The sequence below is a fragment of the Coturnix japonica genome, chromosome 33 (assembly GCF_054131305.1).
Source record: "Coturnix japonica strain WE chromosome 33, WE-NBRP24, whole genome shotgun sequence".
NCBI classification, from domain to species: domain Eukaryota; kingdom Metazoa; phylum Chordata; class Aves; order Galliformes; family Phasianidae; genus Coturnix; species Coturnix japonica.
Window position 1 is genome coordinate 344093 of NC_140695.1, and position 61608 is coordinate 405700.

A 61608-nucleotide genomic window follows, 5' to 3' on the forward strand; every position below is an offset into this window, starting at 1 on the left:
CAGCACTCCCACATCCCCGGCCCTACGCGTGCTCAGACTCGCAGCTCAGCACCAAACACAGCAGTCAAGAGGCAGCATCAGAGCACACGAAACCTCCCAGGCAGATTCATAAGTAAATCATTTGCATCTGCTCTCCCAAATCACTGGAAAGTCTGCTGGGATTTTCTCCCCCTCCCCTGCAAACACCTTTCCTTCCCAGCCACACCTCTGCCCGATTCATTCACTTTGGATTCCTGTTTTCCAGCTGCATGCTCAAATCGTTTCATGAGTTTTAACGTTTTCTCCTGGACTTTCACACCGAAGCACACACACACACACTGCTAAGAGACACTTCTTAAACACAACACATCCGAACATCTCACAACACAACTAAGTGCTCAGATCTCAGCAGCGCAGTGTATTCGCTCCCTGCCCCGTCCTGGCGCTCAGACCTTTGCTGCTCAGAGGAGACCCCGCAGTGACCGCAGGAATTAGCGATGCGGCTCAGACTGCGACCACACAGATTTTAAAGCCCAGAGAATGGCATGTCGATGCACGGCAGAGCCACCTTAGCCACGTAACGCCGCTTATTCAATCTACAGCAGGGCTCTTTTCACCACGGAGATAACATCACATGAGACACAATCATCGTCAGGACCATTTTGAGCAGACAACAGGACGCTGTACCTTTAGCGCTGTACAGATGAGAGCAGCATCCCTGGGAGGGATTTCCGAGAGTCCGTTTCCAGCCGGGACCGCTTCAGGCAGGAATCAGCGCAGTAACACCCGCACGGCAGCTCCCGAGAGCACAACTTCGGAACTTCCCCAAGCACTGCAGGGTTTCACCGGCCCCTCAAATCGCTGCATAAGCGATCCCTCCCCCTCCGCCCTTCCCAAATCCGTCTACCTCCGTCAGTCCCAAATCGCTTCCAGATGGGTACACGCACTCTCAGCTATTGGACCCGAGCGGCGCAACTCACGGAGCGGAGCCGACCCCGCTCGGCCCAATCCCCGCAGCGCTGCGCTCTGCCGGCCCGGCCCCGGGGAGGCACGGAGGTGGGGTCACAGGGAGACACGTGCGGCTGGAGCGGAGCTGCTGGGGAGAAAGGAGGAGGAGAACCCCCACGGACACGGGGAAAGGGCGAAGCGGCCGCCCCGAAGTCGCAGGAACGGGCAGCGCCGGGCGGAGCAACGGCGTGGGCTCCGGTCCGTGGAGTTCGGAGCGGCCACGAGGGGCTGCTTCACAGCCCAGTGCTTTTATGGCTGAGGGTCACACAAGGACATGCACGGCAGCACAACAAAACGAACGATTCCTTGTTTTCCTACCAGCCGGTGGCTGCCAGAACGGCTGGAATTGCTATTTTATTTAAAAACTATTTTAAAACATCCGAAAAACGTCACACGTGGGTACTGTTATTTACCTACCCTGCGCCAGGTGACAGCGGCAGCATCAGTGCCGTGCTGCTGCTTGTAGGTACCTTCCAACGTGAGGACATGGCAGATCTCAGCTCTGTAGCAGCACAAAAACAGGAGGAAGAAAGCCAAGCATCAGCACCCACCTCCTGGCTTGTCAGGAGGGGGTTCATTTGGGTTTTTGTCCTTCCCCTTTATATAGAAAAAGTAAAATAGAAAAGGGTGAAGGTCTTCTGCCAACCTGTCTCTGCATATATTACGAGCGCTTTGGTTGTTCTTAATGACCAACCAGCACACTCTAACCACATGTGCTTTTCCCCAGACCATGCAGCTGATGACAGCACTGCATGGTATCGCCCTACAAAGAATCCACGCTAACAGCAGCACTGCAGAGCCACCACCTCACCTCCTGCCTTCCTCCTTAACAAAGGGCACAGCCTGAGCTGCCCCATGGCCCTGGTTGGATTGAGCAGCCAAGGAATGAGCTCTCATCGTTCTTTTTTAATGAACACCTGATTACAACAAGGAGAGACCCACCAGCTTCTACGCAGTATAGGCTGAACGGGTGAGGATGTGAGTGCCATGTTTGAACACTACGTATCAACATTTATCACCTCACATAACATGGCTGATGGGAAGCAATGAGTGGATGAGTTGTAAACCAAGATTTCAGTACAGAAGAGCTCTAAGTGAGCACTCCACAAGCACATACCTTCACTGCAGCAGGACTGAAGGGACTGGATGAAGCCAAGCAGCCCCAGCAGCCCATGAGCAGAGGAGGGCCAGGCTCCATTCCAGTGGCCAAAGCAGGGCCGTGCTGTGCCAGGCAGTTGTTTTCACCAAGGGTGAAGTACAGCTTTTCTCACATTGCTGCCTATTCAGTCACTGAACTCTACTAAATGAACCAACTGAATGACTACCCTGCCAAGAACAGTTATTAATTCCAGTGGTACAAACTGCCCAGTCTCTCAATGCTGTGCTATATGCTCAGCTTCCTGCTGGTAATGCATCCAAAGGAGCAACAGTGCACCTATGCAGTGTGCCTTGCTCCTGGCATGGAGAACACAGCTCATCACAGCACTGCGTGCAGCAAGCTTCATACTCAGAGCAGGACACAGCTCCACAGCAGGCACTGAGCTCACAGTTACAGTGTAGAAGTAGTTAGCTACAGACCTACAGCATTATCAAGGGACCTTACAGAGAGCACCTGTTGCTTCTTGTATTTCACAGTACTCTGAATCAGCCCAACAAGCCCAAGTAAAGCACTTGGTTGGGGCAGAACAGCTGCACCTGCAATTGATGCTTCCGCTCTCTCATGGAAACAAACAAATGTCATTATCTTGCTACAGGGCAAAGCACCAAGTCTTCTCTGCTTCATAGAAATTCAAAGATTGCCATTAGTTTGTGATAGTACAAATGAGGTACTTGGTGTTTCCCAAGGAAGAAGAAAGAAAAGATATTGGAGAGCAGCTTTAATAGTCATGAAACAGCAGAAACCATCATCATCATCATAGTCTCGTGCGGGTTGGAAGGGACCTTAGAGATCATTGAGTCCAGCCCCCGGGATTCGAGCCTCTGTGTAGCAGAGCGGCACTTCTACCACTTGCGCCACAGGGGGGATTCGAACTCCGGGCCCCAGCGTTGCAAGGCGGCATCCTTAACCACTGCGCCACCGGGGCACACATCATGTTTGTCTGACGTTAACACAGGGAGGGAATGGTTTACATGCACAGGAGAGCAGCAGATCAGCTCTTCAGGTGTCACTGAAGGATGCATTTCTAAAACAAACAGAAGTACCGACCTCATCCAAAGCGCTGTTACACAGATGGCCTTAGACCTGATGGCATCCCCTTATCTCATCACAGTCAGAACAGCTCTAAGAGATCTAAGCAAAAAGGTTATGTTGTTTCACATTAGAGATTGGTTGTTGGAGATGGAGGGAGAAAAGCAAATGACCACACCTGTCATTGACATATGATCAGCTAATCTCATTTATTGCTTGGCTGCGTGTACATTTATAATACAGATAATTAGCTCATACATAGTGCAAAAGCGGAGCTCATCATTGGTTCCCAATTACATACCATCCCCAAGTATCTTTGCAACTTGGAGTTATCATCCTGATAGTTACTCCCTTGCTGAGTTCACAAAACCATGGCTAGTTTCTCACCATCACAGGGCATCCTGTTGCTCTTGCTGTCCTTGCAGGTGGTACAGCTGCTTGTTTAGCTGCACTGTGTTTATGACCCTTCTCAGCTAACTAGCTGTCAATAACACTCCAAAATTGGTATCTGAATTAAACCTTCCATTCCAAATGAAAGAATTCTGTAAGTTAATTAAGCATTCTCTGAACAAGCACACCTTATTTAGAAGCCCTAAGATGCAAAAGCCAGATTACAGGTGACACTTCACTAGATTACCGATAGCACAGCTCTAATTAAAACCATCTGGCATGAAAACACGTTTTCCTTACTAAGTAAAACAAAACTCCACCCCTTTCCTTACATCATGCAACGAGTTTCTAAACACACCAAGCACTCACTACTACTCCAGATGGAATCTTTAGGAGCAACAATATTTAGCATCTTATATATATTTAGCAATGATAACTGGTGCTGTTGCTGAACTTCCTTTAACAGCTAACACCCTGATACCGGAGTGCCGGCAGATCGCGCTCACTCAGCCGGACCGGCGGCATCACTTGGGCTCCCGGCTCCCCCTGGGGGCTGATCCACGAACATGGTGCACTGCAGTTTTCACCAGGTGGAGAAGTTTAACCCTGAGAAGCAGCGTTTGTTGGTGAGACGCTTCCACGTGCAGAGACTCAGCCCGGCCGCACACACACGCACGTGGATTCCACAGCCAGCTGCGGATCTTCCCCTTTGGTTTCTAATCACAAAGAAACCTCCCTTTAGAGTCACAGCTGAAGCATATATAAGGGCTCGCACTCGTGTGCGTTCGTTTTTTCTTGAATATTTTGGGGGAGGCGTTGTTAGGCTGCAGCTCTGAAGAGCATGGAGGGTACCTGGAGGGTCTGCGTTTGTTTCTATTGCTGCATTCACTGGTTTTCTTTCAGCATCCAGTGCTCCCCCCGCTCCAGGGGTCGCGCAGCTCCAGACAAGGGCTCCGGGCTTATGAGAGCTCCTGAGCTCCGCGAGCTCTACCCGCTGCTGCGGCTGCCCAAGGGAGCGAGCCAAGGCTGTGCGCTCCTGCCCCCCCTGCTCAAAGTGCTGTCCGACCAGGGATGGCAGAGCTGGGAACGTGGGACCCCCAGGCTCCAGCTGGACTCCCGAGCCCTGCGGTACATGAAGAGGCTGTATAAGATGTACGCCACCAAGGAGGGAATCCCAAAGGCCCACAAGAGCCACCTCTATAACACTGTTCGACTTTTCACCCCGTGTTCTGAGTGCCAGCACTGCCACAGGGACCTGATTACAGGTAGGTGATCAGGTAGGTGATTTACAGCACAGGCTGCTGGAGGCGTTTTGGTTTTTAACAGGCAGCCTCATGCCAATGTCTCCTAAATACAGCAGCAGTTAAAGCAGTGGTCTGAATCCAAATCAACTTGGAGCAAATTTGGAGGCTGCTGTTGAAATTCATAACTTTAGATAAAAAAAAATCATTAACATAAAGTTGTAAGTTTATTAAGATCCACAGAGACCACATCTGACTCTTAACCCTTTGCTTCTCTGTGTTTGAAGATCACTTAATGCACTTGTGTCTACCAAAGAACAATCTCTAACTCAGGAAAGCAGCAGTGCTGAGCAGTAAGAGAAGCAGCAGTGCTGAGCAGTAAGAGAAGCAGCGTGCTGAGCATTCAGCTCTACACCTGGAGAGAAGGCCAGCACGGGGCTTCATCAGCCTCAGAATGAGACAGAAATTGCAGTAAATACAAATAACATCATGGGAAATGACAACAAACAGCGTGTACTACAGTAGGGACAAATGAGACAGAAATATGCATTCAGAATAGCTTGGAAGCTGTCATTCTGTTTCATGAGAGAGAAGCAAACTGACAGAAATGACTTTCTGCTTTGCTGTTAGTCAGCATCACTGGCAGCTGTTGGTCAGGAATGTGTGAGTAGGAACAATAACTGCAGCTAATGCTAAAAATCTAAAGTTTTAAAGGGAACATGGCAGCACACCCGTTAGAACTTACATCATTTCATGGTTTCCTGCACAGTCCAAAGGCTCTGGTTCCTTTTTCCCCATTGGAACTGCCAACTTTGTGTGCTGTTCCTTAACTGCACTCAGTGCCTCTTAGAAACCTTGGGCCTTCTTGGTTTTGTTGATAAGTTTTGGTTCTGACTGAAGTAGACATTCCATATAATAAAAATATGGGCATCTAAATTGGTTTCTTCTGCTGCTTACCAATTTCTGGTGATCCACTATGTCAGAGCATTTATGTACCGGTGGCAAATCAAGATGCATTAACTGTGCAAGATCTTTGTTTCTCTTTTCAGGAGACCTTCACTCAGTGGATCTGCTCTTCAACCTGGACCGTGTTACTGCTCTCGAGCACTTACTCAAGTCTGTCTTGCTCTACTCATTTGACACCTCAGTTCCCACTTCTTCCTTTACGAGCACGTGCCATTTGGCTGTTAAGGAGCATGATTCTTCTAGCCAAGAATGTCCCAGCATTTCACACTCTGTAGCTTTTAGCCTGCACTTTGAAGTTAGAAAGCGCAAGTGGATTGAGGTTGATGTGACTTCTTTTCTGCAGCCTCTCATTGCTACTAACAGGAGGAATATTCATATGGCTGTGAACTTCACTTGTCTGATGGGTAACCCACAACATAACACTAACCAGGATAATCTCATTAATATGGCTCTGGTCCCCCCTTCTCTTCTTCTTTACCTAAACGATACCAGCGAGCAAGCTTATCACAGGTGGAACTCACTTAGACACAGAAGGAAAAGCCCAGCGCGGCCCAGGCAGAGGAACAGCCTGTTTGCTGATGTGACAGGTGACAAAGGAAGAGAGAACACGCAGGTTAAAAGGGCATCCAGGCATCGAAGGGAAGAGAATCTGAAGGAAGCTCCAGCAACTCCGCCTCAAAACCTGAGTGAATATTTCAAACAATTTCTGTTTCCTCAAAACGAGTGCGAGCTTCACAGCTTCCGTTTAAGCTTCAGCCGGTTAAAATGGGACAAATGGATCATAGCACCGCATAGATACAGCCCTCAGTACTGCAAGGGTGACTGTCCAAGGGTGGTTGGGCACCGTTATGGCTCACCTGTACATACAATGGTGCAGAACCTCATATATGAGAAACTGGACTCCTCTGTTCCCAGGCCCTCCTGTGTTCCTGCTGAATACAGCCCTCTGAGCGTCCTGACCATAGAGCCTGATGGCTCCATAGTCTACAAAGAATACGAGGACATGATAGCTACTAAATGCACTTGTCGGTAGGGGGTGGACCTTAACCTGCTTCACACTTGCTTTAGGTGTTTTGTAATCTCAGAATATTTGTGGTGTTTGTGTAATTCTGACGGCTCTTTCAAACTGAATAGGAGCATGGAGTTAATTAGTGGGTGTTTATATAATAGCACTGTTTTTGTAGCCACTCGGGCTTTCTAGAATGTGGAAATAAATGTAAATATCTTTTTATTGGAATAATGTTGCATTTGAACAGAAGTGGTTTCAACTACCAGGTGCCTATTTTAAGCTGTTTTGGTACAGATTTAATAATAAATAAAATGAGTGCCTATCACACATATCACTTGAATTCAGTGTCTGCTAGTCTTACTTTATATAAAGAAATCCTTTGTAATGGCACTTCTGTTAAGCTTCTGGATAAGAGGAAAGGCTCATGTTAAAATTATTCTCAGTATTTCATTCTTTTTCCTTTCCAAATTTCCAGCCCCCCCCCCCCAGTGTTTTTCTTGTAGTAGGAATGTTGCAGAAAATGCTTGTTTCAGGATGAGAACAACTCAAGCTAAGAGAGCTTTGGCTGCAGCTCACACAAAGGGGGCTGCTTTTGGTAGGGATTTTTTAATAGAATATGGTGCTGTTTTGAGTGTGGGGGTTTTTTTAGTTGCGAAGAATAGCTTTTAAAACAATTTGTGAGCATGTTGTTGCGTAAACTCCGTTCTCTACCAGCCCTTAACATTAGATCATGACTCACACGGCTCCGTGGGGCTTAGGCTGGGAGCACAGCCTGGTGGGGACAGCACGGAGCCCAAGGACTGTACATGGCTCACAGGGCACTGGCAGGGCAGCAGACGTGCTTTAGTCCCTCGGCATGAGCCTGGAGCTGCGGTGCTGCCTGACACAGCCCAGCTCTGCCCATTGCGTTGGCCTGAAGCTGCTGAACTAAAAATAGTGCTGACTTTGGCGCTGTGTGAGGTTCATCTCACCAAGGGCTCCAGGCGAAATGGTTCCACGTCAAACAAAGTCCTGCCTCAGCTTGGTGCTGTGTCTGATTGGCTTTAAAAAGGGTTGCTTGCTGAATGTACGCCACTCCCACCGATCCATTCCAAACGATGGGAGCTGAGCTCTGCCAAACGTGTGTGTATTTGAAGCCGCCTCCTTTCACATTGTGGCTGCGGCTCTTTCAGCAGTGACAGATCCTGGCAGCGCCCTGTGGTGCCTTTTCTCACAGTTTTTAGGGCGTTTTGGCGTTTTTAGGGGATTAAAGATGCTGCGCACCCTGCAGCTGGTTCAGCAGAAGCGAACACGGAGATGTGAAGTTATTCGCTCTTTATCACGAGTGTGGAAAAGTCAATGGAGGACAAAGCATTCAGGCTGTGGAAGCTGTAATGGGGGCAGCTACAGAAACGTATCACCTCATATCAGAAACGTGATGGATCCGAGGGCGCATCCTCTGCGCAGTGATAACGCACCCATTGCAACCAATGGCGACCAAGGGCCGCCTCGCCACCAGGAAGCAGAAGCAGCATGTGAGGTTCCGTTCTGAGTCGCGCTGCAGCGGGGCGGTGTGACAAGGTGACACGGTCCGGCCATGGGCATCCACTTCGGGAACCTGGCCCAGGTGCGGCACATCATCACGTACAGCCTGTCGCCCTTCGAGCAGCGCGCCATCCCCAACGTCTTCTCGGACGGGCTGCCCAATGTGTGGCGGCGCTTCAGCTCGCAGGTCTTCAAGGTGGCACCCCGTGAGTAGGAGCGGGGCTGAGCGGGGGCCTGATGGAGCTCGGGGGGGCACAGTGAGCAATGGGGTCTTATGGTGGCAATGGGGCTTTGTAGTGGCAGTGGGGTCTTATAGTGGCAATGAGGCTTTATTGTGGCAGTGGGGTCTTATAGTGGCAATGGAGCCTTATGGTGGCAATGGGGCCTTACGGTGGCAGTGGGGCTTTATGGTGGCAATGGGGCTTTATAGCGAGGTGTCATGGCTGTGTTGCCGTAGAAGCACAGCGGGCAGCCCGTGCTGCTCTGTGCCGTGCCCTGTGTCAGTGTTTCCTTTCCGTTTCCAGCCTTCCTGGGCACCTACCTGCTGTACTCGTGGGGCATGCAAGAGTTTGAGAGGCTGAAGAGGAAGAATCCTGCTGACTATGAGAACGACCAGTGACTGCACCGCTCAGTGTCACCGCTCTGCGTTACTTGTTCCATTGCTCATTCACGGAACCAGAGGGACGGGGAGATAATACATAATAATGCCTAATAAACTTTAACTTTGGCCTGTATCTTTATATGAAGTCTGTGTCTTACATTGTTTAAGGTGAATTATACCCCGTTATCTGTCAGGTGAATGCCATACAGAGATAACAGTACTAAAATCCTCTAAGCTCAAATTGCTTTATTTCACATTTCTCTCTGACTCTATTTTCTAGATACATTTCTCAGTGTATTCAGTTGAAGGCAGCCCTGGCTACAGTACAGGTGATGAGAAATAGCAGAGCATTGGTGAGCAATTTGATCTTTTTATCCTCCTCTCACTGGCCACTTTTTGCTTGAATTAGAACATATTCCAGTCTGTGTACCTGTGAAGAACAGTCTGATATGATACTGACAAAAATTGCCCAGCCTGACTGATGGTTCAGAATTGAATATGAGCTTTGATCCTTTATACAGTTACCAGGTTATCATATTTATTAATAATAATCAGATGATAAACTGCAATTCTGATGTTTGGTTAGCGTTAACTGGCTGAATTAAAAGCAGTTCCTAGGGAACTACAAGGAAGTAAAAGGATTATTTTAACACCCAAAGATGATTTAAGGAACTCTATTACTACCATTAAATTTTCAAATGCATGACTACAAAATTCACCCCGGGGCTCTTACATGTATGACACGTTTCCCTCTGCAAAGTCCAGAACATTTGGCCCATTCCTTTATCTTTTATTTTTCTTAGTGTTGAGCTGTCTGCCTCAAATTCAAGCAAAGTAACACCTTTATCTCCCTGTCACGCTATTCCTGTAGCTGGTACTGAAAATTTATCTAATCTGGAGAGTGTGACGTTCTTCTGTGATAGATCGTTTGTGGGTTAAGGGCTGAGCTGTCTGGAAGTCAAAGATGCTCAGTCTCTCACTTCAGCAAGCTGTGGATATACACTTCCAATAGCTGCAGGCTTTCTTGTTCTGTACTCCCAAGTGCAGTCTGAGGTTGGCAGAAACAAGCAAAGCAAGCTACTCAGTGCTGTAAGTTCTGCTAAAAATAATCTATTTCAGTTCTATTTCTACTTAAGCAAGGGAAGAATAAACTGGGTTCTCCAATTCTGAGCAGCCAAACATGTCGGCAGCCATACTTCATTCAGAACTCTTGTTTGGGTCTTATTTACTTACCCTCAAACAGCAACAGGAGTTGATTCGTAGCCTGAATAACAGGACATCTAAGGTTTCGTACTGTGGGAGTTTGAGTCAATACTTCCTTTTTGGTACCTCTCAGCAGTTCTGTTGAGCATGAGCAGCTCAGAACAGAGCCCAGCCTCTCGTGAGGTCTCTGCTCCCATTCACAGACAGCTGAACTATGTCCAGACCAGCTGCTAGACTGCTGTAAACAGGTGGCAAGTTCAGCTGCCACTGCTGAGTTTACCTACAACCCAGCAGCCCCGTGAGCTTCAAGCGACAGCACCGCTGCCAGGCCCTGGCTTTTAACCTTCATGCTGCAGGGTCAGCAGCTGGGCTGGAGCTGCTCCCTGTCTGTTCCTGCTGCTGGCAGCACCTGCTGCAATCCCGCTGAGCTGTTCTCATCTCTGCAGTTGCCTGCGGGCCCAGCCGTGCAGCAGGGAGCAAGAAGCAAACCTGGCACATTGACATGCTGCTGCAGTGATGGCTCCCACCTGCCAGGTGGTACGTGGGAGCTCAGCTGAGCAGCATTTCAGAGTCTGAACAATGCAGCTGAAAATCAATCTGTCCCCTCATTTATTTCTGATGTTCCTTCACTAAATGCTAAAAGTGGCAACACAGCAATGTTTTACATTCTTTTCAATTGTTTAAACAATTGCAGTGGCTATCTACTGGCCTGCAACAGACATCTGGACTGCACTGCATTTGCACACATGGAAACAATCAGTCCCTTTTTTTTCTTGCACAGATGAAACAGATGCAGCCCAGAAGGGATCTGCAACTACAAAGACACTATAAAGAACTTATAATACACAACAATTTTGATGTATCATCACACGACTAGTTTTAGCTAGCAAAAAATGCTGAGAAACAATGACATGCTGGAGGCACTGCTCTTAGAGTTGAGATGCCATTCAAACCTGTGCTCCACAGGTGAAGGCAGTAATTAAAACTCAGTTGTATGTAAAGAAAGGATTCAGTAGAAGAAACAGTTGAGAAATTCACAGCAAAATGTAAAAAAAACAACCAACCAACACTGAAGTTCAGCTATTTGATCTGCAGTGATTATGTGAGACCCAAGAATGCAAAATAAAGACCAGTTTTGATTCCTCCTCACAGGGAAGCAAGACAAATAAGGGGAAGTGGGAAAATGTAAGAGGAACGCCAGGAAAGGAGCAAATCTTCCTGCAGTGGGTTGGAGGCAATATGCTGCAAAGGGCTTTCATTTAATCCCAGTGAAATTTGGGCTTCGCAGTAATCATTTGTAGGCTGGAACCTGACAACCAAGCAGGCATTATCTTAATCTATGTAACTTGCCTTCCACGCTGGCACTTATGCCTCCATATTGGGCAATCACAGAAAACTGTAGCCTACTGCATTCACATTTGGATTTATAATGTAGCTGAAGCACAATTATTTTGTACAGTACCTGAAATATTTGTTTTTAAACAGACTGCTTCCAAATCTACGTGCAGAGCTTGACACAGCTATACTGGTGTTCTGCTACTCTGCAACTGAAAAAAGTCATTTCCTTGACAGATACAGCAAACCTGGACATACGTGGTAGCTGGGTGCATGAAGCATCACAGCCAAAAAGGAGTAAATAGTGACAAGGTGCATTTACAGAGTAGTAATCTTAGACACACACCTACTCCTACTTGTCTCAGTGGGAGACAAGTGGGGGAAGCATGTTTCAACTTTGATATTTTGGAAGAAATGGGAAGCAGTATGTAGTGCTTTTTAAACATTATTTTCTCTGGGCTGTTGGCAATCTTCTATCACCACAGAAGAGTTTAAGATTTCCCTTAATTACAGTCTGCCTGTCCACATCAGTGGGAGTTTTGTAGGCACCTTTCAGAAGATGAATCGTGAGGTAGACTATGAGATACAGAGGCAGAGTACAGCAGAGAGCATTCATCTCCATAAACCAGTCTTGCTACATAGAGCAACTCACCTCCATAAAATCCTTGCAGCCATCCCTTCTACTTTTTTGCTTAGCTATCTAGAGATTAACTGCACATGAGGATCCTTGAAAGGACAGATCTGTGATTTACCTACCAAGTAATAACATTATTTTGACATTCCAAACCCCACATGGAAAATATTATATCTGATTCTCAAGTACTGCTTTGTGGGAATAAAGGTTAAATTATTTGCTTGTGATTCTTTCACACACCAAGAATGAGAAGCAGAGTCGAAAGTTTGATTCTCTGCTCAAAATACTCTCAGTAGAGCAGTATTTACCTCCCAGCTGGCAAACTCAGAGCTGTGCATGCTGTGAATGTCACAGAAGTCAAATAAGGTTATGGCTTTTTGATCTTCACCATGAGACTGTTGGCCACCCACACTTTTACTTGCAGGCACACAAGGGAGTTCTGGTAACATGCTAGATAGGTGTTAAAGAAAGAACAGTTGGCAAATCTGGTAAGCTGACCAGACAAAGTACAAGTGGAAGGAGAGTAAATCATTAGCTAGATAGATAGGCCTTGAACCAGATCGCTTCAGTAGATGCTAACTTTGTAATTCCCTCTTGCTCCTAAATGAACTTTGTTCCTGTAATGACTGACAGCTGATGCAACGATAAGAGAATGAAGCCTATAAAAATCTGGCTGTAGCTTGGGAAGTTCTATTCGGGGCTCTTCCAACCTCCTCCACCCACAGCTGCTCCTACAGTTGAAGTGGCAGCTCATCCTGTGAAGATGCACTGTTGGAAAAGCATGGCATTCCTTTTATTCTTCTCACTGCTGCTCAGTCAGGTAAGCACAGATTACTGTTTGAAGTGCTAGTTCAGATGTCAGACAGCAAAGACGTGCATGAACGAGAGGAACTGGCAGGAGTCAGCAGTGTGGGTAGAGCTCTTTTGGGGGACTCAGCATCCCAAAGAAGCAGAGTGTCTGCCTAGTGAAGATGGGTCACTTGCTCAGTTACTTTTCAGAGTAATTGTGCCTTCCCTCCCAAAGTAACTAAAATGCTGATTTTTAATAACTATTTCTTTAGGACTCGGATACAAACAATTATGCTTTAAGAGAGCAATGTCTGAAAACAAGGAAGATTTAAAGTCCTTCACTTAGTAATGCTTAAGATGATTGACCCGAGCATCAAAATGACCCTCTGCCCACTGCTGCTGCATGTTGCTGACAGTTGGCTGCTCTGTTCCAGGCACACTCTGCTTCCCTGCACCAACCACAGCCCCTCCAGAGACAGAAGCGGATGAAACCTTTCTGGAGAGGAGTCTCACTGAGACCCGTTGGAGCCTCATGTAGGGATAACAGTGAATGCATTACAATGCTATGCAGGTACTAACCCTAATCAACATCATGGCTTGGAGACGTTTGATACTGTGTTATGTGGAGGAAGTTCCTACTTCTTCTCAATCAATTAAGATATGAGATTAACTCTGTGCATAAAAGAAAAAGATGCCAGGAATAAGGATGGAGCAATAGATTGAGACCTCTTCTGTTGGCAGTACAAACAGAACAGAGTCCAAGTGCCCTTGATGACAGGCCTGAGCCATTGCAGTGCAACCCCAGAAAAGTCATCTTAGAAAGAGAAAAAAGAACACAGAGTTCGAGACTGAATTTAGGTACTGAGGCCTTAAAAATTAATCCTTAAGGCCAAAATAATTCACTTTAAAGCATATATTAATTAAAAGGGACTAGTTCAGCTCTCATTTTGAAGAGAGCTAAAATACTAAAGCAAAAATTCCTCAGTTGCCATGCACACGAAGTATGAGTAAATTGTCCAAATCCATATAAAAAGTGATGTTGAAGTTACTTGGTGACTGAAAGCTGATTTTGTGGCACCTACTGTACTGCCAGAAAGCAAATGGAAGAAGAGCAGAACATATACATCATCTAGATGCAAATGCTACAGGAAATGGTAGTCAGGCTCCTCTTTTGCATGCATTTGAAATGCTTCTTGTGGTTCTACCAACTAGTATGGATGAACTGTAACAGCAGCTACAGGAAGATAAATAGACAGAAAGGTGTCTCTTATGGGTAACTTGTACGCCACTATCTGACTACTGGGTCAGACCTGGGTAAGCTGTTCTTTGCAGTTACCATGAGAAGCAAAGAATGTAAAACGAATAAAGTCAAACTGAATTAAGTCAGTGAGATAACAGCAGCACTGCTGCAATGGCTGAGTAAGATGAGCACCGCTAGGGCTGGATAGACTTGTGTAAGCCCTACATGGCCGCCAGTCTGAGCTGTCAGTGCCTGATGATGTTTTGTCCTCCAGGAAGAACCGCTGCTTCCTTAGAACTGCCTCCGAGTGACCTGCCTCTAAGAACACCCACTGCTGTTACTGCTGCCACGGCTCAGCTCTACTTGTGACGTATTTATTGACCACTCAGAAGCTACGACAGCAAATCAGCAACAAGTACATTCGACTTTCCTGCCACAGGAACTGGTAAAAGGACTTCAAAAAGATGGAGAGCATTCGCTCACCGGGGTTGTACCTCTGCAGCACGCACTGAGGATGGCCAAGCTCAATAAAAGGACTCTGCATCTCATGTTTGTTTTGTTTGTAATTGTTCATATATATATATTTATTTTAAGGTGCGTATTAAAAGTTTATATTCCGCAAACTACCTGGGTTTCCCCTTGCATCCTGTGACCACAGTGTCTGCTGACGGCACATCAGGCACTTCAAGCAGAAGTGCTTATTTCACAGTGGACTTTAGACATTTATCGTTCAACCTGGCAAGTGTGTAAAGTTGATCACGCTTCTGTCTCATTTCAGTCTCAATAGCTGAACTCTTAGCCGGACTTCAAATAAAAGCCTGTTAGAAGAGAGAGCAAACAAACTGATAATAATAGTGCTAGCAGATTCAATATACTAAATATATCTGGTGATAACTGGAAGAAGTATTTACTTTTAAATTATTTCTAATCAAAATTGCCTACGTCCCAAGCTGACCTCCCCGTCTGAATAATCCCATTATTTCAACATACCTCACATACTGGACGGTATCTTCCCTTGTTATGCAGAGTGCTGGGGTCAAAAAAGAAACCTCTGCTTAAAAATACAGCAGCAGGGAGCACGCAGCCCTTTCAACAGACAGGACCACTTTGAAGTTTAATACAGAAAATCTATTTGATATTTATTAAACTTAGTTTCTCCAGTTACAGTTTTGCATTGTACAAAGCATTTTAATGACACAGTAGTTAAAAAGATCTTTACAAATTGAAATGTGATACCCTTTTCTCCAAATATTTTAATTGCCATAAATTTGTTTAAAAATACACATTAAACGCATGTTTCAGACACTAAACTTTCTATAATCTCAATACCACAAAATACATAGAATATACTATACAGATGTGGAAAAAATCTAGTTAGTATATAATACTTTGCTCACCATTAACAGCTTTATTACGTGAAATGCACATACTGACTTAGAAATCCTAATTTGAGCCCCAAAGTACCCTTTGAAATTTCAAATGTATTGCAACAAATAAAATCACAGTTGGTGTGTTTCTTTAGGTTTTGGTTGAAGACGGACGCCTAAATATTCCCATAGAAACAAAACGTAACACATGGACTTGTCATGTACAAAGTGTGAAACAGAGACATCCCATTAGTTACTAGCAGTACCTTTCTGTATGATTCACAAGGGCTTCATTTATAAGAGACAGGTGAAAAGTTACCTTCCCTCACCCACAAACCCTCCCCCCAAAAAACCCTTCTTCATCAAATAATAATTTCAATTAAGATAAAGGATTTTTAATAAATATATAAGCACTTTATCCTCCATATACAAAATTTCTTAAAACAATTTAAAAGGGGGACCAGATACAAATGTCAGGAACTGTGCTTGCAAAAGTCACGCCTGGTCCTTAGAGTTGAGTTTTCAGATGTGTAACATCAATGCAGCCGAAAAGAAGCGCTGCAGAAGTACTGTGCACCCAACAGCACCGATTCCCCGGGCTGCATATAAAAACCAAGTCGGGGAACACTGCATTCCAATTTGCCCGTATCAGCTCCAATAGCAAACGCAGAGAGGTATGACAGGAGTAGGTACGTTTCCATTAAGTTTCCAGATGAAATTAAAACTTTTACATAAAGATGGCCTATATAAACCCTAACGCTGTAACACAGCGTTTCAAATTGTTCAGTATAGTGTATTCGATTGAAACTCAGCTGAGATCGGCAGAGAGCAAAGAACTAATGCTGTCGATAGCTGATCTAGCAACGACCAGAGCTTGTATTGAGAGAAAAATGTACTTATTACATCGCTAAGCCCTCCCTCCCTGCCTCCCCCCACCCCCAATACCGCTGCTTTCAAATGGCATCGTGGCATCAGAAACCAATTCCTTGAAAAGTAATGGAGTTTGACATACATCACGATTCCCTGATTGATTGATTGCTTTTAGGTAACTTTCACACTGTGGAGATTTGCCTCCTGGAACAGCTCTGTATTTGTCTGAGTTGGCCACCAAAAGCTTTGGCTAGTCTTCACACTTCAAGATATCCAGCATTAACATACAGGTTTCCATAACACTGTTTCATTAGATGGAATAATTTAAACCCTGACCAAAATTTTTGTCAGAAATCTAGAAATTTGGAAGTTGCTTACTCCCCAATGGGTAATTCAAACTTGACTTGCTCAGGCCCTTAACATAAACGCTGCGGTGACAGTAAATATCTGTTAGGTAACTGAAATATTAAATACAGCAAAGGTAGTCTCTTTTTCCAATAGTTTCCCATTCTGGAAAACTACATCATTATCTGCCTACGGCTTTATTTTACTTGCCCCGGGCAAGCACATCATTCCCATAAAGTACTGACTCTGTATGTTGGGGCCATTCATAAATACATTTCAGGGCTTTTTTTTTTTCTTCTTCTTTTCCTTTGTTATCACAGCAATCAAGCCTCAGCAATCTAAAGGAATATACATTGCACTCCTGTATAATATGCAAGATTTATCACCAGTAAGATGGTGACTCAGCACTCAATAAATAATATATCAATATAGTCAGTTGCACCATAATCTAAAAACAAGTATAACATATACTTTGGACAGACTGATTTCATATATATATACATATATGTTAAAAGACACATACAATACAAATTGCATACTGCCATCAAAAGCCAAGAAGAGCCATTCACACGCTCTACTTTATGGCTAATAGTTTCAAATCAAAATAAAAGTATCGGGCTGTTTTACTCTGGTGTCCTGAAGATTTGTTTATAAGTATAAATGGTTGCACCTTACCATCTAGGAACCTGCAAGTTTCACAGCAAATCCAAATAATAGTGATATCTGAGCAAGCCTAGTCTGATTAAGCCATTTTTAAGATTCACCAACTGGGACCACGTTCGGTAAGGGAATTAAGATCTCAGTGTTGATATGTGCTTAAGATCCAATCATCTAGGGAATCGTTGAGGAAGCTGGGAGTGAGGGATCCCCTCCTCAGCCACCAGCGCAGCCTGCCTTAGTGCTGACGCTGTCTGCATTTCTACTGCTGTTGTGTAGAGGTTAACAAAAGGACAGAGTTGGACTGTTAGTCTGCATCGTGGCACCGGGATGGAAGCATATTCAGTATTTGCATTTTTTTAATTGCTATGAAATCTGACAAAGTACACAACTTCTGTCTTAGAAACAATGGTAAAGCCCAAATCAGATATGCTTTTGGAAGTGTGAAATTTAAGTGTCTCTGATTGAAATAGCCACAGATGAGTAAGGCATTTTTCAAATAACAAGACCACTGTGTATCTCCCATACAGACAGAAAACCTGGGCAGCACTCCAGGGAATGTTTCCCTGTGACGGATTCTGTCAGCCATTCCAGGTCCACATTTTAACACAATGTAAGAAGTCTTTCAGTTACCCAAAGACCCACTGACCTGGGGACAAGCAAAACATTTTTGTAAGAGACAACTGCGTGTAACACTAAAAGGTATTTGTGGGACTCTAAGGAAATAAAAAGAGAAAATAAATTCCCAGAGATGAGACCATTCCTGCTTACAGTCATGGTCACGGTGCACAAAGGAGCAAGCTGGAAGCAGCCGCACCGGCCGGTGCAGCACTACACAAAAAAAAACAACTATGAATGCAACTCCTACAAACGTATTTTTTATATAGCGTCAAAAGAGTGCTAGGCACTTTAGAGTATTAAAGGAAAAATTAGTTGACAGTGTCCTATTAACCAGGATGCAGAGTCTGAGGGTACAGAGTTTTGTCTCTAACAGCAAACACGAAAAGAATGCAATCTTGCACAGTGATTTAATAAAAAGGATGCTCCAACCAACAGACCTGATCAGTGATTCAGCTCTAACGGGAAAAGTCACAGGTCCGCTAACCAAACACATGTTGGTTCGTATGTAGCAAAGCTCTTCTGGAAGTACAAAACACGCTGGAACACAAAGGAAGCTCTACGAATATGCAGCTACCTTTTAGTAGGTTACTCATTTCAAAACTTCTAAACTCTTAAAGCCCATAGGACATACTGCAGTACTAAGTAGCGTAGAATTCTATTCCTTCTTTTGAGGTTGCCATGATTTTGGCACTTAACCATGACGACACAAAACTTTAGTGCAATATTTTTTCCTGAACGTGCACGTTCATCTCTGGTACAGAACTAAGGGTTAAATGGGAGATAAAACAAAGCAGCATTCCACAATCGCACTCTAAAGTATTCAGAGCTTGACTCTTTAGAAGACCACTGCAATGAGAAGTCAGTTTGCATGACAGACACTGGTACTTTTGAAAAAGAAATGGAATTTTACCCAAGTACTGAAGAAGACCACTGCATACAGTACACCTGGTCCTGCTGTAAAACATCTTGTAAACAGTTCATAAAATCTTCATCTAAAAGTAAGGCATAAGGCACACCAGACATGTTAGGGGCACTAAGCAATACTGAAAGCAGTAGCATTTTAAACCTTTGACTCAGACAAGCACCTCATGTGGAAAGGTACTTTGGTTTTGAGAGCAGTCGACTGCAACTCCACAAACTGTTTCTGTTACACCAACTCGCTTCCCTCTCAAATGAATATTCTGCTCCATCAAATGCATCAAACACGAATGGGACCTTCATTAACATGGGGTAAATACAAGTTTTAAATCCATTCTGCATCAAAACGATTAGACAACTTCCCTGTAATAGCAGGTGTGCTCCCCCACCCCACAATGGCTGTTGCACTGTTATGCTGTAGTGTCCATTAACCACCAGACATTTTTTCAGGCAGAAAAAAAAATGGACCTCCGTCTCTACTTAAGATTCCTGATTTTCCAGTCAATGAGAAAGTTGCAAATGGCAGTTCTGGTAGGAATTTAACTACTGTTGGTTTTTTTCACCACAAAACTGCTGATTTTGCAAGTGTCAAAAAATGACAAACAAAATGCGTTTTAAATGAAGAGAGATTAAAAAAAAAGCACAAGATTGTCCATTTCAGAAACCTTTCCTATATGCCTTTCCTATCAGACCGAAGTTCATTCCTACACCATTACTCTGATATTACATTCAAATTGTTTCATGATTTGCTATAGTGTTAACCAATGGTTTGAAACTGCCTTGAAAGCAACCCAAGTCAGAACCAGCTAAATTTTTTGTCCATATAAATTTCTTTAAAATTCATTTAAATGAAGTATTTTAATACGTAGAAGAATATCTGGAATTTTTTCTATTTAGTACAAATTCTGCAATAATAAAACTCTAGCTGTCATTTATTAGTTGATCATAGGCATTAGGCATGAAAAGTATGGTGTTTCTACACGTTAGAACCTATCAATCCTAATTCCTTTTACAGGTTCTACCACCACAAGACATTACAGAGTAACAAAGCTCACAGAGTACTTAAATAAAGTGTCTATGTTTAATTTTTCCTAAGTACTTGGAAGGGTAAAATTTAGGGAAGAAACAGCTAAAAACTACCCAAAAACTGGGCTTTTCAAAATTAAAATTAAAAAAATTAAAATAAATAGGATTTAAACCGACTATTTACGTATTGTGACGGGAATTCCAATGACTGATCCATCCATGATAGATTAGCCAAGCTACACCTTTATATGTCGCAAATTTAAAAATATTTAAATAACTTAAAAAGGGAATACTGAAGGAGTTCATTAACAAGATCGTTTTGGGTTAAAACACAAAACACAAATCAAGATGGGAGACATGTGAAAGCATTCTTTGTTTTTAGTGTCAACTAAGCAATGTGTTATGGCAGTCTTCCTTATTGACATGACACAGTGTTGTGGAGATAAATCAGAGGCAGCAAGAAAAATGTGTTCAATTTTCCATTCCTTCAGTTCGAAGTATCACTTGGCATCCAGGCGCAACCAGTGTAGTCCCTGACAGGTGTAACGCACTAGGTCTGTCATGATGCTCGAGTTAAAAACCAGAGGGCCCATAGCTTTATCCAGTTCGGCAAAGAACTCTAAAACAACAGAAACACAAATTAGGCACAGTCGTTCTCATTGGCTGCCGTAAGTGAAATATTGCTCTCCCTAAAAGAACACCACCTCAGCACAAACATTGCAGATCAAGGCAAAAGAAATGAAAGACGGCTGAAGATGGCAGAAGAAAGGGAAAGAGATCCTTTCTAAGCCCATTTCTTTACTGTTTTGCAGAAGGTAAGCATAATTACACTGTGGCCTAACTGTTACAAAGCATTCTTGGCCTTCTCCCTCGAATGTGTATATTCACTCCAGGATTTCAGAAAAGGAAATGCACCAAGTTCTACTTCCTAAAGAGAAAAACTTGCAGGAAATGCAAGACTTATTTATTTATTTTAAGCATAGCTGGTAGGAAATGTTAGATCTCCAACACCACCTGACAACCAGGACAGCCAGCCCAGAGCATCGCTGTCACCAAAGGAATTACTTTCCATCTTTCTTTTACAAAGGACCCAATTATTTATCATTATGCACTGTTAACTCCAAAATTGAAAACCTGTTAGAATTTAACACAATGTATACATCTTAGGTTACAACTTGCCTTTGCCTACCCTTACCTTTCTGTTCTTTAGACAGCTGTTCAGCTTGGTCCCAAATTTCAGTGGCATAGAGGAAGTTGGATGTAACTTGGACGTAGCTGGCTGCCATCTGATGGATCCTCTGGGGGATCGTCACCGAAGACCCACTCCCTGAAGGGTTGGCTGCCCCAGAGGAGTAATTTCCTGAATTCCCTGGAGACAGCTTTGGAGAGACTGGAGACGGCATACCAACAGGCTTGCTGCTTATCCAAAGGAAAACATTACATTGTAAAACACGCACATAGATATGTCAGGTGTGTCATGCAAATGTCTTCCTACAGCTCAGAACATGGGATGCTAAGGCACTCCTACTTCACACACTGAGAACTCAGGACTGGCCCTAAAACAAGTGAGCTTTTGAAAACCTCTCATGTTCCTCCAGCTCCTGTATTTTAGCCTCACAGCCAAATCAACATGCAGCATCTTTCAATCAAATCTGTTGTTTAAATAAATTGAACCTCACATAGTAATAATGAAAAAATTAAAGCAAGGCAATTATACTGCTGTTGTATTTTCAAATAACATGATGCATATCTGAAATGCCCTCCTAAAATTCTGGTTTTTGTTTTGTTTTGATAGAGTAATCTATAAAAAGTCTGTTGTCAGGTTTCAAGAACAGAAGTAAACTGCTGTACCATGGAAGAGCTTACTGTGAAAGCACTTGTAGCCATCTGGGCTACAAGTGCATCACTGCAGCACTAATAAAGCTATTGTTTTGAGAGCAAAAGCATTACATAAAACAACAAACCACTGAGACAAGTGACCTGTGTGTTAAGGACACACTGAGAAGTTTTTTGTTCATTCCTCCCAACAAGGAGTTGCCTGAGAATATCTCTGTACAGCACATTTCTCAACCTCTTATCAGAACACTTACCTGAACAAAGGGATCAAAATCTAGACCTTAGAACAATTAGAAATTAGAACAAAAACAACAGAAGCTCAAGAAAGTAAAAGCTGCTCTTTGAGCACCTCAAACTCACAGTTTATGTGGAGAATGAGCTATAAACATAGAAATACAGGTAAACTTTTACTACCTACCTTCCCATAGCAGGTGACGGTGCTTGAGAATTATTATAGGAATTCTGTTGGGAAAAAGTAAACGTATGTTTATACCTCAGCTAATTATATTTTATCTGGTTGTTTAATTGCTCATTTCTGAACATGAGTTCTCATGGCTTTTCTTTTAAGCATATAATAATATCAAAATATCCTAAATAATATCAAAGTACTTTCAAAATTGGGAAAAGCATCCATTTCACTGATGACTAAGACACAAATCAGCAAAGTTTTAACTTTGTTATATCAACAACAAAATTAAAATTCTCTTTGAAGCCAACTAAATTTACTAAAAGCTGCACCAAAATATTAATAGGAAGCTATCATTAGGACCAATGGGTTGATGACATCATAGTCATGCTGTATCCTCCCAGCTTTAAACTGCTCAGCTTGAATGTACTTTCAAGGTCCATTCCTAAATTAGGGCATACTGGAAGTTCACGTGCAGCAATCTGAATACCAGGCAGAGGAATTTTAAGTAATGTAGAGCTTCAATTTGATTAGTTTTTTAATATTTGAAGAAAATATATATCCAATTACCTTCAGATGTTCAGTCAGAGTTTTAGAATATTTCAATGCACTTTCCTTTTTCAGTTTGAAAAGCCTTAGGTATAGTAGAGATTGGCACCGAAGACTAACCAAAGACAGAACAACAAAACATTTCCAGTTAAAGTCAGGCTTATCACAACATACCAAAAGTCAAAAATGGAGTACCCATGTTTTTAAAAGCTTTTCTCTCCCAACACTAAACAGCCAACTGTCAAACTGTAACTAGACAAAGTCCCACACCACCTTTACTTCTCAAGAAAGTAAAGAACAGTTTTGTGCCTTAAGCTGAAACTAGGTTGCAGTGACTTTAGTGATACAGCCTTCACTTTTTTCTCATGTCAGGACACACTGAATCTGGTGCATGCTGCTATAGTCCCCCCTCCCTTTTCCACCTGACACAGTCAGCTTTGTTCAACTGCTTGCTGCAGCCATTTAATTAGTCCAGAAGGCAAATGACAGTTCTTAACAGCCATTTCAAGTTTTGCCATATCACTGTGTGAACACACAGCAAAGACCCCAAACCCTCCTTCTGCTACTCCTCCCAAATCCAATAGATAATTTCCTTTCCAAGAAAGTTTCAAAACAGAACTGGAAATTCATTCAAATGAGTAAAGCAGTGTGCTCTGATTATGTTATTTTACTAAAATTAAAGCCAAGACCAGACAACAGTTTGCTTGTTAATGTAATCTCAAAGTTTCCCGAAGCATTTAGGTCACAGCCCAACATCAGCTGACCGTGCAACCAACTCAACAGTAGTCTGTTATTTTGGAACACTATAATTTACAAAGAGAGCAAATGAAGAGCTCAGTTCATCAACAGTAACTTTATCAAAACACTAAGGATAATGAAATTCACAAAGGCACCTCTATCATTTTTAGCCATATTAACAATTCCATTGCATGCGACAAGTTACCAATGACATCACGTTCTAAAATAAAAGCAGTAACTGACAGAACATTATGGAAGTCAAAGTCGAAGTCAGTCAGTCATTTTCTTAATAGCTGAAAGACTTTGCTGTTAACAAGCCCTTACAGTAATCGATCTATAGCATCAATGGTACTGAACAGTCAAACAGAAAACTCCTATTTGGTTCAAAACACCTGAAAACTCAGTGTAAGACAGCATTTCACAGACTGAAATCTGTGTGTGTAATTAATCAGTGTGTAATATAAAGTTCAGGATACACGTACCAAAGCACTGCTAGCCTTTTGTCTGCAGCCGTAGCATCTGGTGCCAAGTAATTCTTCAGTTTCATAGTGTACCTATAAACAAATCACCAACAAGAAAACTATCAAGTAAATGAAACATTATACAATCATTTATCAGCCACCAAGTTCTTATGAAATTCAACTTTCAACTCCTTCACTGTTTCAGGTCTTTCCCTCAGACCCTAAACAGAACGTGGCTAGGCAATAATTGGAATAGTTCTGCTCTGCACATGTCACAAATTGTTAAGACATCACAAACTTTGGAATAAAGGATCTCAGCCCTCAAGAACACACTTGAAGCTTCAGTAACTGGAACAAAGTGGCTAGTGATCCGTTCTTAGTGCAGAGCAAGGGACTCCAAAAGTTAGTGGCAGAACATGAGTAAAATGCAGAAGCTTTGATTTCCAGCCCTCTTCCCCAACCATCTGAGTTCTGTGTGTGCTTTACAGCGCTTACTTGATTAATTCCACAGTTTCTGAATACATAGTGAACGGGGACTTGGATTCCTGAGCATTTTTCTCCAATGCATTCCCACACTCAATGAATGACACCACTGCATCTAGGTAGTACACAGCCTTCTCAAACCTGTCAGACTGAGAAGATTGGATAAAAAAAAATAAGGAAAATATTGAGAGGAAATACCAGAAAGTTCTAGTACAGACAGGCAGCAACACAGCACAAGCAGTAAACAAACTCCAGCATAATGTGCAAATACTGGATAAACATTGTAGATTTGCTTACCAATGCATCTGCATTATGTTTTAACTTCTTTGCTTGCTGTAAATAATGATTAGCTGAGTAAGTCCTACAATAGAAGACACATTTAAGGAGTCAGACCACCTACTCTGTACTTCCTTTTATGACAAAAGTTTGTTAATGTTACAGCTTTCACTTCATCCCCCTCTAACTCAAGTTACAATAACAGGAGGTACTGCATCACAATCCCATTTGGGTTCAAAAAATGAAGGCTCCTCTTTGCTACCAAAGACAACAACTGCTCACCATGGGCAAAGCAGACTCTGTTAAAAGAGAACAGGCAGCAGTGATATCCTGAAAGTGTGTGATGGATACATCAACACTTAAAAACAGGACAACCCTGGACTGTTTAGATCTACTGTTTGGTCCATCCACGCTCTGCAGGAACACACAGGGCAGACTAGAGTTTCTCCTCAAGGAGTGCACCATCTGCCAAATATTTGGTGCACAAAGCAGGCAGAGAAGCACGTTGCTGCAGAACAGCATGCAGATCTCCAGAGCATGAACTAGTATTCAGCATCTTTTGTGAAGCAAACAGGACAACCCTTCTCCACAGAAGAGCTCACTGTGCTGCAAGATTAGCACCCCCAAAAAGGGAAAGGCACCCTCTGCTTTTCTTACCTGTCAGCAAAAACAAGTTTTGCTCTTCTGGACTTTGAGCTCTCTGTAGATGGAGCAGAAACAGGAGGGCAGTTCGATGAATTGTTCAGAATCTTCTCCTGAAAGGAAAATGGTCACCGAATCATGTCAAGACTTTTTTTTATTTTTATATTCTCAAAGACAAAGAGGAATTTACTGTACACATTTTTCCCATGATTTCACACTCTGTAAGCAGTAAGTTCAGTTTAGTAGCTGCTTTAGCTGCCATTCACCATACAATAACACAGTTTCCCTGAGGCTTTCATCTCATGCTGGCACAGGGGATGACACAGAGGCTATAATTAAGCTGAGCCCTACTACACTAGGAGATCTCCCTTATTGCTAAATCATGATTTTCCACTCTGAACAAAGAGGCTATATATACTTCTATGACTTCTCATGTCTTTCAACAATAAACTACTGAATGTCTCTGGGTAGAAAAGATTAGTATTTCAGAAACACCAACTTCAAGGAGAAATAACAGCTGTCTTCACAACATGCTGCCCTTGCTCCCCTTAATTTTACATGGCTCAATGTGACACTTCAGGCTAAAGAAGGGACATCAAAACATCTTGTGAATTCTAAGTGAATCTCTTCTCACTAGATCAACAGCATAAGGCAATTTCCCAGCTTCAGTGTGCTTTCAGTTCTTTGGAGTCATCGTGACCGAAGGCCAATTACACAGAGTATTTAATAACCTGCCTTTATCAGATCCTTGCTAATTAGAAGGATCTCAAAGTTGCGAGGCACTGCACTTGCACAGCAATGCCCTAACTACCAGTGTAACATAAAACACCACCAAAACATGCAGGGAAATGCAGCATTTCCAAAGTATGAAAAGAAAAACATCAAACAAGTTAACAGCTGGTTTAGGGACAGTTCTATGCTGATGAATAAGGAAAGGCCAGAGCAGCAGTCTATGATGCAAATCTGCTATCTACAGGCTTCCTGTAAGTGCAGACACCGATGCACACAACCTTCCCAGGTTTCTAAAATTTCACAGTAATGGCATGTAAATTAATCCAGCAGGTCTCCCAGTTTAAATATTGCATGGACTCCACCCTAATGACTAAGCTACTTTCTGCCACTGCCGATGGCAATTTGCTGCTTCACTCCTCCCCAAATCAATTACCCTTCCTGAACACTTCAGAGTAATCAAGGAGAAATGGTACATTTGGAATCCCAAAGATAAAGGTGAAATCCCTCCAACTTGAACATATTACACTCAAATCTGGTTATACAACAGAAATTACTCTATGAAGATACCCAGATGTGCTCACAAGTTTACTCCTGTCCAGTAATACACATTTATATACTAATGAAAAAGCACATTACATATCATGACCTTACACTATCATCATCTTATAATGTTTTTGAAACCCTTCAACTACATATGTTCTTAATCTAAGTTGCTTAAAAAACACTTTCTGCATCACCTTTTCCACAGTGTTTTCTCTACTCTAACCACAGAGAGCTCTGTACCATCCTGATATGGAATCAGATGAACCTTTCTAGAATCCTAGGGTGAAAAATGAGAGCCACAGCTTTGTATCTCAGCACTGTGCACGGACCCAGCTCCTGTTCTCCTTAAAACGAGGACAAGATCTGTACTTGCTCCAGCGACATAAGAGTAACCTCATTATTCATTCAGTGTGAGCAGATCTGTAGTGATATTTCTCATTAACAAATTAAACAGCAAATACGCAGCATCTGTCATCAAAAGATGACTAAATGCACTTTAGTAATTAACATAAATATTTGGTAGGAATAAACATTAGCATTCGACAATATCTCCTAAGTTATTTTCCAATTTAGAGTCTAAGCACCACGGTACGAAACAAGGCAAATCTGAAACTAATTACATTTCAACAACTGCAAATTATTTAGATGACACTGCACGTCAAAATGCAAAGCCAAGAAATAAGTTCAAGGCATTCACAGAACAAGCCCTTTACCTTTGTTTCTTTAGCACTGCCAGAACCTTTTCCCTCTATCTTCCTCTGTTTAGAAGATGAGCAGCTTTTACTGCCACTGCTGCTGTCCTTACTAACATTGCTGCTGGACTTCAAGGATGATGACTGACTGGCTGTCCTCTTCCGGGACCCGTGCTCTTGTTTGGAATCCTTCTGAAGGACTGGGGCAGCAGGAGATGGCAGTAAATCCTTCTCTTTAACAGCACTTGGTTTTAAAGACCTGGACAAAATGAATACATTCAGTTTTGTTTTTTACTTTTCAAAATAGAAATAAAACAAAAATCCAGCATCACTTCTTTTTTTCTCTCCACACCCTTCCCCCATTTAAGCCTTTTCCCTCTCCTTTCCCACCCCCCAAAAAAAAATAATAAAACAAGATTTTTAATGTTAAACATAGCAAGACAGATTCAGAGGAAGCAAATTATCACCACAGTAACTAAACGTTACGAAGCCTGATTAAACTAGTTTTCACCACTTTATCTGTTCTGACCTGAAAACGCAGAAGGCAAGTTCTAACCATAAAACCACATCCCTCAACAGTTCTTAAAAACACCCTAAACACTTGTAATGTTAGAAATGAATGCCAGCATTAGCGCCAGTCTGTCTATTGCAGACAAGTCAGCCTAACAGCTCAGAAAAAAGATGGCCCAGATAACTGTTCTCTAGAAGCCATTGGCCTTTTGGTACAGTCTTACCTTGGCTGCTGAGGATTCCAGTTGCTAATTCTGGCATCCCTTTTCACAGAGAACAGTACACAAAATAACTATTTACATGAAGTTTTTGAAAAACCATCTTGTTGCATTTAACCAAGTGCCCTTCAGAAAATCACACCAGCAACAAAACAAAATATCAGGACTAAAGGAAAAAAACCATGACAGACGAGCATCCATTTTTTCTACATTTCTTAACAGAAACAAAGAAGGCATTTAACTCAGAAAGACTTCTAGCATCTGTAGCCAGAAGCTGCAGCTTCTCACACATCAGTAATTCAACAAATATTCGCTGTAGAGAATTTTTTTTCCATGATATAATTATATCAGCTGTCTGTTGTTTGATCTGAAAAAGGTGAACCCTTCATAGTAGGGTTTACCTAGTCAATATTTTCAGTTATGGATATGAATTTCCACCAACAACTAATGGAAACTTCAAACTGAAGAATCAGAAACCATGAAATATTACCCACTGATTAGTAAGGAGACATTTTGTTGTGGAGGAAGGAGAAGAAGGTAAGGGAGAGATGGATACAGGCATGAGTCTTCTCCTTGATCACTCTGAGCCTTCAGTGCTGAAAAGACAGGCAAGATACTCACTCCCTACTGCTAGAAGTCTTGTGTCCTGATGGAGCTTTTTCTTCCAGTTTTGTTTTCTTGCTTTCACTGGCTCTGTTTTCATCCTCATTCTGAATACAGCAAACAAGAAACACATCCAGATAAATGTCTACATTTACAGCTTCACGAAGACAGTAATTTTTCACATTTAACGGATTTAATTCAGTGGGCGTCTTGCAGCGTACAGAATAATACCTGTACAGGCTACAGAAACATCCCCTGAAGCAACTACCTTGTATCATATATTTGAAAAGTGGCAGTCTCAAGTTGTTCATTTTATAACACGCATATCACTATGAAATAACAAAAATCTGCCAAAGGCTTTGGTACGAAATCAGATTTTATGCTGGGGAGTCAAACACAGGTGTCTTATGAATGCCAGGAACTGTAAAACCCATGGAGTCTGTAAGAGATGTCGAAGACCAGATTTTTATATAAACCTAATCCTAAAGTTGAAGAGTTTAAGAGGATACACAATCTGTGCTACCTCCAGGAATGCAAGCTACAGTGCTAACACATCTAAAGGTACAACCCTCTGCCTTTCATGAATGAAAACTCCAATATTCCCTATTACAACGGCACAGGAAGGATCAATTTATTCTACATAGAATAGGTAGGCAAAGTAATCTCCTAAATTACTGAGCCACTGCAGTGAGGTATGACATTGGTTACTGGGCCATATGCTTAACCCCTTTAGCAAGATACTAAAAGGCTAAGATAACAGGCAAGATTTTATTTACGATACTGTTACCTGTTTATGTTTCCTTTTGCCTTTTGTGGAACTCTTATCAGAAGGCTGCTTCTGAGATTCTCTTGCATGCTTCTCTGGCACATTTTTCTTTTCCACTTTGGGCACATCAGCATCCTTGTAAGGCTTCTCTGGTATTCTTGATAAGAGGCTCAGGTATCCATTTTGTGAAGGTACCCACTTCACAATAAGTGGGTACCTTTCATCAGGATCGCTGAGTGGTGAAAGAAGCTCTTTCTCTTCCATAGGAGAGAACATTCTTTGCCGAAAAAAGCTGTCATCCTCCTCCATGGAAGATTTAACAGGAGTCCTATTGCTCTCGGAGTATTTGGGTGTTTGTGATGAAGGAGAAAGGCTTTCATTTTCATCTGAATCAGAGGATGAGGTATCTGTTTCTATGAATTCCCTGGATTTCTGGGCAGATTTGCTTGAAGCTATGTATTTCTTTTTCTCTGTTGTAGGCCGAGGGGAAGATTTGGGCTCTTTCTTTATATTAGGTTTTCTGGAACCTTTAATGGCTGCCTTATGCCTGTTTGAAGGTATGTTTGTTGCCATGTCTACTGGGGTTTCACTTTCTATTTTAAGACCTCCTCTAGGCTCTTCAACAGATGTCTTTTCTGCTTTCTTGGGCTGCTTTTTACCCACGGTCCTCCTCTGTGTTGAGCTGTCACTCTGGGCAGGTGATTTCTGCGTGCCACGACTGCTCTCTGAGCCCTTTTGGGTGGGTTTGGAATCTCGCCCTGGTGTTGAAGAAATCGAGTCCTTGGATCCGCTTTGATCAGCGTACCCACTTCCTGTTCCCTGATCCCGTCCCTCTTTTTTGTAGCCTTGTGAGGATGGGATGTTGCTGTCCACAGAAGAAGCTGGTGACACTTTATGTGAATTAACTTTGTTCAACCAGTTATCCAGTTGCCACTTGTTTATTGGCGGTGGCTCCGGCTAAAAACAAATTTCAATAAAGCACTGTTAGATACAGTGTTTCACGTGGCTTCCATCTTTTCTGCAGCCCTACTGTGCTGCAAGCCAAAGCAAGCGGTGCACTCGAGCATCTGAGGTCAGTAACTAATGAAAAATGCATATAACTACAGATAGCAGGTCTGCTTTTTCCTTCAATCAGAAGAACTGCAGTCCACAGGAAGCACTTGCTGCCATGGCATTCCAGACTAAAAGCTACTGGTCTTTAAGCTACTGTTCCCATGTCTTCTGCACTCCAACAGATAACTATGGTAAAAATCACCTCAAATAGCAAATGTGTGCTTATAGAAAATATAGTTATCATGTCAAATTACAGGTACTTTAGCAAAAGAATATGTGGAAATATGTGGAAATAATTCTACACTTGACAAGTTTTTGTTAAAAAAAAAAAAAGAGACCGAGAACATGTTCATTTTTTTCTGCTTTTAAAACTCAGGATTAATGCCTGATGACAGCCCAAATGCGTGACAAATCCTACCTCAGGGGATGCACTCTGTGATGGTTCATTAGCTTCACTATCACTGGAACTGCTTTCACTTTCAGAGTCAGATCCTGAACTGCTTTCAGACCCACTGTGGCTGCTTGAGTCATCCCTAGAATTATCTGCTCCTTCACTATTATGTTGTGAAGGTTCAGAACTACTGAAAACAAAAAGGAAGAAAAATAAACAAACATTACTCAGTGCAAAGGCATCCTGGAAGTTCTTCCATTAGGAAGAATAAAATGTAATATTTTAACTAACATTTGCTAAAGAGTTCAACTGAGCACAATTCACCTTGTTCCCCTCCCCCCTTCACAATGTTGTCAGTATAATATTTGCAGAATATGTGTTGGCCACTGATTAAACTCTAATCACCTTCTGGTCTAATCAAAGACAAACAACTAACACTGATTTTAGAAACGAGATCAAGCCAGAAGCGCTGACTGGACCAAACATCACTACCATTGGATTGCAGCATAGAAAGTAAAGGAATGCCTACCTTCCAGGTGTGCTCCTTGGAACTCTTTTATCACAGTCCTGCAATTAAGAAGAAGAGCATGAGGCTTCTAGAAGCATATGCAATTACATTGCAAAGTATTGATATCAAGTCTTAAAGATTCTAAATACTTAGCCTGAAGAGTGCTCTAATTCAGAAATACAGAGGTTTAAATTTGCCTGCCTTTGGCTTGTACAAAAGGAAAAATAAATCACAGTTCTTTTATCCAAGCTTTTACCACAAACGTGTCATCTCAGAACCCTCCATATTCTGACAGTAGTTCTGAGATTTCCTATTTTCTCCACTCCCCCATGCCATGTTTTAGAACCAGATGATACAAATTTTTACTGTGCTATTCCAGAAATGTTCCATGCCCCAGTAATTAAACAACTAAATGCACCATCTTCAAGTTTTCCATGTGAAAAAATAACAAACAGCGGAACTGAGAACAGCAAAAAAAGCAGCATGGACTTCTGCTGGGTAGCACAGACTCAAGAGGTATGTTTAATTCAGCAGGCTGAACACCATCTCTGGCTGGAGATGCACAGAGTTAATATTGCCAAGGAGCAAAAGATACGATAAAAATAAAGGAGCTGCTAGACTTATAGTTACAGAAACAACCTGGGAGTAAAAGACACACACAGCAGCTCTTATCCCGAACAGTTGCTGCATGGACATCTGTGTGCCATGCACTCTTTAGCCAGCACAGAACATGAGGAGCTCTCCCTTAGGTGGCAGCCCATTGTGTGTGTTAGGAAACTGACTCTGTTTCCATTCCACATTTAGAGAAAGCCCATTTGAAATCATCAAAGCATGAGTCCCTAGGTAAAAAAAAAAAGTACTGTTCTCACAAAACCAGATCATTTTCCTCACATTTGCATTTTAGAGTACCTGAAGTTTGTTTGAAAACTTGCTAATTGTTTTTCGTACCTCAATTGCAAATTCTCCTTCAGCTGTTCAGTTTGCTGTTGGACTACTGAACATTGCTGATGTAACAAACCATCAATACACTTGGTTTATTCTACTGAATCTTTGGTATCTTGTGAACATACCTGCTCTCCATCGCTGTCTTCGCTACTGCTAAGTTTTAAGTCATCTTTCAACATACTAAGTAAGTAAAAGGGAGAAAGTGAGACAAGTTTTTCCATGTAATTTAATTACATTCAAAGCACTCTTCTATATTCCAGCAAGTTACTGTTTATGCTACAGAGCTGGGTGTGTGGGTGAAATCCACAAGTTACCATTTAAAACATTTAATGTCTAAGAATGGCAAGTTAAGTCATTCTTTAAAGAAAACTACGGGCTGTAGTGCTTTGATTCCTTTGTTCGTTCTTTAAAGTTTAGAAAGGAATTCTGACACGTTTTACTAATGCAGGTGGAGCTAAAACATCTGCGTTCAACCTCTTACACACCACGGACAAGAATACTGTTTCCCATTGAATTAAGAAATGTGATTGCTTCATGTCTAGTGGCAAAATCCCAACTGTTCGACATCATAAATTTTCTACTATTCTTCAAAGGTATAATTGCTCCTATTTAGGGTAGTCATACATACACATACTATTTCATGACACTGAAAGTACAGGAACACAAAGAAAACATAGTGGGGTATTTGTGCTTATTTAAAAACACCTTCGTTACAAAAATAAAACGTCTTACTCTGTCTGGTTCGATTCACATCTGGAGAAAGAAGATAAGAAAGGATTAGAATACTTCCCAATTTCACAGTACAGCTGTTCTACTTATAATCTGAAAAGAAACAGCAACCTCGAGAATCTACTTAGACATCTATTTACAGCTGCTACCCTTATCAAAAGATGCATTTATCTCACTTTTTAACGCTTTCTTAACAGAGCACAATCGCTTTATCGGAAATTCTATTCACACAGCAAACATCTCCTCACCCCTCTTCCCATGCACCTCACTTTAACTAATGTGAAGTGCTAACTCCAGTTCTTGCACCTTCCTACAACCTCCCATTCTGGAACCAGCACAGCCCTTTCATAGAGGACTACACTGCTATAACAAAAGAAAAGCCAAATGATGAACTCCTACTGCTACCACTTATTGAAGTGGCTGTGTATAAACATCTGAAACCTCATGTTTTAAGGAACTGACATAGTCTATAATAAATAAATAAATGAACAAGCCACTCTTCAATTATTTCCCATTTCTTTCTCACAGATGATTTGTTTTTTAATCTTATTAATACTAAAAATGTAAACAGAAAAACTAAACTTCATTTCGTAACTGCATCACAGCAAATACTAACTTAGAATACCTTCAGAATCTGCAGTTGCTTTCAGTAAACATTCCATCAGGTGGAATGGGCATTTTTTGTTTGGAAATTGTATTTAAACAGAATGTAATCAATTTTCAGGTATGAATAGGGCAGAAGACAGTTAGATTCTTCCTGCTGCTTTTTTATTTTTTCTTTCTGATGTCTGATTAATGAAGCATAATGTTAGGTCTGTGTACGCAACTAATAACAATGCCTGTCAGTCACTTAAGAGAATGAGTAACTACTCGTACAAACTTAACTAGATCTCAAACTTAATTTACTGTCTCCTCTAATAACAGAACAGTTCCTCATCCTATTTGTGCAACTGCAACAAGCTGCTTCCAGCTGACAGCTTAGCAATGCACGTTTAGTAAATCCTGTCCCATCCTGCCCATTCTCACACACTGATACACTTCCAGCTCACCAGCCAATTCCTAGGGCCAAACTCCTGCTCAGTGTCCTACAGCTGAGAAGAAAGCAGGGGGATGGAAGGAAGGCACAGCGCACCTGTTACACCGGTGTGCCATTATTTGCCCTACTGTTCCTGAAAATAGGTTGAAATCAACTTTTTTTTCCCTCTCCTGTCAGTTAAGTGTAAAGCATGGCAAAGAGTGTGCAAGAACTGACACATTCTGGTAAAGAAACAGCTACTTCCAGAATCTTTTAAAAGTTGACTGTTACGTGAGAAATGTTTTCTCAACTGCTACTTACGATTTGGATTGATGGCCATTGGATGTTTTTGATGAAGGATTATATCGTTCTAGAAGGAAAAAGAAATAACGCTGTACTCTTTTGAACACAGGCAGCAAAACAGTCACTGCAAAGTGGACAGAACTAAACAGGCTTAGCCAAACAAACTCAAGAATGGCGGAGTGAACAGGAGAAAGAGGGACCAGCTGACGTCAGGTGCAGCCTCTCACACATTGACCAAGTGAGAGAGGAGCAGAGACAGACTGCCAAGAGAAGCAATGACCTTAATCAAGAAAATCTAGAAGGCTTTTTTAAATCGTTGCTGTCTAAACCAACACACTTAATATGTTTCTGAAGGTGTGAAAAACTTCTGCTTCTATCAAGGTAGGATACAAGTGACAATCCTGAAGTAAAAGAGGATAGGTCTAGCTTAGATATTAGGAAGAAATTCTTTAGTCAGAGTGTGGGGAAGCCCTGGCACTGCTGCCAGAGAGCTGTGGGTGCTCCATCCCTGAAGCCAGGCTGGGTGGGACCTGGGCAGCTTGGTCTGGGGGGAAGCTTGGAACTGGATGGCATCTAAGGGACCTTAGAGCCCAAACCCTCCCATGAAAATTATTCTATCACCCTCTACATGCTGAGGAGATCAATTAAATCAAGTTTTTAATCTGTTTCAGCATTCCTACGCAGCTTTTTAGTGAATGAAAAGTCTTTAAATACAAAAAGCAAACTCATAAACCAAACCCTACAGTTAGAACACTGTGATATAATCTGCTTTTTGGTTTGTCTTCTTTTTCCTTCCCTGTTCTTTAGTTCTAGTAAATTACTAAACATAGCACAACAGAAACAATATCTGAGGTTGTTGGAAGTGTCACAGAAAACTGAAAATGGAGCTGAGAAATGGTTCTGTGTTTTTATCTATTTGGCCTCCCTGATGACATACCTAAAGATCAGCTGTTTCCAGAATGTAACCTATTGGCTAGCCTTATGGAATTAAGTTTAATTTGTTTCCTTAATTCCCCACTGTATTACGAGTTTAGATTAAGCTGCTTGTGAATACCTAAGAATAAACCATTCCGCTTTTACTATTTAATCTGTTTAATCACTTTGACAGGGACTGGTAAGACTGTTGGAAGGCAACAGCACAAATCTAATTCATTTTTGCCAGATATGTTACCTGGTTAAATGTTTCATTTCAGTAATATTCAAAATGAAGACACAGTCAAATAGGAATAAAAGGTGCATTTGTCCAGACTTTGGAAATACATTCTGGGATAATACACTCAAGAATATTAACAATTCTTGAGCAGTTCTCTTCAATTTTCATATCTATAATGCGAAAGTGGACAAGAAAAAGGAAGAAAATGCATTGTGCTTTTTCTATTAAAATATGAACTTCGTTGCTTTCCAGCATACCCAGGGGTTTTCTCTGTGGGTGTTTTCACACTCAGCTATTTTCAATCATATCAACCAAGGAAGCCTATTTTTCGAGAATTAAAAAAATAACAACAATTTAAAGAAACAATTTTATTTTTTTCCCCTTTTCTAGAAGTTATGAGTGAGTTACACAACAGTTATTAACTTTCCAGTTCTCAGCAAGAAGCCACAAATAAAATCAAGTGTTTATTTCATAAGTCTTGAGAAAATACGGACAATTTTTACGTGCAACCCATTCCATTACCAGCCTGGAGAGGTCTCATGATCTAATGGCCTGACTTCTTAAGAAGGGGTACTAAGAATACTCAGTTGTAACAAAAACACTGCACATAGGAAAGAAAGTTTAATGTACTTACTCTGTTCTCCAGTGCCAAAACTGGACTGTTGAGACTCCTAAGGGAACAAAAGATCACAGGAGTTTTTTCAAAGGGAATTTTAACATCTCAAAAATCATGCCATAATCAAGCTATTGTTCTGACTTTAAAGGATGGCACATATCCTTTAAAAAACAACAACAAAACAAAACCAACACCTACTCCCAAAGAAAACCAACATGCTAAAAACAAAACCCAGTGGTAACAACCAAACAGAAACAGGGAGCCCTTTCCTGGGCCCAAGCTGCCTTCCCCAGCAGTGACAGAGCAGCGAGTACATGGGAAGAGCATCCTTAGCTCATCTGTCCCACTGACCCATCTGTCCCTGCTTGCTTGCTTGGAAGATGGGCCACGTGCAGTTGTCATACACAGTACCTGAATCTCCAGAAACTGTGCAACTTCTGCAAACCCTATCTTCCCTTTCTCACCTTCATCCAAATCCTCATGTAACTGAGCAACGTGGCTGTATAAAAGCCAACAGACAGTGATAAATACCTGCCTTGATATACAGTGGATTTGCTGTCTATGAAACTAGCCTTGAAAGACAGAGCCTCGCCAATTCTAGCTCTGGCAAGATCTCTGTATTCCTGTTCCAGAAAACCCAATTCTGCCTCCTGAAACACAGTATGTTATCAAACACTTGAAATGTTAAAAAATAAATAAATAAACAAATAATCAGAGAGTATTGTGTTACTGAAAACCTACTTCTAAGCTAGTGTGCCATTTTAAAATAGGACCTTCCTGACCTCCTTTTAAAATGAGGACAACTGCTGACCTTACGCATAAAAACAGGGAATGTTTGAGTCAATTCACCAAGCTGATAGATGTACTCTGTGACAGTGAATTGCAGGGGTTTGGGGCACAGCTGTGCAGCAGTCTTCACAAACAGCCAGCTCAGTGACGTGATGCAATTTATAAATGCAGTTTCCAATTGTAACTTCATAAACACACAAAAGCTCTACATGGCAAGGCATACTTACATATATCTGACTTCCTTTAACATTTTTATTTCAAAAGTGGCAGCAGTTGAAATCATGACTTGAATGAGTATTGTCAGTGGAATGGAGAAAGAGTGCAATTTTCTCAAAAACAAAACCTCTTAGGGAACTTTAAGATGTTCCCAATGCCCTTCATCTTTACTGACTGAAAGAAGAGACATTAAAATCAACCTATGGTTAAACTGCAAAGTCAAGATCAAGTTGCAGAAGTCTTCTTACTTCAACAGAGAGCAAAAGCCGTACTCTCTTCAGAATACAAACTGATTCTTATCTTTCACACAGGTTCAATGAGTACAAGCATGATTCCTCAGTTTCCTTTTTCCTGTCAACTAAGACAAGTAGGTAAATACTTGATAAAAGTACCTGATAAAATGTAGGTAAAACCAAAAAAAAGACCCTACAGTAATCAAAATACCACATATGCAGAACGACTGCGCTGTGCTGAGCACAAGATGAGTAACTGGGACTGTTCTCATCAATGTACATACCATAAATTCTACAGAAAGTGTCTGCCTCAGTGCTTACCTCAGCCAGCTTCCTATTTCTAAGGCAGTATTCCAGTTAAGGGCACTTTAACGAGGTGTTATGCTTAAATGTGCAACTTCTTCCAAATAACTCACCATCTATTTTGCCTCTGAATACACGTCTCTCAGAAACTCAAAGATTAATAAAGAAATAAACAGAAATATATATTTTTTCAAGTCCAATTTCTTGAGAAAGAAGAAATTAAGAACATTTTGAAGGATGGAAATGCTTTTCACAAAAGCACAGCAGATTGCTGAAGTTAAGTGGAAGACACTTCAACAGGTAAGAAACCATTGCTTGGACTCTGACACAAAATGGTGATTAGAATGGTAGTCAGGTACATAATTCTTACCTGTCCATTTTTGGTTTGGCTGTGGTGAATAGGATCCATTTCCATTTAATATCTGACAACCCAGGTCAGACCTCACTTTTAATTCTCAGAATAAAGTTTCTGGATCACAAGGATCACAAGGGATCGACGCAACTGACTGCTGCCTTCACAACTACTACAGCACGGGACACTGAGCAAACCCAGAGACCAGTGCACCTCTTCAGAGATGTCTGCAGGTCACCGCTCAGGTACACAGACATAACAGCTGTCAGTGACATCACACTCCCTGTTCTATGATGGAAAGATTCCATCCAATAAGAAACAGCTGCATTTCTGAATATATTTTACAAACACACCAGTCCTCCTGCTCTGCAGTTTTTGACTGTGAACCCCTGGCTTTAAAGACTTACACAGGATGAAATTACAGAGCGTTAGGTGATGGGATAACATTTTTATCAAGAGTCAGGAATCTGTTTTTCACAGCACCCATAAAACTTTTTATGACCTATTTTCATGAAGTTTTATCTTCTGATTCAAAGACTTCCTGATAATTATAAGATATATTTATAGTAATGCAGACAGGCCCCAGTCAGGATTTTGGGTCCCTGCAAACACTTGCAGCACACAGGGAAAATGATCTTATGCCAGCAATCTTAGACATAAAATCCACCCATCCACCAAAACGAGCCTCATTTTCTACATGTAGGCAAAGTGTACCAGACTTCTGCACACAAGAGAAATGCTGTGAGATGCTGCAGCATATAACTTGTAATTAAATAGAAAGTTAAGGAGAATAAGATTTTCTAGAACAGTGTGGCTTGATTCAAGTAAACCAGCGCTGTGTTCAGCCTTCTGAATTCTGTTCCGGGTCTAGGCTGTACAAGCCTACGGCTCACTAACTTGCTGGAATTTGGAGAAATCACACTGCCAAGAATGACAGAGGGGAGAAGGCAGAGGAAATTACAGACTTTGGAAACAGAGAATTTGACAAAGTTCCATGGCTAAGATGTACGCACACAAAATAAATAGGCTGGCAGAAAGTTGAAAGGCTCAGGGCAGCCATAGATGGAATTTTTTCGCAAACTTTGTGAAGAAACAGAATCCAAGGTTGACAGATTCAGAAAGAAAAACACAGCCTCCCTTTTGTGTTCAGACGTCAACAAGGCTGTGCAATATTATGCAGTTCCTATCTGCAGCACAAAGGCCTTTGTATTTCTGCACACTTTCTTTCCCCCCCTGAATCAAACAGCCACAGAGAGAAGAACGTAGGCAACACAGGCTGCTGACACCAAAGCTGCCCATAGCTCTGGGCTACCCAGGCAGTGACAGTACCAGGACCATCCAACCTTCTGTCAGCCTGTGGCACTTTGGTGGATGTGCACTTACAACACACAGCCTGGAACATTTGGCCAAAAAGCAACCATGAGTTGTAGTCGGAGCCTTTTGGAAAGCTCCATTCACACACTGCTCTGAATTCTTAAATGTTGAAAAGCTGGATAACTTAAAAAGTAGTCTGTCTGTGTGCTTCAAACAAAGAAGTAACTAACAACTCTATTAAAATCTTTGATCAAATTTAAATGCAACTTTGCCCAGTTATCATTTTCTCATTTTATTTCATATGGCCAACAAAGTATCTGTGAAGAAGATTTATCCTTCAGCCTGGGAAGACACAAAAACACCCAGGACACAGAACTCTAAGAAAAGCATTATTTAAAGCATTGCTTTTTAGGGAGGCAGGTGAAAGGAAGCAAACTAAAATGTCAGCCATATCTATTTATCAAAGACTACCAAGGGCTGAATGAAAGAACTACCATTAGCAAATAAAAAACCACTTCTATGTGTTCTTCTGCATACAGGCCCCTTTAAAACTGCCCTCTTGATTGCACGTCAAATAGGATTTCCTATACAGAGGAGATTACCACTGTCTTAGCAGAGGCTGAGAAGACACCTGTTCATAGAAAATAATAACTAAATCCCTACAGGCAGAGAAGAGAAGGAAAAAGACCAAAATACTTTGCAATACTTCATACTTATTTTGACAGTTTACACTTATTTTGATAGAAAGAAAGCCAAATGAAAAGTGTCTATTGATGCCCAATCCATGCTTATTCTCTAAAAAATGAAGCCGTTGTTAAAATCTACACAGTCAATAGAGTTTTTAGTCCCATGCATTAGAAGGTGAAGGAAACAGGCAAGCAGCCACGCAAGTGAAAAATACTAATTAAATGGCCTGAAGATCCCTGTATCTTAAACCCCTACAAAGAGTCACAGTGACCCAATTCTCCCCAACCAACCACAGTAATGCAGTTCTTTCCCTCCCTCTGCTCATCTTTTTCTCCCTCAAATTTCCTCTTTCCCCTGAGAGGCAGATGAATTACAGCTGACTTCAAATAAATGGATCAATCACTTCACAAACTCAGTTCTGTTATTTTCTTATATTCCAATTCTCATTCTGGGCAAAGAAAGTGGATTTATTTAATCTGCAGCCAAATTCTAGGCCTTCAGCCAAGTTTCAACAGGGATTTTAAGTAGTACTTCTGTACAGCACCACTTAAATTGACCAAGAATAGTTGAAACACTAACCAGTGCTTCAAAGAATGTATAGGTGAGCTGCATGGAAGACTTTAAGAACTGTAGACATTGTCACCTTAAAGTCTATAATGTATTGGTCAGACAACGCTTTACTTAGCAGTAAAATAACATCAGCTCAACCTCACCACTCAGTTATGTAATTTTTAATTGGTATTTATACTGGAATAACTTGTTGCCAACACAGTTATAGGGGTTCTTTCCTGAAAAACCAGTTGGGGTTTTTTCTGTTGTTTCTTTTTTGCCCTTCAAATCAGTTTTACTGTATCCCAACCAGCTTTAGTTAGCTTCATACTTGTAGGTTTTAGTTATCAGGCACAGCAAACAGAAGGGAAGACAGGAATCAAAAAACTCGCAACTTCCCTCCTGAGGGAGAAAAGTCTTCAGCTGCAATGTTTGACCTCCCGCAAACAAAACAGAGATAAGGGAATGGCTTTGTTTTCAAAGTGAGTTTTGAACTGTATAATGAAAACCTTCAATGGTACCACTTAATGACCACTGCAGCAGAAGCAGAAAAAAGGTTTTTTCAAAAAATAAATTATCTTGTCTCATTATCCCTTTCCTCCCTTGAAAATAGTCCCTGCTTCATAAGTATTAGCATAAATCTGCCTATGGAGATGATTAGTAACTAACTGTCCATCCTTAGTTTCAATACTTGCTTAAATGCTGGTTAAGGTGACAACTGGGACCTGAAAAGATTTCAGATATAAACAGATTTGTAGCACATATTTCCCTACAATTTCCACTACAAAACAAAAAAACACATTTGTACAAATGGCAGAAACTCACAACTTTGTACGGTTCAGCAAAGAGAGGAGAGTTGGGTGGAAAGGCTTCTTCACCCTGCTGGATTTCTTGATTTCGCCTTTCCCTTTCTTTCATACGCAGCACATTTCGGTCTTCACGGTTCATGTTGCTGCAAAAAACAACCAACAATTCCCTGGTCACAGAAGGAAAGAGGAGGATGGAAGCACACCCTGTTCTGCAAGAGATCCCAGGCAAGAACCCCCCGCTGACTGCAGCTCCTCAAAACTGAAAAGAAGTTTGTCCAGCTTAAAACATTTCACATTTAGAGCAGCTATAACCTACAATCTGTTCCTGACAGGGACAGTTTATGCACTTAAATAAATAAATCACAGAGTCCTCAGGCAAACAACTGGAAGTTGGAGCCTTCAGCTCTGTTGGCACTGCGATGCAGCAGTCAGGAGTTGTCCAGGCTCCAGGAAATCCAGAAGGATCGGCCCCTCTGGTAGCCCAACAGACAGCACACATTACAGTGCTCTACTGCAAAAATGTAGATCAAAAACATAGAAATCTCACATATTACAAATCTTCCTTGGAAGCCTGGCCTTGCTGCTTGCATTAACAGCAACGTGTCAAATTGCAGAAATGCAAAATCCACAAACAAGTCAGCAATGATTTCCTTTGAGGTTCATAAAGCACCAGGACTTACAGGAGTAAACAAAATAAGGTATAAATAAGGTCTCTAACTCTTTTTTGTACGTGTCATGCTGTACTTTGCATTAAGAGATTTATAAAAGTGGCTTCTTGATCTACAAAATGATGGTAGGTGCATCCAGAACATAAATACTATTCCAATTTAAGTGTAAAATGAAAAAGGTGTCTGCTCAGAAAGTCATTATTTCATATTTTCAGACAGCTGCCTGATTATTAGAAATACAGCATCATAATCCTGCCACAGAGCTCATCTGAAAGCTCTATGAAACCAGCTGTTCCATTCTGGGCACAACTTCCACCTACCACTCAGCTTTTAAAAAAACATTATTTGTGCTTTTCACCTTAAAATCATTTGAGCCTTTCACTGCAGCTTCTTACTCACTTGGCTTCATTTTTTCCTACTGCTCTGCCCACAGGCACATCAAAACCAGAAGAAATCCCCGGTGTAAGTTTAAATGTGTGATGCTTTAGGGTGTGAGTTTGTTGCATTTCCCTGAGATACCTGCACTGTAAGCAAGCAAAAAGCATCAGCATCATCCAACGTGATGCTGACATCGAGCCTAGGAATGTGCTAACTTTTAACGTACATATGAAAATCACTTCTTCTCTAATTGTGCTAAAATCAGTTGAACTCATGCAACTGCAAGTGAATGCAAGTCTGCCAGCTGAGGGAGGGCCCTGCACGCTGCAATGCAGCCAAGCTACAAACTACAACCAATGTTCACAGTGATGGCAGAACGTAAACCTGCCTTGAAAGTTGGAGGTATAAACAGCTTTTTCTTTTTTCCTCCTTCAGATTTCTTGTATATCCAAGACTTAAACAGCAACAAATGTCAGACTTAATCACAGATAGTGACCTGTTAAAGCCAACCATTAGGATCTATGCCATTTTACTATCAAAGGCAAAATGTTTGGCAGGGAACAGAGTATCTACACCTACCTGTGGGTAGTTCATTCAATAAAAAGCACTAAGATAATGAATCATATGCAGCTATCCCTTTAGAAGATAATTACACTTTACAAGTAGAGAGTTACACTTTAACACGAGGATCTTCACTGAGCATCACCTTTCAAAACTGTATCAACATCTGTTGAAAAAAACAAGTGTACTATACAAAGATATAAAAACAAATATAAAGGGAGTTACAGTGCTATTTGAGTATAAGAGTAAAAAGGTCAAAAGAGTCAAAACAGTTTAAATCTGCTCTCCACTAAATATCCCAAGACAGACGGAAAATTTGATTTAATATGCTGTTACCCTTTTTTTCCTCCCAGTACATTTCACTTGGGTCTCTCAATATGCATTATGCTACATTTATATTCCTAGTTAAAGAGTCATAACTTCTTCAGAGCGAAGAAGCAGCAAATGCCTGCCATGAATCTGTGCAATGAAGTGCTCCTTAAAAAATCAAAAATGCATGAAATGATCCAGAGCTGAAAGCTGAAAATCATCCATGCCCACCTTCAAAATTACCATTGTGTTTACAAATGTCATAGGAGAATATGATTTTAGTTCCCAGGATTTCCTGTCTTCACAATGAGAAAAATATCTGATATTTAGCCAAGACTTTGTCTTGAGGCTTGTATACAGAGTCATGTCCACAGCATGTGAACATTTGGGTGAACACTTCCAAGGCACAGCACGCATGCCAGTGCAGCTAAGTGCTTCTACCCTGACCTGGCCTCTGCTATCCTGATGAATTTTCATTCAGTGAAATGAAGTAGGATTCTTGGGGTGGGACATCGCAACTGCTTAACTGCACACAAAAACACTCTGTAACAGCATAAAGGAACATGAAGCTGTACTTAACCTTTTTAAGTGGGCTTTTCCTGCAGCCATATTTCTCATAAAGTACAAAGAGGAGAGTAAGCCATACCCTTTATCCTTTTCTGCATGTACAGCACCACACCACCTAAAGCAAAACACTGCTAAATACGTATTAATTCACATGGTAATATAGAGTGAATAAGATGGAAGTACAAAGATAGTAGGACTCTTCTGTTACCTACAGCACTCTGCTAGCTGAGTGTTTTCCTGGGAAACAACCAACTGAATACCTGTAGAAAATTATATTCTGAATCTTTCCTTTTGTGGACCCTCCTTAAATGAATGGAATTTCAGACTTAAACCCTATAAAACTGCAGAATTAAAATTGAAAAACTAGGACCTTAACATTTCTGTGCAAATCAAGATGAATCTGAACATTTGTAAAACATGACCATCTTCGGAAATGAGAAATGTCTTTGGATATTTATTATGCCACAATTTAAAAACATTCTGAAATCTCAGTAGCTTGGGCCTGAGTTAGCTCCCAGTCAGATGGAAAGATTTTGTTTAAAGCTGTAAATCCTTCTAATGGTATTTAACTGTTTGAGTCATTGGAGAATTTCCTGTCGGAGTGACAAAGTGCGTAAATAAAAACTAAAGCATCTGAAATATCAAAGAGATCACAGACACCTTTGGCTTCAGTCTATAGGAAAAAGCTCAATTGCCTCATCTCAGTGCAGCGCCCAGCACACAACATCAGGGCAGAACACCAGACAGAGAAAGCTTTTTTGTGTGTGTTTACACAAACAAACCCAGTAGGGAGTGTAACTGACTAGGACAGTTTTCAAGATCCCTTCACAAAAGCGATCCCAGAAATGCCAAAAAGTGTAGCACATATTTAGTCTGAGACTGAATTGAGGAAAAAGCAATCACTTCTTTCAGGTGAACACTCCAAAGCTAATGGGAATGCCTTATTATAAACGCCAAGGCAACTTTTAAAGATTGAAAATTAGAACTAGAAGTTATTTTTGCTGTTGTAGGTGTCACGGAGTTCTCTCTAGAGCTCACTCCGGGACAGTGGGCACAAACCCGGGGCAGCAGGAACAAAAGCCCCCCCCCTTTTCTCTAGCGGCAGTGCGGCGTGGCCCGGCCCGGCCCGGCCACGTGCGTTTAGGGAGACAGGGAAGGGAAGGGAGATTACGATTAGGTCTAACAAAAAATGAGGGAGAAAAAAAGGTGATCTGAGAACGAATGGCAGTTTAATAACCTAATAATGCTAAACAAACAACAAGAGAGTATCAACAAAGAGAATACCAAGTCCCCAATCTCACCGGTGGAGCTGTGGAAGGCAGGAAGCTCTGACCACGTTGTCTCCTCGCAGGGAGCCGGTCCAGCAACGCCGTCCCCTTCCTCACTTCCCTTCCGGTGCCCCACCCCATATGCCCATTAAGGCAGCCCACAGAAAAAAAAACTTGTCCCCTTTACTCCCATTATTAGCATGGTGTTCTGATGTGGAATACCAACACCAACCAAATTGCAAAACCATAACATTCCACCCCTTATTACACATCATCACATCATGCCTAACTTTTATCAACATATAAACAGAACAATAGTTAACATGCATTACATATGTACATACAGATATATATATATATATATATATACACACATGGAATCACAGGCTGCACTCCCCCAGCATCAAATTTCCCTGTGGCACACACTGAACATCCCCATCCTTCTGCATCACCCACCAGGTGCACCCAGGTCCCTGTGCAAAGACAGTTCCACGGAGGGGCCTCCCCTTTCCAGAGGCTGGAAGGACCCAAACCGCTTTTCCCAGCATATTCTTTACATGCACCACAGGAACCTTGTCTCCCTCCACGGTACGCAGGGAGTTGGACTGTGTAGCACCGTCTCGGTTGGCTGATCCTCGGGTGTTTACCAGCCAGGTGGCTTCTGCTAGATGTTTCTCCCAGTTCTTAAATGTTCCACCACCCATCGCTTTCAGCGTGGTTTTCAGCAAACCATTGTGGCGCTCGATCTTACCAGCGGCTGGTGCGTGATAGGGGATGTGATAGATCCACTCGATGCCATGTTCTTTGGCCCAAGTGCTCACCAGTGAATTTTTGAAATGAGTCCCATTGTCTGATTCGATCCTCTCTGGGGTGCCATGTCGCCACAAGATTTGTGTCTCTAGGCCTAATATGGTGTTTCTGGCAGTAGCATGGGGTACCGCATATGTCTCAAGCCACCCGGTGGTTACCTCCACCATGGTGAGTACATAATGCTTATCATTACGAGTCTTTGGCAGGGTGATATAATCAATCTGCCATGCCTCCCCATATTTATACTTTTCCCATCGCCCTTCCCCCCAGAGAGGTCTCATCCTCTTGGCCTGTTTGATCATGGCACAGGTGTCACAATCATGGATGATCTGCGCAATAGCGTCCATAGTTATGTCCACCCCTCGGTCTCTAGCCCACTTATGTGTTCCATCTCTGCCAGTCTCTACCAGTGAGGCTTATCTCGGCCTCCAACACAGACAGTTCCTGCGAACCCCCAGTCACCCCATGTATATGTATCCGTTCTGTCCCTTTGAAACCTGAGGGTATCAGAGTGCACTGTGCACCAGTATCCACCAGTGCTTTATATTTTTGTGGTTCTGATGTGCCAGGCCACTGAATCCACACAGTCCAATACACTCTATTATCCCTCTCCTCCCCCTGGCTGAGGGCAGGGCCCCTCTATTGGTTGTCTGCAGCGGTAGAGGCAACCTCAGTAGTGGCTGACCTCTTTTGTAATTTTCTTACCCGTGCTCGCAGTACAAAATTGGGTTCGTCATGCCACTTCTTCATATCCTCTCCATGGTCATGCAGGTAGTTCCACATGGCACCACGTGACATAGGCTCACTGCAGTCCTTCACTCGGACAGGTGTGCGTTTGCGTCTGACGGCTGAGACTGCCACAGGTTCACTGTGGTTCCTTGCCGCAGACCAGCTCTTCTGCATGTTGTCCTGTCTTCTCTCCATTTGGTCCATTCTATCCACCATTTTACAGATGGCTGCGATGGTGGTACGGTGTGGCAGTAGTGAGTATTCGATATTTTGCAGTGAAAGGATGAGCTCAAAAATTTCAGGTCTCCTATCCAGCTCATCATACCTGTTAGAGTTCGTTAATAGTACACTGGAATACTTCCCTGGTGCTGACCGTATGAGTTTCTTGCATATTTCCGGAGTACCGCTCACCTTTTCTGGGTCATGGTAATCCTCTGGGTACCCAGGGACAAACGTGGGATCGAACAGCATTTCTGCCACAGCCATTTCTCTCAGGTACTGGATACCTTCCTCAGCTGTACTCCATTTTTCCAGTACAGGCTCCAAATCACTTTTGAGAAGACAGGTTGCCTTTACAGCTGATAGAATCCTCTCCCCGAGATTGGCGACTCCATCAAGACATCTGCTGATCCCTCTATCAATAGATGAGTCTCGAGCAATGTTTCCTAATTGACGAGCCTCATCGCAGCTTAGGGACATGCAGGCAGCCCCATTGTCCCAACACCGGAGCAGCCAAGTGACAAGGCGTTCACCTGGGAGTCGGGCAAACTCCTTTCTCGCACTTTGGATTTCAGTAATTTTCAGAGGTTTACGAGTAGAGGAAGCAGTGACTTTTCCCTCATCATCACTATCTTCTCCGCGTCTGTTAGTCTTCTGGGTTGCCTTTCTCAGTGGTTTTGGGGAGGGTCCCTCACCACGATCTTCCTCTACTTCCTCCATCTGTTCCAGACGTGAGGGCACACGCTCCCATCTCTGGCCTTCATCGTCACTATCTTCTCCATGTCTGTTAGTCTTCTGAGTTGCCTTCCTTGGTGGTTTTGGGGAGGGTCCCTCGCCCGGATCTTCCTCTACTTCCTCCATCCGTTCCAGACGTGAGGACACACGTTCCCATCTCTGGCCTTCCACTGGGGCGACTGACACTGATGCTGGTGCTTCCTGTGGTCGGCTGGGATTAACTTGTTGCCTTCCCCTTAGGATTTGGATCTCATTCTCGAGACTCTCTATCTTTTTCATAAGCCATTCGTTCTGAGATCCCCCTGATCTCCCACACTCACTCAGGGGTTTTATTAATTTCCCATGGTCCCTCTGGTGTTCAGGGGTGAGATTACCTGATACTGGGGGTCCCGATGCTTCTGGCCCTTTCCCTGAGTCTCTCTGCACTATTCTTTGCAAGTCTCTCTGCAATTTATAGTAAACTACTACAATCAGAGAGACTAACAACACAGTATTCCAATTGACACCCCAGTCATACTTAAGGAATTCAGAGCATTCGTGAGCCAGTTCAAGCACGGTGCCTGTGATGTTCGTTAGTCTGGAAGGGAGCCAGGCAGATATCTCTATCCCTGCCAGCCATCGGCTTAATAAATCTACCCCTACCCCCAACATCAGGAAGTCCTTAAGCCAGGACCACAGGAACCTACAGACTATCAGTCCTACATACAGGGCTGCTGAAAAAAAACACCTAATTACTGCCCAAAACATTGCCCAGAGCTCTGCCTGCATCCTCCACCAAAAATGTCACGGAGTTCTCTCTAGAGCTCACTCCGGGACAGTGGGCACAAACCCGGGGCAGCAGGAACAAAAGCCCCCCCCCTTTTCTCTAGCGGCAGTGCGGCGTGGCCCGGCCCGGCCCGGCCACGTGCGTTTAGGGAGACGGGGAAGGGAAGGGAGATTGCGATTAGGTCTAACAAAAAATAAGGGAGAAAAAAGGTGATCTGAGAAAGAATGGCAGTTTAATAACCTAATAATGCTAAACAAACAACAAGAGAGTATCAACAAAGAGAATACCAAGTCCCCAATCTCACCGATGGAGCTGTGGAAGGCAGGAAGCTCTGACCACGTTGTCTCCTCGCAGGGAGCCGCGCCAGCAACGCTGTCCCCTTCCTCACTTCCCTTCCGGTGCCCCTCCCCACATGAACATTTGAGGCAGTTCACAGAGAAAAAAAAAACTTGTCCCCTTTACTCCCATTATTAGGCATGGTGTTCTGATGTGGAATACCAACACCAACCAAATTGCAAAACCATAACATAAGGAAACAAACATTTGGGGAATGGCAGAATGGGGTAAAATTTACCGTCACGTCAAGAAAGTTGAAATTTCACTCTCATGTTCTTGGTGTGGTTTCTGCTATAATTATTTGGACTAATTAAGCTTTTCCCTGACGAAAGCCTAGAAGTATATCACAAGAAGGACCAACTTACCCATGACCTTTTATTTGTCTTACTCAAGCATCTCCTCCTGACCAAAACTGACAATAAAATATTCAGCCAGACTACAGGTTTGAGCAGCTGAGTTGTTTCTAGGATCTCCTGCAATCATAAGCTTGTAACACACACTTGTCTTTTGACTAAGTGTCTTTTACAGTGCAGTAAAACAACAGGTTTTCACATGGCTATTCCTCATTTACCTTGCTCTGAACTCATTCACAAACCATGCGGGATCAGTCCAGGGAGAAGGGGAGGAGAGGGGAAGGGAAAGGGGAAGTCCACTGTTCTCTAAAATCAGGCTTCTTAGCCTAAAGCTCAACAGCAAATAGCAGTCCACTTCCCCACATTGCTAGACTCCGAGCATTTAAAGAACATCAGCTGACCTCATTATGAGCTCTAACATAGCCAAAGGAATTCACATATTCAAATATTCTCTTGAGTGATGAGAAATATGGAGCATAACTTCAGACTTCTGCTGTTAAACTCTCACTTCTATCATCAACCAGGGTAAGAGTCCAATGCCGTTTTAGATGGAGGACTCATATTTTAAATAATTTATCTCATTAAGGCTTGGATTCCCTACTACAATTAGCTAAATTCCAGTTTGGATCATGCTTCACCTTGGATCACTTAGGGCTTCAGCCACTTAATGGAACTAACTCAGTTTGTCTATAGAGAAGCTGTTTTCTATAGCAACAATAAGCTGGGATTGCAACTGGATGTCGGGAAAGCACAAATCCCGCAGTTATCCTGCACCAACATCCTCTCCTTCCATCAGAACAGCAAGTTTTTAAACCAGACTCATGCAAGCTTGCATGACACACCTTGTGCAAAACTGTTGGCAGCCATCAGGACAGCCAGTTGCTTCCTGTATAGACACTGTTCCATCAGTTTGGGTTTTTTGCCTCGCTAGAACAACATCCAGTGGTGAAAACTCACACAGCTGAAGCAACCACGCTGATATACTGCAGTCACTGGAGGTGCTCAAGAGCCACGGGTATGTGGCACTGGGGACATGGTTAGTAAGTACAGTGAGGGTGGGCTGGGTTGGGCTCAGCTATCTCAGTGGTCTTTTCCAGCCTTGGGTGCAACTTGTAAGAGGGAATGAAGCAGTAAACTGCACAGCACTGAGCTGCATTCTTCCGACATGTGGTATCAATGAAGTGCTGTATTTCCCTATCTTCTCTGGAACTATTATTCATCTAACCTAACTGAAACAGTAAGCCTGAACCTAGATATAAATCAGGATCATAGTCACCCGTGGTTCCTTATATATTCAGAAATACACTCTAGAGGGTAATTCAGTGCATCTAGAAATTCAAGTAGTCTCTGAAGGTCTTTGTATTTTCCAATGTCTGTTGGCCGCAGAAGTATGTGAAGTGCTGCACATGGCCCAACGATCAGCACTGACAGTCAGCTGCAAGTTAATATCTGCGGGTTGTTTGGTTTGTTTGCTTGTCTGTTTTATTTCCTACAACCATTCAGTTTGGAGAAAAGATGAGCAACTGCCAATAGAAGTGATAAGTGCACATTTTGGGACACAGAAGCAGAATTTTGTGACAACAGTCAGCACGGAATATGTTGATGATGAAGTTGTCCTAACAGTGCATGCCAGTGATTTGACAAACCCTGCTCGGTATGACACAGTTTGTCTTCAATTTTTGGTATCTTTGATTCCCAGTTGGCTCTTAGGCAAAAAAAAAAAAGCCACCCAAACAACCTAGTCCTCATCTCATCCTTCCCATTCAGCTGCTGCCTCACAGAAGGGGTAAAATAAAAACTCTCTTGGACTAGCAGAGAGATTTACAATGGAGTAACTTAAGTAAGGATGGGAGACTGAAGGTGTTGGGGAAGACATCCAGGCTTTAGCTACAGGGCATGCATGCAGAATCACAAAACAAAGGCCAGTCAGAGAAATCAGAGCTTCGTCAGAATTAATGGGGTTGTTTCTACATGCTCACCCTATCTGCCAGTGTAAAACCTTCCAGTGAAAAAAAAGAAAGCTACAGATGGGTGGGGAGAATTGTTGGTGAAATTATTTGTGATATTTTTTGCTAATAATATGCTTAAAGTCCTGGAGCAAGACTTAAAGTTAAGCAACTCACTCTATGTAAGTAGACTTACAGAAGGGAACCATAAAGCTTATGGAAGGGAACTGTCAAGCTAATCCACAGCTAAAACAGAGTAGAGACGAATTGCAGGAGCTTGTTTACTTCGCAGAAGTGTGAGCTTTAACCTCTGCTGAGCTCCTAGTACAAAAGTCTGAACCAATGCAACAAACCAACCCGTCCATGTTGTACAAAAGAATGTACTGACACCACCAGAACACAAAATTCTACGGCTGAAAATACCCGCAAAAATCATCCAGCCCTTCTCCATTGCTCCAGGACATGCTCAGCTCTTTGTGCCCCAGATATTTCACTAACCTTTTCTGAAACCCACCGTGAAGGCTTCAAAGCCCCTCCAAATGACTTATCCACTCATCCAACCATTAAAAAGCTTTTCTGTTGTAGAACTTGCATCTTTGTCATTGCAATTGAAGTCCCTTATTTCTGCACAGAGAACAGATTGTTTGCTTCCACTTTCTAAAAGCCTTTTATATACTCAAAGCCTGCTATCATATTATATATGAGCACCTTCAAAGAGCCAACAGAGTCAATGATTTCATTGGAAGCATCAGATTTTATGACTCGCAGGAAGTGATCACCATAACTCACACTCACATCTCCTGCCTGTAGAGGAGATCCTCCTTGCATCTACAAAGATGCAAGAAGAAAAGAGGCAAAGAAGGGGTAAAATAAATCCCATCTTACATTTGGGATGCTTAATTCCAGCCTTGAAGGCTGATTTGCCCACTTAACAGCTGTGCTCTTCAGAAGCAGTTGTTCCACAGTTATTTAGAGAGAAAGACAAGTTTTGTACTTGGTTCTTAACACAGAGAACAGCATAAACACACAGATGAACTCAGCTTTGCAGTGTTGTAATGGCTGATGAGGGAAGCCAAGGATCCTTCCACACTGTCAGCCTTCATTTCCAGAGACATACCTTTGGGGGTGATGGTAATGCTGCTCTTGTCATCTCTGGACTCACACAAGTACTCTCCCTCATCCTCAGCCTGGACCCCTGTTATTGTCAGGGTTCTTCTGACCCCTTCCTCATCAATCTGGAAACGTTTGCTGAGTTTGATCTCAACTGCATTCCTGCGCCACACCACGTTCCCTTTGACATGGCTCACTTCCTCTTCCTCTAAGCCACATAAACAGCTGCTTAGTGCTCCCAAAGCGAATGCTCACCAGTTGTTTCCAGCTCGAAGGTCATCTTCTGGCCAGCAGCCTCGCAGATGTATTCTCCAGCATCTTTCTTCTCCAGCTGCTCCACAACCAGACGCCGTGTTTTGCCCACAGATTCCATTCTGAACTTTCTGGAGGAGGCAAGCAGTCTTCCATCCTTGAACCATTTTACTCCAGTTGGATCCTGTGCTACTTCACAGCTGAGGGAGGCGCTTGCTGCCAGGGCAGCACTCACCTCTTTCTGCACCTGCTCCTGGTTTATAAACACAGGTTTTGGCTCTGAGGGAAGAAAAGAAAAAGTATTGACTGAGGGACTGAAATGAGACCATCTTGCAGGTCTGTATGTACAGGTTGGAACAGGTTTAGGTTACCACTTGTGCCCAAACTAATAGCCTTCATAGAGAATATCAGCTCTTCTGTTGAAACAAAGTGTCAAATCTAGGCAAGAAAGAACCTAGGAACTGAAGGAACCAAGAGGGTCCTTGAACACCAGTCCCATGGTTGCAAGTCACTATGCAAACATATTGAACCCAAAAGAACATCTGTCCTGCAGGCAACCAAAATCTGAGTTTCTTTTACTTAAGACCCACTGTGAAACATCAAAACACATAAACATGTGATAGTCAGACCACTGGCTGCCTTTTCATGACCCAGAACAGTACTCCTGGCTTCCTGAACAGACTCCTCATGGCCTCTACCATTGCCACAACTGTGACTGTCAAAGGCACAAAGGAAATATGCTCACCAACGCAGTCCTTTCTTCTTTGTGTGTGATTTGCAGATATCTATCTTACTTTGAGCTCTGGGAATAGTCAGCTCTACCAGGTCTCTTATTGTGAGTAGCAGACTCACCTATCCAGATGCAGCCTCCAACATAAAGGCATAGTAAAAAGGCAGTGTACTACTAGGAGAAGTTCCTGCTTCTCCTGCCATGAAAGGCTGCACGTACAACATGCACTCCAGCCTCACTGCACATACTTATCTTAGTCAAATGTTTAGGTGAACAAGAATTACAGTTTGGGATCTCAGGCACAGGAGAGATTTGAATAATATCTTGAATATTGCTTCCATTGTACATATATCAGTAATTATTATTCTACAGACAGACTGAAACAGGTCTTTGTGCCATATTAAACCAAATACTTTCTACAAACCCAGGCAATCAAGTCTAGGGAAAAAACCTCAGCACAGACTACTGCAACTGGATCACTGTATAATAGAAACTAGATTTTACTTTACTGTTCTCTGCTGTATTTCAGACAACACCTGTCTTACCTGTGACATGAATCTTGAAGGTGAGTTTCTGGCCAGCAGCCTCGCAGCTGTACTCCCCTGCATCTTTCTTCTCCACCTGGCTCACCACCAGCCGACGCTGTTTGCCCTCTGACTCCACCCTGAACTTCTTGCTCGAGGTGATCAGTTTCCCCTCCTTGTACCACTTCACCTCCGTCTTCTCCTGGGCCACCTCGCAGCTCAGTGTGGCATTTTCTGTTGGTGCAGCCTTCACCTCCTTCTGCACCTTCTGCTTGTTGATAAAGGCATTTTCTTCTTCTGGAATTTAAGGCAAATGGGCACATTTAAGACATGAATCTTTTCTACACAGCCTTCCCCAAATGCCCAAATTAGTCTTTGGACTGTACTGTTGAGGACAGCTTTCCCACTCACATTTCCTGACAGTGCTATGAACTGAATGCCAACATCTGAACTATATCAATTGCCAGTGAAGAGCTTCCTCCCTGCCAGACCAAAACAGCTTAGATAGCCCTAAACTTGTTTTCATTTCCACCAGTATCATGTTCCAAAATCTTCAAAAATTAAAAAACACCCCTTTCGCCACTGTCCAGCAGCACACCAGCATACGCAGTCATTGAAAAGTCTGTTTCATACAAGGGGACAGGCATTAAATTGTCCAAACAAGCTGACAGCTGTAAGTTGCTTTGCCAGCAAAAGCCAGGTGAGGGTCAAGGTTAAATTCTGTTTGTGATTAAGTCATAGTGAGGAAATGTATTTTTCTCACCTACTTATTTCTGAAAACAGTTCTAATATCTCCTGAGTTTTCAGAGGCAGTAATAAAATGGTTTCCCCTATGGAATCATAGAACGGTTTGGGTATAGAAGGAAGCTTTAAAGACCATCCAGTCCAACCTCTTGCCATGGTCAGGGACATCATTCACTAAATGAGGCTGCCCAGGGTCCCCATCCAGCCTGGCCTTGGACACTCCAATGATGAGTCACCCACAACCTTCACTGGACAATCTGTTCCAGTGTATCACCACCCTCATCATAAAGAACTTTTCTCATGTCCAAACTGAGTCTACCCTCTTCACTTTTGAAACCGTTGCCCCTTGTTATGTTGCTATAGACCCTGGTAAAAAGCCTTTTTACACTTTCTTATCAGACTCTCCTAATAAATAGAACGCCTGTCTTCCTCCATTTTGGCAAGAAAAGCACCAGCTTGAAGCCTTTCTATTTTTAAGCATTTCTTTTGTACCTGCTATAGAGAAGAAAACAAAAGACAATATGGGAAAACCTTTTTAGTTGCAGGTTTCTTTAATTTAATAGAAACCACCAATGCTGCCGTCTAGCATTGTGACCAAATGCTGTCTCTGAGACTATTTAGGAAGAAGCATTTGCAGGGGTGTGCTTGTGCCCTGAAGATATCTTTAATATTCTTCAATTTCCCCTGTAATTATTGACTTCTCATTTTGGTATCATTGCATCTACTTGAGATCCCCAGGGAAATTCCCGAATTATTTCCAGCCTGTCTTAAGCTGAGGCTACCCAAGTCCTCTGCGTTCATAGCTTCAGAAGGCAAACAGGAATGTACACAAATTAAACAGAATTTAAGCACCGTCTACATCACTGAATGCTGGGGTTAAATGTGTCAAACCACTTAACTTCCCCCCCCCTTCTTTGTTGGGGGGTTTAATACAGTTGAAACAATTTCTCTCACCTGTTACATCAATCTTGAAGGTGAGTTTCTGGCCAGCAGCCTCGCAGCTGTACTCCCCTGCATCTTTCTTCTCCACCTGGCTCACCACCAGCCGACGCTGTTTGCCCTCTGACTCCACCCTGAACTTCTTGCTCCATGTGATCAGTTTCCCCTCCTTGTACCACTTCACGTCCGTCTTCTCCTGGGTCACCTCGCAGCTCAGCGTGGCATTTTCTGTTGGTGCAGCCTTCACCTCCTTCTGCACATTCTGCTTGTTGATAAAGGCATCCTCTGCTTCTGGAACTGGAAAACATTGGGTAAAATATACATTAGATATGAACAACTTGTGACTGGAAGACATTAAAAGTTGCTTCTATGTTGTATTGGACCATTTCCTGGAGCAACTCTGCTTCACAGTGTTTATCACACATTATAATGCATCCTCAGCACAGTCCCTATGGTCATCCCATCCCTCTGGGTAGTCTTTACTATCAGCTCGGACTCCTAATTTTCAGATTTCTTTTAATGAAGACAATGACAGATCTTCATCTGTCTGTCTTTTTGATATTGCTCCACTCTACACCGGAGATCAGCCAAATACAGCTCAATTATGAAGTGAAGACCTCAAAATCAGGAAACCATAGAAATTTAAGAGCAGAAAACCATCTTTTGACTCTACCCTATGGCAATGATATAGCCCTTAATATGGTGAATACTTGGCCTACATTAGATTTTGTAGCTCGGTTTTATGCATAAAGCATGGTTTTCTACTCTCAGCAACCCCTGATTCTTCAGAGAACTGGCTGAGGTCATCTCCTCTTAATACCTAACACATATAGAAGAAAGTGTTTAAAGCCCACCTTACCCTTTGTGTCAACAAATGGAGTTAGCATCAGAAAGATAGCAAGTGTAATTAGTTAGGCATACACACTTCAGTTAAGGTGATTCAGTTAATCACTTTGCTAAGTGGGATCGATTGATACATTGAATCTTTTATTGATTACTTTAATGACTGTTTTATCTGATTCTCCTTTTACCAACAACTGGTTGCTGAGAGCGTTCATGCTAGTTCCTATTTGAGTCGTGGGAGAACAGATAAACCCTAAATAAATGGGCTTCCATTTCTATTCCATGGTTTGCCCTACAAAAGGCTGTAGAAGTGCAGAATATTTCTGACGCACTTACATCATGGACTTCTCTAGTGCTAGCCAGCTTCTAACAGCAGAGCAATTTTGAATAAGCTTCCTATGCTTGTTTGGGTCCCAGGAAAGATCCCAGTGTCCTGATGTTGATACCAAGACAGAGGCTCCAAGCATGAATGCAGGACTAGCAGGTGTGAGGGGGATTGACATTGCCTTTTATTTGCAGTGGAGACATGGAAGACCACTCATTCAGATCATTCATGCAAGCATATTCAGGCATACCCAGCTCAGGTGACCGGGAAGGCTCCTACTCCCCAGCAGTCATGGCAAACCCTTCCAGGACCTGTCCCCTATCTCCTTCCTCCCCGCTGTCACTCTGTGAAGCCTTCTGCTGCCATCCCTTTCCCATCCTTCATGACTTTCTCCTCTGCATGCTGTCTGAATTCTGAGTGGCAGCAGCTGCCCAGGAGGGTAAGTTCAGCTCAAGTTCCTGTGCTGCTGACCGTTGCAGTACGTGCAATCCCAGGATTCACACCACAGCTCTACCACCAGCACTGCAGTCCACTGAAGGCGAGGGAGCAGGGCAGCAAGCCAATGCAAGAATGCAGTTGATACACTCTACATTTGACCTCCCTGCTTGTATTGACTGCAGAAGCATCATTCTCTCCGCCCATCTTCAACAGCCCCTGTTTTGGCTGATGATTTTCAGGGGAGGTTCAAGTTGGATGTTAAGAAAAACTTCTTCTGAAGAGGAATGGCGATGTGGTGGCACAGCTTTGCAGGGAGGTGGTGGGGTCACCATCCCTGGAAGTGTTCAATAACCATGGAGATGTGGCACTGAGGGATGTGGGCAGTGTGCATGGTGGGATGGGTTGAGGCTGGATGTGGGGATCTTTGTGGTCTTTTCCAACCACAATGATTTGATGAAGATCAGAAGGGTTGCTTATTAGCAAGACAACAAACATGGCCTAGACCAACCAGGTGATGCAAAACTTCTCACAAATGCAATGGAGCTTTGGCCCACTTCAAATAAGGATTTCAGCGTGCACCACAAATAGTGAGATAATGAGATGGCAGAATCAGCCCTTTTTACTCTAGTTTTCTATAGGTTTCCAAGGTGTGCAGCACTTGTTTCTTTTAAGCAAGAAGGTCTAATCTGCATCCCATAATGCTCAACACTCAGAACCTAACATTCAACATGTCCTTAAAATGGGATTGTTCTGTGCTACCAGTGGAACCCTGGGGTAGAGGAACCCTGAAAATCTTTCTGAGTGCAATGGTAAGAGGAGAAATTAAGACTCAGGAAGCCATTGCACTTTGGGAGAAGCTGGTAAGATGAGGATTTCTGTAGTGAAAGAGCCAACCACTCCAAGAGTACTCATAATCCCTCCTGACTTTCACACCACATCATTTTGCAGTGAGGGCTGGACTTGCACGTCATGTTACAGTGGTACACATGAGAAAATACAGCAACAGTAGCTAGGCAAGCACTCCCCACGTATGGCAGAGGAGGAGGTATTACATTACCCTGTGCAGCCATGAGCTCATCCGGTTTGAAAGAGAACAGAAAACCTTTGGTTTCTGAGGCAATAATAGCCCTCAGCTAGCAAAATTCATGTGTAAAAGCACTACATTGCTGTGTTTTCTCCCTAAACCTCTGCAATAAGACGTGGGCTGGCTTTGGCTGCTGAGGATTAACTTGGTAGATTCCAGCTGTTGCCATAGTCTTTCTGTCATCGTTCATATTTCATTTTCTCTGACAGATACCTCCCAAATCTACCCTTTCTGTAATCCACTATTTGCTGAAACTGCCAGTTTCCTGAGCCAAAAGCATGAGCGACACAACTCACGGAACAGATCCAAAGGCCCCAGAATCACATCCACGTGGTGTGGGAATAGTAAGAGCTGATGGTTTAAGAGTCTACACCACAGAAAACAGCAAAACTGTCTACTACAGGAGCAGAGATATATTGCACACCAGGGACTGAAGGAGCAGAATGCCCCAAGATGGAGAGAGCAAAGACTGCAACCTTTACAAGGGAACAGAATGCAAGCTATGCCCTGCAAGGACACAAGGTCTGTGTGAGCAGAAAGGCAGTAGACTCCCAGTACAGTTGCTCCTCCACATAGCTGATCAAATGCCAAACCTTGACCAGGATTAAGCTCCAATGTGTTCACTGCCATAAGAAAGAAGAGTAGAAAATAGATTCCCTGTCCTGATCAGCTCAGAATACAAGACGAGAACTGTAAAGTTAACAGAGAACAAGCTGACTTACGAGCAAAAACCAGCAGAGTGCAGCTACAAATAAAACAGAAGACAAACCCTCGTCATCAGCCAGTTCACTAATGGTCACTCAGAATGCAGCTGATGTGCCCATGGCTATCTGGAGTCTAAGTTAAAATTTACCAGATCTTGTGCAAAATATACTGACACCAGAGCAATCTCTACTGCAGCTGGAGTGAGAGATCTGCCTCCGTGCTAAACTCTCAGACTAATGAGAAACGTACAATTAGAAAGGTATAAATGGATTCATGACTGGTCATTACATTTGCAGAACATGGAACGAATGGTCGTCAACGTGGGATTCAACAAGCCAAAGGCAAGTGCAATGCCTCTGACTAAAAGTTCTTAGGACACCAACAACCAAACCTCAGTGCAGCCACAGTAGAGATCTGTAAATACTACTGTTGAAATATCAACTGGTAGAGCAGTGTTGCACATTGTACAAATCACAGTTGGACATCCATGGACAGCTGATGATAAAAGTAGTCCTAGGGGAAGAGCTGGATAAAACACTGTTAAAAACAAATAATCATTTTAGCTGCACGTTTGTAAGCATTTCTTGTCATCCTCGCCAAAACAATTTCATGGCAGAATCAAGAGGACACGTTCACACAGACATTTCCACAGCCAGACTATGGAAATATGGAATAATCAAAGAATATCAACCAAAATGTGTTTCCTACCAGTTACATCAATATTGAAGGTGAGTCTTCTCCTGGGCCACCTTGCAGCTCAGCGTGGCATTTTGAGTCAGTGCAGCCTTCACCTCTTTTTGTACCTTGTCCTTGTTTGTAAACACATCTTCTTTCTCTGCAGGGACATCACAACAGTCACACCGTTTTGCTGTAGTCTGTGGCAGAGCTTACTCCAGTTCCCTGTTTTCACTATACTTGCCCTTCACAGGGAGCATTGTGATGCCTCATTAAGACAGGAAAACACTTTCCCCTCTATTTTGCCTTGGGAAATTATAGGCATATCAGTTCATATCATATCATATCATATCATTTCATTTCATATCATATCACAAAGCCAAACATTTCACAGACTGATAGCAGATTTGGACATGAGATTTAGAACACCTGCATGCACTGCTGAACCTCTTCCCTTATATTTTTTTCTTCTCATGTCTCTCTACATTTCCAGTAAATCAGAAGGGAACGGCCCTCTAGAACAGGTTGCCCAAGGAGACTGTGGATGCTCCATCCCTGCAGGCATTCAAGGCCAGGCTGGATGTGGTTCTGGGCAGCCTGGGCAGCTGCTTGGCAACCCTGCACATAGGAAGAAGGGGGTTGGAACTGGATGAGCACTGTGGGGCTTTGCAACCCAGGCCATTTATGAGTCTGATTAGTGGCATTTTCCACCTAAATGTGTCACTCAAATTTTGTAACCAGATCTCTTCAAACACCTCCCCTTTTCTCACTCCTTGCATGCCTGGTGTGCTCTTGCACTGTAACCCTGCAGACACCAGCTGACTACAAGAGCTACACAAGTTACCCTCCTTGCCTATTGTTTGTTGCAGTAATTCATTCCTGGATGGAAAAGCACATGTAGAAAAGTGTTGCTATGACACTAGATGACAAAGAAAGTCCTATAGCCAAAATGTTTTGCACCAGAGAGGCTGTCAGTTGATCCTCCAAATGCAAGACACACAAAATGAAGCGTTCCTTTATCTCTGGGATTCCAAGCATTTTCTCACCTCTGACTTTCACTTGGAATGTTGCTTTGTCATCTTCTGTTTCACAGCTGTAGCTCCCTTGGTCTTTCAGGTTCACATTTTTGACCATGAGCTTGCGGTGCTTCCCCTGGGAGATGATGGTTGTCCTCTGGTCCTGCTTCACCTCTGTTTGATCTTTCTTCCATACGACAGCTCCGCTTGCAGCTGACACCTCACACACCAGCTCCAGGTCTTCAGAAGGACTGACTGATATTTCTGGAGTCGTTTTGGGATTGTTGACAAAATTAATGGCTTCATCTGAAGAAAAAAAGAGAAAGTGGTTTACATCCTGACTCAGGCTTATTCAGCACAGCATGAAGATACAGTTAGAACTGATTGTAATGTCTCTGCTCATTACATTTGGGTGATCGAGTTTCACCTCTGGAGGTACTCACATACAAATGTGTGCTTGATTCTCCTGTGTAAGGAAAGAGTAAGTTCTATGCAGACAGTTCTTATTTCTTTTAATCAATTCTGTATTCTGCACATGTTCTTCTGAAGCTAAAATGAAGGTAGCTAAGTAACGTGTTTGCAATACATGAACAAACCTATTCAACACTTTATCTCTAAGCTACCAAGCAGCGTTTGATGAGCAAATCAGTATTTCATGCCCTTCATTCCATCCAGACAGAACCTGCCTGAGGAGCAAGCTGATGGCTGTCAGCTACAGGCAGACCTAGCTTAGTATTGCATTTCTTAGAGCAACAACTGTTGCTTTCAGTCACTGAATATACCAAGGCCAATTGCTATGCCAGGCACATTTATGGCATCAGTGAACAAATAATGAGTTAAAAATTGTAATAGACAGGAGCCATCTATTCTTTTAAAACTAGGTGACCAAAGAAGAACAGTCCCTCTAGAGTCAAGCTGTGAAGAACTAATAGCACCAACCAATATCACATAGATAGATTACTTCCCTGCCCTAAACCATCTTGTGACCATTTGGTGCTATTAATTAAGCCCTCCTGATGGCTTTTTTGTCTGAGCCATGTGACATTTTGTGATAGGAGTTACTGCTAGTGTTCCCTTAACCCAACACCAAAGTAGGAGGTATCCATTCTCAGGGAATCATGCAGGCTTCCTCTGTATTTGATGCTCAGAGACAGCCCCAGAACGTTTTAAATCTTAGCTTAGCTCTCATCCAATAATGTTCATCAAACAGTGCAACTTGTCCTTTGGGGATGCCTTTGTTCTGCATC

At 42.5% G+C, this 61608-nt stretch overlaps 3 protein-coding genes across 4 annotated transcripts; 2 read left to right on the forward strand and 1 right to left on the reverse strand.

Moving 5' to 3' along the window:
- Positions 1–3370: 3370 nt before the first annotated feature.
- Positions 3371–6805, forward strand: LOC146755300 (growth/differentiation factor 9-like). Its single transcript, XM_085525704.1, has 2 exons — positions 3371–4830; positions 5856–6805. Exons 1-2 carry the CDS (start codon positions 4407–4409, stop codon positions 6803–6805), a joined length of 1374 nt encoding a protein of 457 aa, XP_085381830.1. The 5' UTR covers positions 3371–4406.
- A 5966-nt stretch (positions 6806–12771) lies between these two features.
- Positions 12772–14655, forward strand: LOC146755301 (liver-expressed antimicrobial peptide 2-like). The gene is made up of 3 exons (XM_085525715.1): positions 12772–12898; positions 13302–13438; positions 14382–14655. Exons 1-3 carry the CDS (start codon positions 12842–12844, stop codon positions 14416–14418), a joined length of 231 nt encoding a protein of 76 aa, XP_085381841.1. The 5' UTR covers positions 12772–12841; the 3' UTR covers positions 14419–14655.
- A 558-nt stretch (positions 14656–15213) lies between these two features.
- Positions 15214–52179, reverse strand: LOC146755302 (AF4/FMR2 family member 4-like). Of its 2 annotated transcripts, XM_085525713.1 has the most exons (19): positions 52094–52179; positions 41348–41474; positions 36098–36134; positions 34329–34377; positions 32996–33016; positions 32389–32443; positions 31340–31377; positions 30838–31000; positions 29388–30323; positions 28619–28707; positions 27291–27528; positions 25318–25415; positions 24682–24745; positions 24397–24533; positions 23923–23994; positions 22724–22817; positions 22166–22209; positions 21107–21327; positions 15214–20530 (listed from the first exon to the last, which is right to left on the reverse strand). In XM_085525713.1, the coding sequence occupies exons 2-19, from the start codon at positions 41468–41470 to the stop codon at positions 20412–20414; spliced, it is 2598 nt and encodes an 865-aa protein (XP_085381839.1). In that variant the 5' UTR covers positions 41471–41474; positions 52094–52179; the 3' UTR covers positions 15214–20411. The 2 variants fall into 2 exon arrangements, with proteins under 2 accessions (XP_085381839.1, XP_085381840.1); XM_085525714.1 differs by lacking the exons at positions 41348–41474; positions 52094–52179 and adding an exon at positions 37991–38225.
- Between the last annotated feature and the right edge of the window lie 9429 nt (positions 52180–61608).

What these genes read in the sequence shown, in the direction of transcription:
- LOC146755301 (XM_085525715.1), top strand. Translation starts at nt 12,842, where the DNA reads ATGCACTGTTGGAAAAGCATGGCATTCCTTTTATTCTTCTCACTGCTG. An exon ending in TCTCACTGCTGCTCAGTCAG is followed by an intron (nt 12,899 to 13,301) that starts GTAAGCACAGAT and finishes GCTCTGTTCCAG; the next exon opens with GCACACTCTGCTTCCCTGCA. An exon ending in TGCATTACAATGCTATGCAG is followed by an intron (nt 13,439 to 14,381) that starts GTACTAACCCTA and finishes TTTGTCCTCCAG; the next exon opens with GAAGAACCGCTGCTTCCTTA.
- LOC146755302 (XM_085525713.1), bottom strand. Translation starts at nt 41,470, where the DNA reads ATGAACCGTGAAGACCGAAATGTGCTGCGTATGAAAGAAAGGGAAAGG. An exon ending in CACAGAGTGCATCCCCTGAG is followed by an intron (nt 30,324 to 30,837) that starts GTAGGATTTGTC and finishes ATTTGTTTTTAG; the next exon opens with CCGGAGCCACCGCCAATAAA. An exon ending in GCAGTGCTAAAGAAACAAAG is followed by an intron (nt 25,416 to 27,290) that starts GTAAAGGGCTTG and finishes TTTTCCTTTCAG; the next exon opens with GAGAAGATTCTGAACAATTC.
- LOC146755300 (XM_085525704.1), top strand. Translation starts at nt 4,407, where the DNA reads ATGGAGGGTACCTGGAGGGTCTGCGTTTGTTTCTATTGCTGCATTCAC. An exon ending in CCACAGGGACCTGATTACAG is followed by an intron (nt 4,831 to 5,855) that starts GTAGGTGATCAG and finishes TTCTCTTTTCAG; the next exon opens with GAGACCTTCACTCAGTGGAT.